The following is a 72089-nucleotide window of genomic DNA, read 5'->3' as shown; positions in this document are numbered from 1 at the left end:
AAATACCTCTCCATTGCTCTTGCAGATTTTACACAGGTTTTGAATAGAAAACATTCTGAGAACAAGGCTGTTAACAACAGTGTCAGGCAGACATGAAAACAAAAACATGTTTAATACAAGATTTAATTCAACCTATTCAAGGAGCAATGCCTCAAGGGCCCAAGTGTTGGTCTGACAATTGTGTTATCAACTTAAGTAGAATATTAAATTAAATAGTCACAGGAGAATAAGTCCGTGCAATACACAGCCAAAATAAATGAAGGGGGTGGGGGTGTGGGGAACAGTTCATAAGGGGGTCGATGGATCCGTCTCCCTTTGACCAGTCACCTCATGGCTAACATCTGCACGTCACATCCTTAAAGCTCCTCTGTGTTCTAAAATCCACATCATCACCAAACGTTCTTATCATGTCAGTGCTCAGATTAATACAAAGTACATCTCATCGCACTAGCAGATGCTCTCCTCATTCTGTTAATTGTTTTGTGAAAATTTCATGCCAACTAAACATTTGTAACTGGGAATTTCAAAGGCCTAAAAAATGCATATTACAGCCTGCTCAGGTACATATATAGGATATTTTGGTGTAAATCCTAATCTCATTTTGATAAACTCATCTGTACTGATGAAATCATTTTGGCCTATTTCAAAAGTATAATACCAAAGGAGTGCTTGTACTGCCGCCTGCAGGGATGAGTCTTTATAAGTTCCCCAAACAATTGTCCAGTTAACAGTGTCCACTCTCTTCTTCCTCGCTCCTGCCCTTTTGTCCTTCACCATTGCTCGTCATCATCCTCCAAACACGACCCCTTTTATCATGTCCGAGTGGAGGGGAACAGCCCAAACTGTTGACAGCAGTGTTTGAAATAAATGAGAAAGCTGAGCTCCTCTCGGAGCGGATGGAGGAAGGCGGGTGAGAGTGCAAAATGTCCAAAAGGGAGCAGTGGCAGGGCGCTGAGCTGACCTGTGATCAGGTGAGTGTGTGAGGGGCTCTGAGGACACAATCCCCTCTCTGCTGTCCACGCGTAAATTTAGTGCTTGAGAAGTATTTAACTTTCTCCAAATCCCAAATACTCTCAGCTGGAGCATTTCCTCACGTGGCTCTGGACTGTTTGTCTGGGCAGAGGTGAAATGTTTTGGAAAGGTTGTGGGGATCAATAGGATTGGACTGTTTGATGGGAAGAGAACCAGGCTAAAAGTGAGATTTGGGGGAAAAAGTAACATTTGTAAGAATTTGCCATAACAAATCACCAACTACTGTTTTGTTAAAAGCACAAAAAAGATTGATATGAAACAGATTCAAGTCATGGAGTACATTAATGAAAAATTGGATTGTTTATATTTTTAAAGGGGACATATTAAGTAAAGTCAACATTTATGGGCTTTTGTTGTTACTCAGAGGTGTATTTAGATTGAGTCATGTTTGGCATTTGATTACTCACAAAATTCTTGTGAGTAGTCTCTTTTTCCCCCTAACCCCTACCTTCGCACTCAACTCTGTACTTACTTATTCAAAATGTACTGTTGGATTACAAAATGTTACATAGCAATTTTTCATTGCTATGTAACATGAAAGGTCAGGTGAAATTCCACAATGAAGCAGCTATAAATTCTGTAGTTTTGAATTAGAATTCAATGGACCATGCTGAAAAAAACACCTAAAGACTAATAATCACCTTTTTATGTATTTATTTATTTTTACAAAGCACAAATAGTTTATTGTATTTAGTCACTGAGGCCTTTCCAACAGTTTTTTTTCTTCTTTTATTTGAATAAAACATTCCTGAAGTCATCCCTGTTGTTTTTTCACATGGGTGAATTGAGACACCACATCATTTCTAATAATCTTCCTTGCTGCAGGAATGGTGTCAATAAACCAGGAGTTAAGAACAAAGGCAACCACTTTTATCTTTCCTGAAACTCAGGTGAGACAAAACTCTAAGCCGATTTTGATTTTTAAGGGAAAAGCTTTCACAACAGAGGCAAGAATGGAACTGTAAACACAAACTTATATACTATTAAGGTGCAGGGAAAGGAAACAACAATTTGTTCTAGGTGCAATCTCTGTTTGGGATACAGGAAACATGATTCAAACGCCCGAAACACTGTAATGATTGAAACTTAAGTATACATTTTGAACATCTGACATCATTTCTGAAAGAAAGAGAAAATGCTTTATAACAAACAAATAGTCAGTGGATAGTCAGTGCCAATAAGATTTTTATAATAATTGCTTCACAGTTTATGGGTTCCTCTACATGCAATCCTTACTAAGACATCACTGTCATCGGTCTAGAATTGCCCCATTATGACAAGTTAGTTTTCATCGGAGCTACATTAATTAAACGTGGCTTTACAATTGACTTTGACACAGTCATTTCCTATCCAATTGTGCATGCATGGGTGATTTAGTCTTGGTCTGGTCTCCGGTGATAGAACCACACGTATGCTGCAGCTCTGAGTAATGTGAATCTTTGAGGAAAGAACAGAAACTCATGTCGTCCAGACAAGTTCAAGACATCTGCACACCACCCTAAACTCTCCCAGCATCCCTCACTCCTCCTGTTTGTGTCTGTGCTCATGATGCTTCAGATTAAGGAGAATTATCTCTGTGACAGGAGCAGAGCATCATGGTGATTCAAGCCAATAAAATGTATTCACTGACTGTTGCTTTCATCCTCTTATTAAAATGAAGCAGCAGCAATGACAGCTTAATTGGACTATAGAATATACTTTTAATTACATGCAATAAATGACATTGTGATATTAATACAGTAGTCACAACCTTTCATGTTGTACAAGAGAGGAGCTGTGCCTCACTGCAGCGCCGCTGGCACTGGCTTTAACATTAACACTAAAGTGGTATATAAGAATACTGGTGATTTCCATTCAGTCCTGGTTTAGATCTGGGTTTGAAGCTTGTTTAGAAAAAGATAGTAGACATTAGAAGATATTATAGAAACAAAACATGCAAAGATATAACAAATCAAGAAAGAAATGTGACTAACTATATCATTCAAAATGGATCCAAATAATAGGCCCACTTCTCAGACAGTATTCACAGATTGGGAGCACAGTCACAGCACTGTGACTAAAATGACGACTTACTATGGCATGTTCATGTAGTTTAAGTACTTCAAATAAAGCCCAGTTTAATTTCCACGTGTACTTTTTTTTTTTTTTTTTTTGTAGAAAATCAATTGTGAAACTATACAACAAATCACACCACCTTGACAAAATCTACAATTGTGTCTAGAATAGCAAACAAACACAGCTACACTGTGCATTGTCCAGACATCGCTCCATCCCGTACTTGTTGAATAAAACATCTGTCTCAAAACACAAGGCAACAGCAAAGTGGGGGCTCGTCACATTTGAGATGAATCTCCCCTATCCCTGTACGCTGCACACACCAGAGTTTAGCCTTGATACATTTTACAACCAGCTTCCTAAAAAACTCCGCTGACAAGTTATCTGTGACCCAGTGTGTGCGTGAAACGTCTTGCGGAGAAAATCAATCTTTGCCTCTCCTCTTTTGCCTTGAATAGCGCCAGAGCAAACAAACAGGCCTAAACAATACGATATATACCACATATCAATTACACTAAATGCCTCAGTATCTATACTTGACTGTCCCAGGCACACACCGGTTACAAGGCACACACGCTGCTCCAAGACGATAATGGCGCTGCATTGTTCCTCGCCATCTGGCCGCCTGATAAGGGCTGCCTGCGCATAGTTGATAATGAGAGCAGGCAGAGGAAAAAGCCAGTGTTAAACATTTCCTTGGCCCATGAAAAAGGTTCCATTAAGTCCACTGACCCCAATTGAATATTAATGAGCTAATTAACGGATTTATTGTTATGCGCAATTTCTGGAGGGGTAATTTTTTTCAAGTGCTATTATTTTTTCTAATTATTTTCTGTACTTTTTATAATTGAATCTTTGTAGCTGCCAGCATCCTGTTTGTGCCTTGGCAACTAGAAAAAAGCAATTGGCATCTGGGTGTTTTTGCCTTCCTTCGGCTTCAGCAAAACCCAAACAATGATGCCTTAGGTCCCAGTCATCAAGACTACCCACCATGTTCACAAACCTGCCTCAAATCTGCCTCAAAAACGAGTCTGCAGGTATGAATAAATAGGGCAGTTTTGTTGTGCAAAAGATACAATTTTGGAGCTATGTTGTTACTATTTATTACACACGTTATAAATGCATATAAATATCACTAAAGCGACCTTGAACTGACAGTAAAAATAGTTGTCATTTTGTTTTACACTTCAGAAAAATAACGACAATTATACTGTATTACTTTCATTTCATACTGCCAGACAATGGGGAGGAAGTAATTAATTTGGGGCACAGATATGCTTCAGAGACTACATCTCCCAGCAGCCCCGGGAGCTCAAGGGAACACCAGAAGGAGGAAGTAGGAGGCCGCTGGAGGGAAATGTGAACAGCAACGGTGTGATTTTCCTTTTAATTAGAGTGAACTGCACAATGTGGTGGAACTGAAAACATTATAACAAAAATACATGTATCGTCAACATGCCAGTTGCTTCCTTTACACATTTTTAAAACAATTCTTTAAATTAATACATTAAAGGTGCACTGTGCAATTTTTCTAGTGGAGGGTTTGCTACTTACTTGTGTCCATGGAGACATCATCAAAGGGAGGTCACAAAGGTCATAGTGTATAACTTTGATGTATGGAGATGAGAATTTGCTCCAAAATGTACAAGTTGTAAAGACAGAAAATAAACCATTAGTTAATAAAAATGGTTGATTTGATTTCTATACATTATTATTCTCCCTCTTGTGAGTATGTTCATGTACATCTGAGTAAATTGTAAATATTGTTAACTCATCATATATTGCTATATGACGGTAATATGCGATATGTGACTTTGCTATGTCAAAGAGAGCAATGCTACAGTGTCAGCTGTTAAAATGTATATCGATAAATGTTAGCATACAGCTGAAGTAATCAATAAGTGATCAAATATCAATGTTCTGAGCCAGTGGTTCCCAACCTAGGGGCCGCAACCTAAATTCCCCCAAGATTCACAAGGGCCCCTGGGGATTCATAAAAAGAGGTCCAAAACTAGAGCTTGAATTATAATAAAGGAATTGCATTTAATTGCTTCTGTAAAGTGTTTTATAATGATTACTGTTTTATAAGATCTTTATTAATCATAAAACAATTTTATTTTTCCTTATAAAATATTTGCTTTTCACTGTCAGGTGGGACAAGTATCTTCAGGTCACTAATGTATCTGCTGATAAAGAGAAAAATATGTGGAACCACTGATCTAAATCTTTATTTCCAGTTAAAGCATTCGTAAGCCCCAGTCCAACATTGCTATTAACATTGCCATTGTTTGATAGCAAAGCTACACACAGCACAGGCCCCTCTGATAACCTTTGTGATAACCCTAATGTAATTATTAATACAATCCGCTCGCTGCTTATTTGCCTAATATTGTTTATGTCTCAAATTGAATTCAAAAGTAATAAATGCATCAATTTCTTTTGGTTACTCCACCAATATAACTTAGAGTAATGAACTCATTTCGCTGTTGTATGGAAATTTTGGTCTCATTACAATAATTTGGCCTGATTCTCTCAGCGTTGCAATATTAAGAGTAAGGCCCTACAGTCATTCAGCACGTTATTATGCTATACATCACAAAGTGCATTATAGCCTCATAAAACCTGTCAACAAAGAGGTTGGGAAGTTTGTGGCTTGCCAGGTTAATATATATTCCACCAACAATGACTAGAGGTCCAAACTGCAGTCTATTGCTGAGAACAGAATGTAGTAATCTGGTGGTAGTTGGACACCCCTCCCCCAGCGGCATTAGTTACCGCTAATCAAAACAGATGCTCCAATCAGAGGATCATTTCTCTCCAGGATACAAGGTAAGGCTCTTTCTATGCATTCAAATTGTAATAGCTGGAAACCGGACACAGAACATAACACAAAAGTTTTCCTTAAGCATTGAAATTGCAGCATTATATATATATATATATATATATATATATATATATATATATATATATATATATATATATATATATATATATATATATATATATATATATATATATATAAAAGGTTGTTTGTTTTCATAATGTCTGTAGAATTTTTTTCTTCTTTTTTACTTCATAATGATTGTTTCCAGAACTCTAATTGGGTATTTTCAAATGCAGTAGGTTAATGCTTAATGCTATTTTTCCATAGCAACCATATCCAACAAAAGTAAAGTGCATTTTAATCAAACAATATAAACTAAGTCCAGGAGGATTACATTTTAGGCAAGAAGTGTTATTAACTGAAGAAACGATATTAAAGACGATATTATGTGACTTTTCTAGTGGAGGACCTTTCAGTTGCTTGTCTCCATAGATGGTATGGCTTCACTTAAAATGTCCCATGTATTATTTTTTTTAGGCAAGAAAAACAACTATAAGAAGATTCCAGACAAGCAGGTAACTGACCTTCCACCAGAAAAGTTCCATATTACACTAAGGCACAAAAGTCAATATATTCATTCTTTGTTCATTTCTAAGTCTAAGTCTCTAAGTCTGATCAAAATGAAAATCAAACTATCACTTTGCAGTTTGATGTTACAGACAACCAATGCTGTAGCACCAAAACTATTACTGTTCTTTAGTGCAATTTAAGTATAGAAGAACAATGAACATTTAAATTCTAAGTGAATCTTTAATGGCTACTGTGTGAGTACCTATAGGGAGTACTGACATATTGCTGTATGCATTATCAACCATGACAAGAGCATTTTAGTTTCCCTTAAAAGAAGCAAGAGGAAGACTAAGATTGACCAACATGGTAATCGTTTTGCAGAAGGAATGTCAGTGCGAGTGCGAAAAAGCCTTTCTAGAAGAGACCAATCTTTTGTAACAATCAATTACAATACAATTCCATTCGTCTATGTAGGCACTAATAGCTCTCGTCTGTGTGCACAGTCGGGCCTGTCTTGTAAATATACACTGTTTTCCTTTTAAATGTCCTATAATATGCATGGGGAACACAGAAACACACTATGATAGAGGGGCTTGAAGCTGGAGAAGCAATTCAGCCCTGTGTCCCAGTCGAAGAATGGAGAATGGAGCCGTTTGTGGCTTTCTTCCCATTAGCCAGATTGAATTACTGTGTTTTACTTTTAAGGGCCATCTGTTCTGGTTTAAGTCATATTTCTAAATCTGTCATGTTGTGTGCGAATGTGTGCGTAGTGGAAGATTTTTTTTTGTTTTGCCAAGAATAAAATGATGTGTAAATTCTATTGTGACATCTGTGAAACGCTTTCACAGTTTGCAAATCGTCAAGACGTAGAGCTCCGTTCCGCCACAATTACAGGTAGTCAACAAATGATCTTCCTGAAGGATGTTAATTACAGGACGGCCGTTGCGTTTAATTGATTCGGCGAAAGCTTTTGATCTAAATAGCTGACAGATAATTACACGTTGCCGGATTTATCACAGTTGAAGTGGTAAAATAAAAAGGCGAGGACTTTCTAACGCTTTTCTGGGGGGACGTAAAGTGCAGAGATGTTGATGAAGAAGGAAGCAGGAACAGCTGTGTGCAGAGACAGATAAAGAGATGGAGAGATGACTGATGTGGTTCACTCAAAGGCCGGAGTGGGAGAAGCCTCATATTGAATTGCAATATGAAAAAGATTATTCAAATGCCAGACGCTATCAGAGGAACTGAGATCTGACGCCGCACTATAGTCAATTACTATTTCCTTAATTGATAAGGAATCTGTCTCATCATTAATCAAGGCTTTCTTCTTTGTAACTAGACAACTGTTGTAGCATTAGTCAGTCCATTCATTAGCAAGGTTTTTGGTTAATAAACTTTAGAACAATTAATCAGGCACTTATAGACAGATTTTAAAAGATCCATATTACGCTATTTTGTGATCCATGTTATAATGCTGTTTCCTCATCACAAACATGGACCTGGAGTCATGTTTTGTTTCATTCACACAAACTAGCATTATTTAGGGTGAGTTCTTCTCTCAAACATAAAACAGTGGTAATACAGGAGGTGTTCTGCAGTGTTTTTAAACTCCATACACCTGCATTAGAAGCGTTTGGAAAATTTCAGACCTGGAATTGCTAATCTCTACTGAACAAAAGATATTACCACTACATGATATCAAAAGGTGGAAAAGAGCATTTGAGGCTTTAGGGATGTAGATGGACTAATAATAATAAAGGTTTACTCAAACATGTGTTGAATGAAACAAAACACAACTCCAGGTATGTTTTTGATGAGGTAACAACATTACAACATGGCTAGAAATGTCACTTTTGCATAATATAGGACCTTTAAGTAAAAACCTGGCAAAGCCATTTTATCACATTATAGAGCTGATGGCTCCAGCGTATATGCGTTAAACCACTCTTTTACCAATCACAAAACTAGTGCAGGGGTCCAGTCCAATTTCTCATAATCTGCCTCAAATCCTTCATTCCTCAGCCATAAGTCTCACCAATCGAGGAGAAAGGCCAATTAACCTCCTGACATTCATGGAGGGTCCCATTGATCGATAGCGCATACCTTATCCTCAAAGTTTTTAAACAGAAAAACACCCGGGAAATTCAATATCTCATTACCACTTTATAACCATGCCACCTTAATTAGCCTCAATAAAGTATGAACATAGGCTTATTTCATAAAGAATACATAATTAAATAAGAATTATTCAGATTTAGTAACTACTTAATTAAGGAGGTAGGTGTAGAAGTGGGGTTTAGGTCCTATATTACGCAAACTGGACTCTTGTGAGTTTTAAGCCATGTTATAATGTTGATTCCTCCTCAAAAATATACTTGGAGTTGTGTTTTGTTTCATTCACACATGTTTGAGTAACTCTTTATTATCAGTCTGTCCACATCTCCACAGCTCAAAATGCTCTATTCCACCTAGTGATGTCATATAGTGGTAGTTTTCAAGTTAACGGTTACCTTTTGCCTTTAGTTCATTAGAGATTGGCAATTTCAGGTCTGAAATAATCTAAAAGATTCTAGTGAAGGTGTATGGCATTTAAAACACAGTAAAGCACTTCCTGTATTACGGTAATACAGGAAGTGGTAATACTATTAGCACATGACATCACAAAGTGGAACAGAGTGTTTTGAGAGAAAAACTCAGCCTAAATATGCAGGGTTTGTGTATTAAACATTTGTGAATGAAACAAAACAAAACAAAGCACCAAGTCTTGGTCTATGCTTTATTAAGACTATTAAAAATGTATTCTCATGAAGTGCTACCCAAAGAAAAAACTTTAAAAAAAAGAAATTCAGAGACAGAAATTCTTTAGTTCTAAAATGATTTAATAAAAATAAAAATCTTGAAATCTTGAAAAAGAAAAAAATATATAGTATATAAAGTAAAATGTCACTGTCTGTCTCGTGATCCTGCTTGGCTGGTTTGATCCACATTCTGCTCTCTGGATATTAATTTGAGATATAGCTTTTAATTTATTCAACACTCTTAGGCATAAATTGATGTCATGTCACATTCCACATCTTCCTCATGTTGAAACGCTGACACTGCCCTGTGTGATTTGGGCCTGGAAGTGGCTCTCAAATGTCACAGATCCAACATGGCGTCTCGAGATGGAGGCGCTCTGCTTTAGGGGACTCACCGTTTCCCTGGCAGCAGTTTCCCTGTACATCCTTTCTGTAGCCCAGCAGGCCACAGCTCTGTCACCCACTCCCACTATTGAATTGAATGGTCCACAGATTACTCAATTATTTCTATATACCAGCCTTCCATGGCAGACTAAAGGCCTATTATTGGAGGGACTGAGACCATAGGAACTTATTACACGTGTGACCTTTTAAAGCCTTTCACCGTGATGGATCTCAGGTGAGAATTTACTGGAATCAATTTTTATCTGAAAGCTTGATGCTTGCTCACTGCCCCAACCCCGCTCTGTGTGAAACGTCCACTTTATGAAAAAACAGACCTGGACTCAAACTGAGCATCTGCTAGTTCAAGGGTAAACCTATTGAGCAAAAGAATTGTCTATTTCACCTCTGGAACTGTTGTCGCTCGGAGTTAGCTTCTTTATAGAATGACCATCGCCTATATCTCTGGAACGAGTTTCTCTAAAGGGCCCATATTGCACTATGTTATAATGTTGTTTCTTCATCACAAACAGACCTGGAGTTGTGTTTTGTTTCATTCACACATGTTTAACACACAAACCCTGCATATTTAAGCTGAGTTCTTCTCTCAGACTGAAAACATTTTGGATTACATGACACATAATCACTCATATGGTAATTCAGGAAGTGATCCACTGTGTTTTTAAACTCCATACGACTTCACTGGAATCATTTGGATGCTTTCAGTCTAGGAATTGCCAATCTCTCCTGAGCTAAAGGTAAAAGGTCGCTGTCAATTTGAAAACTGCATTATGACACCACACGGACTCATCATATTTCCTCATCAGCAAACATACAAACATACAACAATCCTGCATATCTAGGCTGAGTTCTTCTCTCAAACAGAAAACACTCTGTTCCACCTTGTGATGACATGTGGTAATACAGGAAGTACTCCACTGCGTCCATTCACCTTTAATAGAATCATTTGGACAATTTCAATGTTAGAATACTGAACTAAAGGTAAATGGCAGCTGTTAACTTAAGAACTACCACTTCATGACATCACAAGGTGGAACAGAGTATTTAGAACTTTAGAAATGCAGACAGAGTAATAATAATATGTGTGTGAATGAAACAAAACACAACTCCAGGTATGTTTTTGAGGAGGTAAAAACATTCTAACATGGCTTAAAGTTCATAAGAGTCAATTTTGTGTAATATAGGACCTTTAAATTAAGTCAACATTTCCTTTGGAGTGGAGCGGTCAGATCACAATTAGTTAAATTAGTATTACAAATTAAGATCCAAACTAAAAATGAGAGTAAACTGCAGGGCATCTTAGGATATCTTGGAAAGGGGTATGTAGTGGTATGTATTATGATTATGACTTATCTAAAAAACAGATGGAAAGTGAAAGCGAGGACAGACACACCCCTTGACTACAGGAATTGGGCAGCGTTATAAAGCAGGTCCACTGCCTTTGTTTCCTTTCCGCCCAAATTAAAGAGACTTTGAAACAGTGGGGCTTAGAGGAAGTGCGGCGGTATTGTGCTTAATCAAGGTAGAAAATACAAAGGCAGAGCTGCATCCCCAAAGGTTCACATCAAAAGGTGCATCCCACTTTAGGCGCTATTTAATCAGTTAAAACACAGATGGCAGCCTGCCGCAATTAATTAATCATATATGAGGCGTGAGCTACCTGCAGCAGAAACTATGTCAACGCTGAGAGATCTCATTTGGATTTCACTAGAGTTATGTGCGACCAAAATAATCAGGTCTGGAACGTATACAAGGCGTAATGCTCTGACTGAACTGCACAGTAATGGGGTTGCAAGAGGGAGTGTATGAGCCATTAAAATGCATTAGATGATATTTGTTAATGTTAAGTAAGTACCACTGCAATTTGAACATACTTGTCAGAGTGCAGCCTCAGCAATAGCACAAGAGAGCTGAATGTTCATGCTGCATTAGGGTGACTGATTAGCTTGTTAAATTTGAAAGGGAACATGAATTTCAATGGAGTCTCAAAAATATGTGGCTAGGGGTGTAAAGAAGTCTTATGTTCACTCATTCTATTGAGGTGTTACATACTGAACGTGTAGAAAGGAAACAGACACAAAAACAAAGTTCATCTCCTGAGCAGAGGAAAGTGAGGTGAGGTTTGCATACTACTCATTTCTCCATCTACTTCAACTCCAATTGACCTTATATTGAAAAACTGTCACCTCTCTCTGTAACTGCTGCAATTAACCCACCTTACTTGATCCTGGTGTTTTTATTTTGCTATTTTGGCCTTAAATATATTCATTTTCCAAATATGGAACTTGGTTTCAAACTCCTTTCTATAACTGCTAGCCTCATGAGCTTCATTTGGCTGGAGCCGAACACTATGGGTGACCTCACACTCCACTTCTTTAAACAAGTCTATGGTTCTACCTGTGCTCAGAGTTGGTTTCCTCATTCTGCCTGATAATTCTCTAAAGTTGGGTTCAAGATGTAAAAATCTGGAGCTGAACTGAAGGTTCTGGCCAGGATGTGAAGAAGGGTCCTTAGGTGCTCTGCAGTTTTGGTCTCTACTCCTGACAAGTGTGTCTTAACTTTAACACTATCAATAGTATAAGGAGCAGATAATTTAAAATGAAAAAAAAAAAAAAACACTGCGGCATTCACCAAATGTTTTCACACATTTTAAAATATTATTTAAATCTGAAGAGATGTGGAGATTTTAAATATCCAGTTCCCTTTATGTGCTTGTCTAAAATAAATGTGCTGTACTACCAAAATAGTGTCATAAACAGTAGATGCTTACACTGTCCCTGTCAGTTCACATCCACAGATGAATCCAGTGTGGCTCATAGGCCTTTTGATGTGGGAGCCTTTGTTTCCCTTGGTCCCATCGCCTCCTGCCCCCGAGCAGCAGAAAGAGACGGCATCCAAACTGCAGATAATGGAGAATAATATACAATATGCATCCTCTGTGGATCAGCTGTGCTCAACAAGGTGATGTGCACGCGCTCGCTCTATCTTTCATGAGAGGAGAAAATTGCACATGTAATAAAATCCAATTTTATATTTCATTCTGAGAACTACAATAAATACAAAACAAGCAGTAAATAAGCTTTTCAAAAAGCTGATTACCAAAGCAATTTGGTGGCAAGTCCAGGACTGTGTTAAAGCAGCAGAGCTGTGCATTCCAAATCTTTTCTCCTCTGCTCTCTGTGTTATTAGCTGGGGCTGCTCACAGGAGCCAATCTGATCCACTTCCTTTACTATAGTGTAATGCCCCAGCACCAGGCATATGAGTTAAAGAAGGATTCTGATTGAGGTCATTCTTGAATGGCAATGGCACATTTGGATAATGTACATCAGCAATGTGCTTTGTCCTTTCCTTTTGTCTATGGGGGAAAAAGTGTCTTGTTTAGGGATGCGCAGGATATGAACCAGCAACTACAGTTTCCCAGACAAATTTCCACTGAAATATTTCAAGTTTACAACTTACAAGAAGACCTATTATTTTGAGTCAATTTATGTCTTTTTCAAGGACCCACTTGAAGGGGCTATCTAAAATAAATAAATAAAGGCGTCTAGTATCTGCGTGAGCCTCTGCACTGTGGATCTATATACAGGCAGAATATGTGAAACTATAAGGTCCAAGCAATGACTGGACATCAGTCAAAAAACTTTGAATAGAGTATTTTTGCTTTGCATAAAATAAATAGTTATTGATCCCAAAATGACTTCTGGTCAAAAAAGGGTTAAATGAGTAGTAACTTTAGGGAGGGATTGAAGAATGAGGCAAAAGTGAAAGTCTGCATAATATTTAGAAATCTAAATTGAAGCGGCGATGGCACAGGAGAAGTGCTCTGTGCGGATTATTCACAGTTATATAATGTGAGGAAGAAAACCCAGCGCTTCTCATTTTGGTCACTTATCCCTCATTGTAAAGGTCTGTATATTTCATTGCTGGTGCAGCAGCTTAGGGGATACATTTCAAAGCAGCAAATAAAAATTGGCTAAACTTCCAAAATTAGCACTTCAAAGTCCAACATGATTTGCGGCGAGGGAAGGGCTGGAAATGGTGTGACTGTGAAAGTGTTTGTGCGTGTGCAGTGCCGCTGATGTACCCAGTTCAGCATTAGGCCCAAGAACCAATTTCTAGGCAAATTGGTTTCATTTAAGAATGAGATCACAGAGTAAGCAAACCTCTTTTAGGGCAAGTTCATGCATCTGTAGACATTTATTTCAGTTTCACATGCACTCACTCTGGGTAGGTATATGGACTTAGCCATGGGCATTGTGCTTTAGTTACCATGTTCACATTTACCTGTTAATATCATGAAGCTCCATACACTCTCCCATGGTAGGGCTTCTGTCAAAAAGAGTATGAAGAGAAACTGATAAAGTCGTTTTACGCTCCTCCCGCAGTGTGGTGGAATCAGGACTAATCAAAGCCACATGCACTAATTGGCCTCTCCACTCTCTTTAGGCCCAGACACTGGAGAGCATTGGTCCATTAGCCATCGATGAAGCACACTGGAGTTTTAGTGCTGTGAAAAAGTGTTTATTCCATAATAGTCCTTGACAAATAAGTATCTCTAGACGTGTTTTTAAATGAATGCTGTTCTAAAGGCTCTTGTCCACAGAAGAATACTCAACACAAAAGTGCCATTGAATTTACTTTTTACAAACAATGTTGTTTTGTCGCTAGTTTTAAAAGTCCACAAGGAGCCACAGCTTCTATTTGCAAAAATGGAACATAATGTTGGCATCTGGGTGCTCTCATGTCATTCCACAATAAACACATATTTAAAATTGACAAAGCCTTTTCACCTTAATATTTTCAGTGTCATAATGAAAATGTATATTCATACACTCCAAACATTGCTTTTCATTCCGATGTCATGGTCGCTGAACTACAAGAAATGTATAACTGCCTCAAATATAAAGTGTATGTTGAATTGGGATCCGATGATCTTGTTATAAAACTGTTTCACTCAATATGCTGTTATCTGAGGCAACCCATTTTGGACCCTATTTCAAACTATTGACAGAAACGAACAAAAAGTATAATCATATCTGTAATTACAACTGAAATGTTCAGTATATGAAAAATGCCAATTAGTTTAGTTTCAGAAGCTGCAGAAAGCTGACAAAAGGGGCACAAAATCATACAGAGGCTAATGGAGTTTGCACAATCTTTTGCGAGACCACAAGCTCGTCACAACCTTTATAAAACAAGTATATGTAATAACTATATAAGCCATAACAAGTGGATATGTGTGGATAGTCATTAAACACACAAGGTTCACGGTGCAATGAGGCTGTAGTTTACTTCATAAAAATCCTGCTGGAATGGCAGAGATGCTCGCTTTTGATTGCCAAGCCTTAAAACTATATTACCTCACCTTATTAACAAGCCACAATTTTGTCCAAACTCTCACTACCCCATCAAGAAAAAGTTGCAAATGGCGGGATAATCGCCCAGAAGCACGTTGCAGATAATGATTCGATATTCCCACATGGCAATAATGAGGTTGATTTCTAGCCAAGAGTTGGACAGCAAACCAATTTACAAAACACACTGGCAGGAGGTTCTACTTTGAGCATTACCTGTAGTAATCAAAATGCACCCGTCTCCCCCCAAAAAACTTTCATCCATAAAATTAAATCCAGTGTAATTAGAAGTGTTGCAGCATCGACAGATCCGAAATGAAGCACGAGGAGTTTGGAGTGAGGATTTTGGCTGCGTCTACACCTATGTGCCTTTCCTTCTGCGAGTTTTTTATTTATTTTATTTATTTATTTTATGGGCACGCATCACTGACAGCTGTCCTCTATGTCAATACCGATGTCTGTCAGGAGAGATTATCCATCACATGAATCCAGGCAGATAATGAGCAAGAGGGAAGGGCATTTTTTACCACCCCCAAGTGTGCAACATACCACTCCAGCCAAGCTAATTAAGCAGATGCCATAATGCGGTAATCAGGAACACAGAGGAGGTGGGAGATTTCTACAAAACTTGAGCCGTAACGCTGCAACATTTGGTGCTTAAGAACTTCCCAAAAACAGATGGGCTGCCATGCCGTAATGGATGTGTGTATATATTTGTATGTGTGCAGGTAATTATTGGGCGATGTGTCTTAATAGACTCCTACCTGTTATATTTCTAAATGATTAGTGTTAAAATGTGGCAAACAGACGAATACAGTGGAGTGTGTTCATTTGCAGCAGGGGAACGCAGCTACCTGGTGAGGTGTTTTCCTCATTATTTTTCCGGAAAATGAGCAATCAGCCATATTGCACGCGGCCTGATTGTTTCCCCCTGTAAATCAATCCAGGAATTGCAATTAGGATGTTCTCTTATGTGGTATAATTGATGTCTAGCTAATCCTTTATTTGCACACCTGCCGCTGAGTCTGAATTTTTAATGAATTTCTAATTAATGCTCTTTGCACACTTGATTTATGTGTTAGCAAATTATATTTCTGCTCCGTGTCCTGCTGCTGGAGAATGCCTACACAGTGTCACACCTGCTTTCAAAATGGAAGTAAAATGTGTCTCCAGAAAAGTATTAACACAATGATGCTATATGAGATCTATAACTGGTGCTGATGTTTTAGATAGGTGTATATGATAATTCTGCTTTTGTTATAGGCCATATTCAAGCCCTGATGACTCATTTATTTATTCATAGTCTGGTCTGATGCCAACAGTTTGGGTGACAAACCCCCCACTCTGGTCACCAGGTTGTCTTATTTATTTATTTATTTTCTTATGTATTTATTTATTAATTTTGACTTTTCCTTTGTTGCCACCACAGCTAGTCATCGTCTTCCAGGAATTTTGTTTTCCATATACAATTGAAATGGCAAACATACTAAAAATACTTATATTTGGTGTAATTTCAACCCAAAGGCCTGCTCACTTTGACCATCTAATCATGGATTATGTAGTTGAACCACCAGGCCAACCTCCTTGTATTTCTGTTTGGTGAGTGTTTTATTGCAAATCTGCATCAATTCTTTGTAGATGCCACATTTGTGTTGGCATGGAGACCCCTTGTCCCTCTTTTTGATTCCTTTGCCTAACAACACTGAATGAATACCCTTTAAAGACAAAATTGCTTTGATGCACAGGTAAGTAAGTAATAAGTATCTAGGTCTAGTAGATCTGTACAGTTGCCATAGGGAACCTTCCTTTCCACTCATTTGTTTTAACAATTCATGATAACGGACATTCTCAGATGTGGCTGGCATACTTCAATAAATAGAATTTCACAAAACACATTTTGACATTTTTTAATTAAACATAAAATTCCACCACGTGTTACAACATATGTTAGGCTGCAACAAAATTCAAAATGACTGAATATAGTGAATTTTGGCACTAAACGTATTGAAGTAGTAAGTGTGCAGTGTCTTTTGCTTTTTACTGTTGACTGCAACCAACGTAAACAGGCAGATGGTTGTTTCAATAGATTACCAATTTTCTTCTCCAGTAGCAGGCACTTTCACTTTCTGAGTTATTGGATCTCAAGGTACACCTTAACAAATTAGTGAAAACTGCAGATTTTGCAGGGAAAGCATTTGGAGTGATCAGGAGAGTCCCTTTTTGAAAACAAGTCTAATGAGATTGTATGTGAACTGATGTGCAATGGACACCTTCTCAAATGATTTGTTATTAAAAGCTGATGTTGTACTAAATTTAAATGCAAAGTTAGTGACATTATCAGAGTAATCATCTCCAGAGTGTGACAGCTGTTTTGTTGTTTGTTTTGCGCGTGTATCAGATCTAACCTCATCAGACAAACAGACAGTGTCAGACGGCTCCATTAACACAATCTTTTGGGAGAAGGACTTTTGAATCCTGCTTTGCACCTCTGACGCCTCCCTTTAAATGAGCTCAAACTCCACAAGCTTCCATTTTCTCTTTCATTTATTCGCTGTTGCATTTCATTTCCAGGCCAATTCACCCTCATAATCAGATGGCAATTAACGACGCATGAATCACAGAGCAGCTTGGCTTAGCTGTCTTTTCATGACACCTGCTCAAAACAACACAGTTTGGTGAATCATTCTTTTATTCCAAATAAAATCTTATTTACTTCAGTTTAAACAACATTTCAAATTCCATCAGAAGTCTGCAAAATGTAATAAAACTTCTTCTGTTGCATCATGTTTTAAAGAACGACTTCAAATACACTTTCCCTCCTGCTGATTTTCGTAGCATTGCAGTTTGAAGGCATGATTACATTTCAACACATGGGTCCGTCGCGCCGTCCAACTTTGGTTTTCCGTACAAGAGAAAAGAAGTCACTATGAACATTTAAGAATCTTTTAATTCACACTAGTAATAAAATTGCATTACATTTCATAAAATAAAGTTCCAGTTTATATATACAGAGAAAACTGACTGTACATACCCTCCAGTGACCCTAGTCAGAAAGAATAAAACAAATCTTAAACAAACTTCACAAAAACATACAAGCAATACGGTGCTCAGCAAAGCAGGCACAACTGTACATCGAAATTAGTAACTGCTCAGTGTTGGGGTGTGGGAGGGGCCAAAACATTTACAATAGAGTCCTCAGGGACCGATAAAGGGCTCTTCTCCAAAAGTATTGCAGGCAAGCAGACCAACGCTTGTCTATTCCAAGTGCAGCACGATGAGTGGAGAGTGGAGTGTGGTCCCACTATTGCACCTGTGTCTCGAAGCTCCCGTTCAGCTGACCCTCCTCATAGTCCATTTGACACAAAATCATGTTGTTCTTTAGGAAAAACTTGTCGCCCACACAAAACCTGTCCACACACAAAACAAGTCAAGAGATAATTAGAAAACTCAAAATGATTGGCAATATGACAAGCTCTTCTCCAGCAGCACAGTTTATTAGTTTTTCATAAAACAAGTTAGTTTATTTTATTTTAGCTGAATTTAGGAGTTTTTGTTCCTTACAAATGTCAGAGTTTTGTTAAGTTTAAGTTGTTGTTTTTTTTTTTCAAACAAAAAATGCAGTTTATGCACATACAGTACATACATGAGCTGGTGTGTCTGGTCCACAAATAATAAAATGCCACAAAAACAATATTGCATCACCCTAATCTTTGACCACTATAAAGTTTACTATTTAATGTTTGAGAATATGCACTTTTTAAACTGGAAAAACATACTTAATTAAGACCCTTTTGACTTTCCCTTACTGCAGTGGCCAAAGCTAATTATGTATTGGTTATTTCTTTATTGATTTAGCGCAGGATTTTTTATACACTAGGTAGAGTTTATTTCCTATATTAGCTTTATATTGCCTTTTTTACATAGATTGACTGAAATAATAATATGACTATTCTTGGACACAGCAGTAAGAAAACATTATGATGCTTTTATGAGATTTGGCTGGAGTCTGATGTACCTAATAAAACGGCCATCAGGTGTAGCTCTCCAGAATCTCTCCCAGCACCTATTGAGGATGTAATTATGTAAGTAGGTTAAAGTGTGGATATCAGACTATAGCAGTGTCACCTGTAATGTGTAATAATGCAGCAATAGTCAGTAGCACGTGTGCACAGATGAGCCCTGGCTTGTGGTCTGAGTGGAGAGGAGAGGTACACTCATGATTCCCTTACAGCAGGTGCTCACTATGGAAACTGGATGCGGCCCGCACAAGGTTAATGGGCTTGTGCTGTGTGAGAGAGCAGGGTCACAGCACCCCTGACAGCCATGCTCCCCGCTGCACCCATTACTGACACCACATTAATGGTAAAAAGCAATATTTGGATATGTCAGATTCACTGTATTTCACATCATACCATCATAGGTCTAAAACAATGTGCTACAGTGAGAAGACTAGGGCTGTAGTGTGTTGTCACAATACAACCCCAAAACTCAATTTCATACTGTAAGAAAATGATTTGATACTTGATACCACAATGAGCAGTTTTTAGGTGTTACCAGGTGGAGTAACAAGAGTTGTGATATAAGTACAGACCTTTCATTTGTCAGTTTTAAGTGATTTTTTTTCAGTATTGATCGTAGACTGTATAAAGAAGTGGACTAAGGGAGTGTGACATCACCCTAAGCGCTCAATTCCAGTCAAATGAAGCTCACAATGCTAGCGGATATAGGAGCGGAGTTCCTTATTAGGAATAGGAATTTGTTTACGGACAAAACAGTGACATTAAAACACTAGGATCATATAGAGTGGGTTAATATAAACATTTTAAAACCAAAATGATGAGGTTAACAGCAGCAGTTACAGAGAGAGGGGGGTGACAATTTTTCAATGTAAAGTCAATTGGAGCCAGAGTTGATGGAGCTGGAAGCATGTCCATGTTCATTTCCTATTTGTAACACGGCAGCCAGCAGATTAGCTATGTCCATTTATATATACAGCCTCTGGTATTGATACATGCTCCAGTGTAGGTTCAATAATAGTTTGTCTGGTTATCCATTTTTGTTGACAGCTAGATAAGTGCATATATCTGATTCATAAATTCAATTGTGATTTGACAGTTGTATCAATATTTCAATATAATTACAACATGTCTAATGATTTATTACATTATTTTTCTCAAGGAGTCATGTAAAATTAGGCTACTGACCACTTTATTAGGTGCACCAGTTCCAGTGCTTTTTTAAAATACATGAGTCTCACACAATGAATTCAGCCATATGTCGAAGTTCCCACAAGAATGAGGAGAAAGCAAATGTGTGTGTGTGTGTGTGTGTGTGTGAATGTGCCGTGGCCTGGTCTTTCAGAAATCGCTGATCTACTGAGATTCTTACACCATAAAAAGATGTAACCAGCAGTTTTGGGAAGATGATAGAAAGGAAACTCCAAAAGCAACTCGCTACAAATAAGATCTGCAGGAAAACATCATTTAAAAAGCTCCAATCTCATTGAGTTAGTGGCATGAAATTGAAGTATTAAAGTATTGAAGTAGTAACACAGGTGTACTTAATAAAGTGGCAAATCTTGTATTAAGTCACATAGGTTAGTATAAACTCATACTAATGCAGTATTTTCATTAGTTAATTAATACTTCATTATTTACTCAATAGTCGAGGGAGAGGAGATTGATCTTCAACAATATATCAATGATTTAGTTATTATCAATATAATAACTAAAAACAATACACAGATAGTCATTTTGAAGGGTTATGAAATAGAAAGTGGACTTTTGTGTTATCAGTACATACATTATTGAGTGTTACTTAAACCTTAACCATACCTGTAAATAAATCTGATTGTCATTATTGCTGTCGTTATCACATTCTATAGATCAGTAATATTTAATACAGAAAGGAAGGCAGATTTTCTGTAATATAGTAGGTTGTAGCCCCCAGAAACTCCCATGAATGGAAATTGTTAGGTTTAACATTTGTGTAATTTTTCCTTTTGAATGTTTCTTATGAAAATACAACATGAGTAATACGATAAACTGGCTCTTGCCCCCAATTGAATGTATGACATCTTCAGTTCCCAGAATCTGAAAACAACATACTGGGATAATCTTGCTTATAAGTTTTATATGACTTTTTATATGACTTTTTTTATTTGGATAATCAAAAGGTACTGATATATTGCCAAGCCCCAATGTAATTATTAAGTATACAGTTTTTGTCTGTTAGTTTAAGTGGAATGCCTTTTCACACATGTAGGTGGGTCTGTAGTTTTATAGTGTGTTTTGTAGTTCCTCCGACACTTAAAAACATGAGCTCATTTAACACCCGCTCAACTGATTTAAACATGGCCAAACTTCTGTCCATAGATGTAGATAGAAACCCATGTTGAATAATTACAACAAGAGCTTTCACAAAACAGGAAGATATGTTTTTACAGACAAACCCCATCCAAATATTTGAGCGACTGGATATTTTGTGTTTATGATTTTCTAACAAGGCAGTGTTTTTGGATTTCCTTTCTTACCTCTGGTTACAAAGCTGACAGGCAAAACAGTCCAAATGGTAAACATTATCTCGGGCTCTCATCACCATTTCAAAGGCGGGGATGAGTTTACTGCAGGCTGCACAGTTCCCTGTTGTACCGAAGAGCCTGAAAGACACACACATACACACACCGATTAACCCTGCACGCTCCCATTGCCTTCATACAATAAAAGAGTGCACAAAATATAGTGGAAAAGCTTAACAACGTCTGAACATAGAAAATGTAGCAATGTAGCACAAATATTTCCGTAGTAGGTATTACTGTTAATGAGTTGTTAAGACACAGAGCTTAATTTTCCACTAATGGCCTAATTAAAATGATCACATGGGTTTAATCTCCTTCAAAGGCTTGTCTGAGCACGCTGCAAATTCAGAAACATTTGTGCAAAACCGGTGAGTTCACGGGTCTATCTGCAGAATTCAAACAGTGAGCCTTAAATGAGCCATAGGGAATCAGTAATTGTGCCAGTCCCATGTTTGGATAAATAGAATGGACAAACTGTTCAGACACAGTAAGCTTAATATGACTCCACAGTTGTAATTATAAATATAAATTAATGCACCACTACAAGTCAAAAGTTTGGACACAAAAGTTTCAACATTTCATATACACTGAGAAGACCAAGACAAATATATAAATGAAGTAAGATATATGGAATTATGTAACAAAGTTATGTTACTTTTTTCAAAGTAGCCACACTATGCTTTGTTAGAAAGTTATATATTTATTTTTCTTATCTACATAATTCCTTATATGTTGCTTCATATATCTGATGTCTGCTGTATGTATATAAAATGTAAAATGTAATCAAAATAAAGCTGTGCTAAAGGTTCAGCCTGACAGTCAGCATATGCGAGAATAATGTTGTGATTTAATCTCATTACTCATATAAAGCCCTACACATTCTGATACTTTTCACCACAGAGATTGGAGTCTACTGCTCTTTATGCATCCCAATTTTCTTGCTTCTAACATAATAACAAAACTTTGACCGTAGGCCTAAAATACATCACCAGGTGTCAAAAAGAAAAAGCACACAAAAAAAGACAACCTAATTTTGTCTCAGTAATTATCAAGCAATTTTCAAATGGTAGAAAGCAAGATTTATATGACAAGAGATGTGCTTTATTCAGTTTGAGAATAACATATTTGGAATTTTAAGCAGTTCTGCCAATCGTACATTTACATTTATATATATTATTATAGACAGCATTTTGAGAACAGCCTTGTTTTGAAAAAGGGCCATAACCTATCAGCTCGTGCTATCCAAACAATTTGTTCCCCAAACTTGTAGGGCTCCGACTGAGTTGCACAGTGCTGATATGGTGCCTCGTTTGTGCCTGTCCCATTCAGTTGTATTTCACCTTGTTAAAGAAAAGCGTCTATCCAGCAGCTCTGCGTCTAATTAGGGTCTGTGCCCAGTGGAGTCAGGGCGACAGAGACACAGGAGCAGGGCTGTTATGTTCCATGAGAGAGATTCACAGGGTTTTAACACACACACTGTTCTCTAGTTACTCTTATAATAAAACACTGCTGTTCACATGCACCGGACACCTGCCACCCAATGAGCTCTCGCAATATAAGATGTTTCTTACACAGTAAAGAGACATTTTAAACACAAAACATAACGCTGTATATGTTGTAATAACCAAGTTTTGGCAACTATATTACCCTTGACATGATTCCCTGAATTTAACACTTTATTATCAAGTCAACATTTTATGAGTCTTATTTAAAGGTCTAATATTACGCAAAATTGACTGTTGTGCTTTTTAAGTCATGTTATAATGGTAATCAAAACATCAAAAACATACCTGGAGTTTTGTTTTGCTTCATTCACACATGTTTGAGTAATCCTTTATTGTTAGGCTGTCATCTCCAAAGTTCAAAATGCTCTGTTACACCTTGTGATGTCATGAAGTGGTGGTTTTCAAGTGAACAGCTCCGTTTACTTTTAGTTCAGTAGAGATTGGCAATTCCAGGGCTGAAATCTTCCAAATGATTCTAGTGAAGGTGTATGGAGCTTAAAAACACTGTTTTACTACATGATCACAAGGTGGAACCAAGTGTTTTCTGTTTTATATAAGAACAGAGTCTAAATATTTGTGTTTCGAACATGTGTGAATGAAACAAAACACAGGTATGTTTTTGCTGAGAAAACAGCATTACAACATAGATCAGGAAATGGTATAAAAAAGGGCTAATATGAGCCCTTTAAAATACAGAACAGTGGTGGAATTTTCCATGCTATATGCCCTTTATCGTCATCTATGTATGTATATTATTTTTGTTCTAGTAAATATATATTTTTATTTATGTTAATTCATGCTAATATTCAGCTGATCTCCAGATTCTCCAAAACACCTCAAAAACACTTTCTGGATGAATTCACACTTGTTGTGGTTTGGTTCTGTTTTAAACTCAGTTTAGTCCTGATGTAAACTTGTTTTTATCCTGTGCTAGTCCTGATTTAGTCCTCATTTAATTCTGGCTTTACTTTAGTCCTGGTTTAGTTCCCAATTCTGGCGTGGTATCCGTGCACCTTATCTTATTCAATATATCCCATTCACACAATTATACCTTCCTCATACAATATAGAGGATACTTTGCAGGTTGCTGGCCAGTGATTCTTTGGTGTCCATATCAGGTCAAGTTAAAGGGCACTCGTGGCTCCCTCTAGTTGCTGTAGCGATCGCAGCACAGGCTCTCGCTCAGTGTGACATGCACACACCTGTTACAGCCCCACTGCTCCCCGGATGATTGTTACATCTCCATTACACCTGCTGGGAGGTGGACATGAGTGTACTTGATCTATACAGCTGGTGAATACACTCGGTGGGGAGGCCCAGCGTGCTCTTTCACTAATGTCTGCCCTCGGCCCAAGCAGAGTGCGACACCTGTGGATAGGTTTCCCTTTTCAGCTCTGTGTCCCTCATGACCTAATACAGCCGAGAGAAATGTACCAGGGGATGACCTTTACTACTCACAGATATACACTGCATTGTGAAAGAGGCAGGATTGTTACAAAAATTGGAAGATTTGTGTTTATTGCTTCAAAAGTCTTGTTTGGGGGAAAAAAGAAAAAATTAGAAGAAAAAGTCACACTTCATTTTACACAACACATGGTACATTCTACCTATAAATATACTCTGTGATTACATGTAATTATATTGTATGGGCTAGAGCTGGATGCTTTTGGTTGCATGTTACTGATGTTAGTATGTTGTCTTGTTCTTAATGAGGTGGATATAGGCCTATGTGTCTATTGTAAAGTGTTACTAATGTTGGAACATTTCTGCAATGATTCCTGAATCACTAATTTCAATGGCAGCAGCTTTGTAAACAACTTCAATATGTAATTGACTTTGAATGTCCATCCAAAGACGCGCTCTATGCTCCCTGGTTACTGCCTATTCCCTTTTAAAAGAGTTAGTGGATCCTTACATCATAAACCCAGCCACTTCACCTGTTTTGACCTCATTTAATTTATCTGTTTTTCATATCACAGGCACACATTTGGCTCTGAGATGAGGCCTTTGTTCTGCCTTTATTAAAACATGAATGTGGAATGAACAAAGTGCCTGTGAATGGGACGTTCACACACTTCTTTAGCCAACGGTGGATTGGCCTGGGTTATAATGTGGCACCCGCGTTCAGCTTAATTGGGCTCCTTGTGCTAAGAGCAGATTACAGCTGCAGAGAACTGTTCAAAGACATTACGATCTTCTCTGTCACAGTCTATGAGGCTAAAGGCAACCTAAGACAAAGTGCGCCAATGTCTCAAGCCTCATAACTTACGTACAGGTCAGCTTTTATACCTTGTCCTTGTGCTAAGAAAGAAACACTAAACTTACTAAACAAAGCTTTTTGACCACCACCACCAGCCGAGTGTTATTAAAATAATATAGCTCTGATATATGAGAAGGCAGTTTATTTTAGCTTTTTGGTCTCTGTGGACGTTGGAGCTCCAAAAATGTATGATTGCACACATGTAAATGACTAAAACAAGGTATTAATGAAGGACTATATAAGTTAAAAATGTATTTCACTGCAAACAGGACCCACACGATAAGAGCTGCTATTTTGAGAGAAGCTAAACTATTACATTTTAGTGTTATATTTTAACTCATCACCTTGCCTATCATGCATTTAAAATTTAAATTGACCCATTTTATGTATAGGTTAACAATACTGAACAAATTAGAGCACCACCAATGATCAGTGCTAATTCCAACGTAGCCACCACGTAGTATTGCATGTTTTTCTCATTTTGTACAACTCTACCCCACATGAAGGCTTGTGTTGAGAGCCTTTTATCAGAATACATGTATTGTAGAAGCAGGCTTTTAGCATAACACAATAATATAAAACACAGTGTGACATGGTGGCTTTAAAGAGAGCAGGGAGAGAAACAGAACTCCATTAATTCATTTCATTTAGCTGACGTTTTTGATTGAATGGGCTATTTTGTGCTGAATTCCCAGGTATTGTTCTGACATATGTCATGTATTGTGAGAGTGCACTGGCTCATGCACTTCAATTTCCATGGCCATTAGGATTAAAGGAATCAATATTCTCTGACCCAAAGTGAAACAAAATCAACACCGCCACCATTTCTCACTAGTAAAAAAGTATGGATATAACCAAGCTTTTTGCTACTATTATTTTGGGCACAAAGGCTGAAAATTGTTTTCCTGACAGCAAAGTCAAGTGTAAAAAACATATGAATGGTTGAACTGGTTGACTGATTCTAAATAATTTGAAGGATACAACAATAAATGTGTAAGTCCATGTCAAGAATAATACATACAAATAGACATATCATATTTCAATCTGTCTTAAAGGTGACCTATGTAACTTTTCTGGTTGGGGTCCATCACCTGCTAATTTTAATTGAGAAGTTATTGCTTGGACTAGGATATTTCACAGTATAGCATTAAACTTTTCTTCATTGCCATTATTGTAACAGTTGTTTTTATAGCTTAAAAATACATTGAAAAACATGTATTCTTAGTTTGATCAGGATCGTCTCTTCACAGATATGACCTGTAACTTGGCCTGGTGGCATCACATGCTTGTCTCCACGAAGATAGATAGCAAATGGATGAATCTCCACTGGAAAAGATACATAGTGCACCTTTAAAGCTAATAGAAAAAAATAATATCATAGTTGTTAAAACTACTGTAATAATATAAAGCACAAACGTATATGTTGTATTGTCCTAATTTTTTCGCAGTAAAAACACCTAATAAATAAGTTTAATGGTGTACCACGGAGCATTTCAAGCAAAGTAATATCTTCTTCATGTAGCTAAGCGGCACTCAAGAAAAGTTACACAGAGCACAAACTTGAGCACAAAAGCTGACAACTGTAGTAGGAGACTTTACCACTTTGTTTCAGAAGGAATCTAAATAATTTCAGTCACTGTGCACCTTACATGTATGTATGGGTAAATCTTTTATTATTCAGGGGAAGGCATATCTACAATGGACTTTGAGAGGATTGCGCGACTTGTTTTGAAGCACCACTGAACGGCAACTCTATAAAGTATTCCTCCCTTTCTGTTATTGAGTTATTACAATGGGTTTTTAGAGAAACCATGGTCTTCTTTAGTTCTTTCAACTCGGAGCTTTGCAGACTTCAAACCCTCCCAGCTCTCTGGTGTATCACGTGGAGCGGTGCAGCTGAGATGGGCCGGGCTGCGCCTCTTGAAGTTTTCTACCTGTTCCCAGTGCTCTTTGAGGAGTCCCCGTATGCCGTGGGTTTGTCAGATTTCATAAAAGGCTAAGCTGTTAATGCATGCATCCAGTGGTTCGACCTTCACCAACTGTTGTGTCTTTTTGAAAGTGCTAACCGGAGTGTTTAGATCCCTCATGCCCGACCAAGAAGGGAGACGGAGCAACTTTTTCACTTAAATGTAGTACACACAGGATGCACTAGAAAGGCAGACACATTCAGAGGGTGCAAACATCTTTGTCTTTATATATACACCATCTTTCAACATTTCAAAGTCCCATGGCCTTTGACCTAATAAGTGGCACCCCTGGGATATACAGTTTGTAGTCTATATTGTTAAAAATTGAAATATATTTGACCAATATTGCACACTCTTTTGTTTATGCAATAAATGTTATGTAAGATCTTATTTAAAAATTGAATATCTTAAAACTAAACCACAAAACTAATTGAAAAGAACAACAACATTTTTGCAATATGCTATGTCAGCTAAGTATAACTAAACTGCATCTAATTCCCTGCATGTATTTAATGATGTGATGGCTAATTCAGTGAACACATTTAACTTAATTACAGCAGGTGAACTTATCTGTCCTACAGCAAAAAAAAAAAAAAAAAAAAAAACTACATCCAGCTGTGGTGGGAGACTGCATCACCTACTTTCAAACACTCCTCTCTGTTCGCGAGGCAAGGTTTTTAATTTGTTCCATAATAGAATTCATCTCAAGCATCTCTAGCCATTAAGTGCGCTGCATTTGTGGTGAGCTGAAGAGCAGGCGAGTGGGATGGATTTCATTAGGCAGTAGGGGCCACCACAGATGCACAAAGCTTTCTCTGCCTCTCCTATTTAGTCCTATTTTAGATATTGTAAATTCTGATTATAGACGTCATTCTGTCCCTGACCCCCTGGTCCCTCTGTCCTAATGTAGAAATTGTCTCTGCTCTAGTTTGACACTTAATGCTCAGGGGTGGGGGCAGCTCTTTCTGAACATATTCTACCATGTGAAAGTCTTGGCTTCATCATTTTTGCTTTGTGGTGGTCATTTGCCCATTTATTATTACCTCATCTGCTCTGCGTGGCCCTGCAGGGTGCAGGACCAGGTCGGAGTGGACCTCTCACTGCATCTTAAAAGCATTAACGGTGGGTGGGAGCTGATGGATGGTAATGGCCACCTCAACACAACGTCCCTAAGCGCCTCTCAAGTGGGATACCACTCCTTTTAGGTCACACACAGAGAGATGGGCGATGTGAAATGTCATAGACATCCATAAGTTAAATCATCTGCACTCAGGTCTGTAATACACACTTTGGATAAGATTTAATGGGGTAGGTCTGTTCTACAGTGACACAGTGATTTCAGTTTTTGAAGTGATAGGGTAATTATTATTTGTTGTTTTAACTACATCCTGAGTGTTACAATTGCACATGAGACATGAGTTATTTAAATGATGAAAAACTTAACAATGGTCACGCCACATTTTAATTGATCTATATTATGTAATTAATCCACCTTGTAGTCTGTTCCACAAAAAAATAGGCACAAACTAGTTCTGAACCAACTGAATACATCAAGTGGAAGAGACACAGAGCTGGAAGAGAGGGAAGAAGGTGGGGGTTCGAATTATAGGGGTGCGGGGGCTTAGGGCAGTGGCATCGCTAAGTCGTCCCCGAGGGACTTCTCTCTCAGATAAATGCTCAGATCTCATTGGGAATGTGACTTAACGCCCAGGAAATGGTCATGTTTAATTTAACAAGCAGATGGTAGGGGCATCTGAAAAGGGGACCACAAAAATCTACAGAAGCAACACTGAACTGTCCCTCACTGCCAGCCGAAACAGGTACATATAAACACACAAGAAGACAGAAATAAAGAGAAAAACATAATTGAATAAACATTATCCAAACATGTCCGGAGTGCTGTCTCTGCTCTAATGTAAGTCTTAATGGACTTGCATTTTCCATGTACTTAGTATGAGCAACAATACAGGATTGAACCACAGTGGTCTTTGTAGCTATAGAATTGGTTCACAGTTGGACTATACAGTACTTTTACAGCAAATGCACTTGCTCTGTAAAGAAATGAATCACATAATGATTTCTCAGAAACATCTGATGGAAGGGCTGCTGTGCACTAAACTGACAAACAGGAACACACTCCACTGAGACATTTGTACTGTACATTTTGAACAGTTGTAGCTCAATTCAGTAGCAGCATGATGCATGTTGTGATGGGTTTCTTGTCATAAAGTAGACAGTTCTAAAACACTTCTGTTTCTGCTTTGGGAATACATCAGTAAATAAAGTGTTTTAGTTATTGAGACAGCAGACGTTTTAGAGCTCTCCAATGAAAGGTACCTAAAACATACATGCGATCTTTGTGATGGCAGGAGGTCACATAAGCACCTGAGTGGTCTCTGGCTGTGCGAGCGTGCATGTGCTTACCTCAGGTAGTCCCTGCGACACAGGATGAGGTTGGCTTTGGTGTACAGGGTGGAGCCCACCTCCCCCAGGCGGCAGTCGCAGCAGGCACATTTCAGGCAGTCCTCGTGCCAGTATTTGTCCAGGGCCTTGAGCAGGTAGCGGTCTTTAATCTTGCGATTGCAGCCAGCACATCCCTTCTGTTTCCCTTTGGGCTGGACGGAGAGCATGGGCACACCTGTAGTGATAAGAGACAAACAGCCATGCGTGATTTACGGCCAGGGACACCAGTGACTTTTCATGTTCTCTTTTTGATAAGCTCCTGCTTCTTCAGGCATCTCAGGACGTGCACGCTCACGGCCACAGTGCAGCGCCTCGCCTGCTTCATATGCATTAAAGAAAACACTCTTCCATGTAGATAGGCACACGGGTCACATTGGACCATGCAGTCCTGACTTACCTGTTCCACTAGAACATGCTGTAATACAAAAGTTACATGATCAGTGGCAGGCAGCCTCTAAAGAGCCTGTCCTGAGTATACACAAGATAAGAGCACAATGCTTATTCTGCTTACTGTAATATTTACAGCATGCTGTGCACTACATTAGTTACCTACCATTTCATCAAAGCCATTTCACTCAACTGTCCACAGCTGTAAAAGCTCCTCATGGGCTTTGTTTGGTATAGATTAACATTAACCTTTTAAAAAGCCTCTGACCACAAAAACGCTGCTACCAGACCCCAGTGAGATATGTTATGGCCTAAGTGCCTTTTAGCATACACTCAGTGTGCTCCATGCACTCACAGTGGGACTCACTCAGGCTAACACACACACACACACACACACACACTCTCTGAGCATTACAGCCTTCCTCCTTTTACACTTATCTGTACTCATGTGTCTGCAACCAGCAAACCTAAGTTACCAAACTCGCAAATTGCTTTGCTGTCACACAGGTCCCCTTTAAGTGCGCCTTTTAGCCTCCTAAAGGACAAATAAAGTCCATTTAATAACTGCACTAAACACTAATAGTCTATGTGTGGTTGACATTTGTGTTTGGACTAAAAGCCCCCCTCAGGCCACTGCTGGTAGAGGCTGGGGCGCAGCGCTCCCCTCTGAAGCACTAACAGGTCTGCCACAGCTGAAAGCACAAGACAACAGCTCTTAAGACACTCTCTCACACACTGAGCTATTGATCCGGCTAAAAGAACACACAGTGGACGCCACTTGCCACTCTACTTTCAAAACACATTTCTCCCTCTCTTTCACTCAGAAGAAAATACAACTAACTGGACACTTTGCATGGCAGGGGGTGACGCCATGTTTAGTGAGTGTGGGCATCCATAAAAGAGCTTTGGTCGGAAAGTAATGCTGAATAATAAGTTGAAATGTCACTACTGTAACCTCACACTGCACATTACAGTCTGTCTCTATTTTGTCCAATGCCCATAAAAACATTTACTTTCAACAGCTAGTTTATTAATAACTTTGTGTTTACCTTTGTCACTGTATCATGTAGTGTGAGTCAAATACTTTGGAACAAGCCTGCTTGTATTTTCAGTAATAAAAACCTGCTCCACTCTGGACTGGTCTTCTCTGTTTGCCCTGTCAACTTCATTCACTTCCACAAAGCTCACACGATCCTTGCACTTCTTTCAAACACAAGCACATACTTTCCCTGACACACTTAAATGGACCAGCAAAGTGCCTTATTGGATCCAGATTTTCATATTTTTGTTCAGCATATCAATAATGTTACATAATTAGCATTTTGCCCTGTTAAGAAAGAAGTGGAAGAAATCGCAGAGCTTGTTAGTCAAATTTATGGCTTTGTTTTATATGTCAGTGCATGCTCGGCTGGTGTTAAGCAATCTTATTTCTTTATCAGGAGCGAGAAGGAGAGGCTAATTGGTGCGGTGTGTGTGATGGGAGCTATCAATTAGTGTTTGTGCCAGCCCTCCAGCTCGCTCACCCTAGCCCTCAAAAACAGGCCCCTGGAAGCTTGTGCATTAGGATCACAAAACCTGCTATAAATACCAATGTTGAGCGTAAATGAAGGTAAAAAGCCTGGAATTTAAGGCAGCGCGGCTAAGGACAGACTGCTCTACCTGCATTTCATGGCTTGTTAGGGGAGCTCTCTGCAGGTATGCCAACAGTGCTCTGCTGACAGCCTTCCACAGAACTAAAAACACTCTTAATGAGGAGAGAGAGGAGAGGGCTATATGTGTGTCTGTATACATGTGTACGGGCAAGTGCTGGCACAGAGAGAAGGAAAAGAGTGGCTGTGATTCCCCTGAGGATCACAAAAACCTTTAATTTGCCTTTTATGACACCTAATTAGTTATTGGACTCAAAATCTTTGCTTTAAATAAGAGAACTAATTATACAAAAAGGTCGCTCTCCCACCTCCGGAGAACCATTCCTAATTGGTCAAGACCACCAGTCACTGCATGCTCCTTAAACATATCACGTGTGTGTTTTACATCAAGTTTGAAAAGGCCAAAGCTTAACCTATCCCAGAATAACAGCAGCCTGGGTTTGGAGGCACACTTTCCTTAAAGCCCTGCTCAGCATCATTAAAATGACACACACGCTGCCTCCTACAGTCCAGCCGCGGCATTGTGTTTGCTGGTAGTTTGACATTTATTTCTTCTTGCATATGTCCTGCTCCTTCAGGCCTGACTGTTGGAAAGAAACATCTCAATAAACAAGGAAGTAAAACTGTAGTCATTGCAGGGAACAAACATGTTTTGATCTCTTCTACCAAAGCCGCCTGCAGCAAACAGATTCAAGAGTAGTGTTTCGAGACACAGCTGAACAAAAAGCAGAAGTAAGGTAAATGTAGTTTCAATTCCCCAACGCCTAAAGACATTTCAGTGCACCTGTCAGCGGCTCTTAGCACAGTGTGAAGGGGACAGGACTCCTTGTGTTCACCACCTCGCTCCAAAAAAGAAGCTGCGTATTATAAGAGGAAGCAGCATCCACTTAATCCGATCCATTTAACAGATACAAGTGGCGCTGACCTTCCAGTGTCATTCGGTGTCACCAAAGGCCTGTCCTGTCCACATCACAGACCAGCCTCCAACAGGGGTTAGACATTTTAGCCCTCAAAGTGAAGGAAACAGCACTTGTCCTGCCAAACATCCTTGGTGAGAGTGAATTTAATTTGCCATTAGCGCCAGTGTGTAAAGTGCTGTCATCGGCCTCTTCCTCGATCCATCAACATTCTCACAGATGCTATCGCCCAGAATATGTACAGTTCTGCTCAGACCAAGGAGTCTGTCAGAGCATGTAGTTCCCATTATAGAGATAGCATCCACTTTTTGTGCAGCCCCATTTAGACTTCCATCTTTACAGCTATCAAACTTCACACGACTTGGCTGTAACCCTTTTTGATCTTAAAGGATTAAAAGCAAATACATTCTGGAGCACTCAGGAAAGTGTTTAAGAGTAGAGAGATGCAAAGATCACATAGGCGTCTACAAATACTTCCAATAAGGTTTTCCAAGTATGTGAGAATTCAATACAAAATTATATCAAAATGCCAATGACTACATGAATTTAAAGGTGAGGTATATAACTTTTCAAGTGGATGGTCTGCCATCTGCTTGTCTCCATGGAGAGGTTGCCCAGAATGTTCCCACAGTATGGCATTAAATGTACTGATCTCCATAACAACATGCAGATGGTGCCACCAGGGCAAGTTCCAAGTCAGATCAGTGGACAGTGGACCCCACTCACAGTATAATGCCTAATTTTCTACATATTTTTGGGCTGAACTGCATAAATACAATTACAAAAAAAAAAGAAGTACATCATTTTAATGTGACGCTGTGGAACCTTCCAGACAAAGTTACATAGTGCACCTGTTTAAAAAATAAAAGTCTATCCTGATATATCTGGATGTACAAGCAACATCTCTACCTTTGGCCCATCTATGTTCAAAGTGTTGGCAAGTGTGTTAAAATCAAAGACACTACTTTTAACATTCCGCCATCTGTCACAACCTACGGCCTTGTCGCACACTAAAGCCCAATCCTCTGTTTTACTAAAGGTATCATGATAAACTAAAAGCCCTGATGGCCTGAAGAGACATTGACTGGTAGTAAGGTGATCCTGAAGCTCTTCCTGACACATGTAGAGACAGCAGGCTGCTCAGACTGGGACAGCTGCAGCAAACAAAGACCAAGCACTCTGCTAAGGAACAAATGACCCAAAATAGAATAAAATAAACGCCCTAAAGAAAAGATTGGTCAGTATAGTCTTTCCCATTTTGATGTGTATGTGAACGGATGCATGATTCATGATTTGGCATACATTTTAGGACGTTCTTTTGCAACCAGAGGCATATGTTGTGATTAAAATAAAGTTAGAACCGTGGGTTTGGTTACTTGCCCAGGGACACAAAAACAGTATGCACCAATTAGGCAAGGTTCAATCCAGCAACCATGTTTAACTACAAAAAGCTCTATTTCTGTAGTATAGGTCTTGTTTGTTTCAACACCAGAGGGTAGTAGTAGTAGTGGTAATTGTATAACGGCACTTGAGCCTACACAGAGCCCTAACTGTAAATACTGTGGCAATTTCATAAAAGGTGTCCCTGGGCCAAGGTGTCTGTACACAAAAGCTAATAAGACCTAATGCAGATGTCTCTCTGTGTATAAATCAAGCCATTTCATTCAGCTTCCGTCATCGCTGTATTTGAGCCCATTGACATGATTCTCTATTGCCAAGACAAAATACAAGACATCTGGTTATAATAATAAGAGCTGGAGTGCTCATGGCAGCTGAAAGCCTGCTGATGAGTTTATGCTGAATGATAAGCAAAATTTCACATGAAAATTGTGGCCAAATATATTAGTGTATTTGTGAGGACAACTAGAAAGCATATTTTTGTTCAAAATATTACTCCAACATAGGCACAGAGAAGTAAAAAAGCAGTGAGCAGAACAAAGTTTAGACAGGATAATTGCTTACTAACCAGTCAGGTTGATGGTTTCATTATACTGACTTTGGGCAAGACACCTCACCAACTGAGACTGTATAAATGTATAACAGACAGCAAGTTTCTGTCACCATAAGAGGCTGAGAAGGGAATGAATAAGGCACAGCATTGTAATAACACTTAATTATCTCAGTAGAATGCCAAAATATTTTATGCTATTACTATTGAAAAAACAATCAAACCATCAAACCCAGTTTTGGTAAAGTTTGTGGATTTCAAATAACTGAAAGGATAATTTATATTACAATGCCATGAAGTAGATTTTAGAATATTTTCTTTGTGTAAGAGCCCCATGTCACTGTAGTGCTACATTTCCAGATGGCTGTGCATGAATGGCACGGTCTGTTCGGTGATTCTGGGCCTATACTCCAGCTCTGATTATGACATAATTAACACCCACAGTCAGAGTGAGGGAGCAGACAGCGCTGGTGCAGGACGAGGAGGGGACCACTCGCACTCATTAACAAGATGCACTCTCTCTCTAAGTTTTTGCAGCTTGCAGTGGCTAATAAGGCCCGGTGAAACGCTGGCCAGCCCATTCCCTTACATTGACCCTGGCACTGTGCGGGGATAAGGGAGGGTTTTGTCTCCTGGAATAATTGCTCTTTTCACATGTTACAAGTGTCCTGACCCCCACAGTCGGTAGGCAGCCACTTTCCCTGCCATAATTACTGCTGATCCGCTCCAAATGAGTGGTCCGTATTAGGGCCTGCAATAACACTGGCTCAGCTTCAAGCGCAGCATAGGCATATAGGGAGTCTCAGTAGAACAGCAATGCCTTTTCTAGCAGCCCTCGGTCATTTCCATCACGTCAGAGGGGCATTGCTAACACTTGAAGTCAGCACCAAGCCCTGGGCACTTTTTTTTCTAATACAGGAGTGAATAGTGAGCTCCCGGTGTTCTCCCTCTCTCCCTACCCTCTCGCTGTGGTTTGGCTTCCAGACACTATCCCAATTAACGGCAAACTTCATTAGGGTGTTTTTCCACACTTTTCAACCCCCTATTATTTTTAATTTATTCACATGGGGTTAATTAAAAGAAATGTATCACAGAGATATGCAACAGCTTTCTAATTAAATTCATTGCCGCTTTTTTGTGAGACATGAAAACTGGCAGAGTTTTCCAAATTATTACAGAAGGAGACTTGTTCCAATGCTTGAGTTCTCAGTAGTGGGCTAGGATTAGAGCTCGCAAGGTAAGCTGTCAATGGAGGGAAAAGTAGGAATTCAAATGGAGAGATGAGGAACTGCAGGAGTAATGAAAAGGAAGAGGAAAACAAACATGACAATTCATGGTTTTATAGTGCAAGGTCATGCTGTAAAATTAAGCTAAAAGCAAAAACAGTATGGTCATAAAGTTAGCTATAGCATAAGTCGCTGCATACTGCTAACAGAGAGTGAAGAGCTTTATCAGTGTGCCATGTGTTAGAATATACATAACCATAAATCATTATTATGGTTATGCGCAATAGGTTATTAGATTAAATGTCAATTTATGTGCAATCAATACAATCAGTCTCACACCCCTTAACCCACAGTCCAAATATGTACATTAAAAATAGCACATGATTAAACTCATGTTGGCATCTTTAACCAGTGATAAGATGAATACCGATGTGTGAATATTTACTAAGGATGTAATGATATCCAAATCTCAAGGTATGATATTTTCTCAATATGCATCTCACGGTACAATATTTATTATGATATTATGTGGAGGCTAACAAAATTGTGAATATGGTACTTTTTCCTCTTAAAATGTTTTGACAAATCTTAATTCAAAGAACTAAGACTTAAAAGTGCTTAGAATTGCTATTTCTTCATGTATTTTGCACCAAAATGGAGCAAAGGATCATGGTCAATGTAGTTCCTTCTGTTTTTTTTTTAGCTACTGTTGCACCATAACAATGAATTTAAGCAGAGAAACTTGTGATTTGACTTTTGGCGACACAATATCACGATATTTTGATTACTGTTACACCCCTAACATTTACACATATTAACAGATCTTTTCAGTTATGGTATAAATAAAGTTTGCAGATGTTGTTTTCTGTTGCCTATAAGCAGTGATTTAATGCATTTTCTTATTGTGTTGTATAATTATTATTTTTTTACCATGCAGTCTGCTTTTCTTCACCTGAAAGACCAGATCCATCAACTTTTCAGACGAGCAAATGGATGTGGTACCATCAACCAATCAAAAACAAGCATAGCTCTGGACCCGTCCTGTAACCTGCCATTCTACTATTTTGTCTTAAGTGCCGACTGTCAATAGCCTTTAAAGGTAAGTGGATCTTTCATCTGAGACGTAGAGAAAATCCATCTTTCCTAAACTTTTACAGTCAAAGCAATCTTATCTGGCACTTCTTCTTGATTCCTGACAATAAAAAAATTGAACCATTAGACCTGTCACAGCCACTTTCCGCACCATCCGGAACAGAGTAATGCGCAAACACTTTTATGTTCACATTAAAAATGCATTTGAAGAGAAATAAATGGTAGCCCTCGAAACTTTCTGTCACTCATGAGGTCAGGAAGTGATGTACTAAAATCCCCCCACTCTCGGGCAATTACTGCGCACTTATTATTTCAAAAGGATATGCCAGGAGACAGGTGTGCCATTCAAGGTCCTTAGTGTGTGAAAATGGAGGGGCAGAAGAAGGAACAGCAGAGCACTGTGCACTGTGTGAAGCTCTTTAATCTTGAATAATGCAAATTCTCCACAGGGGGAGAGTTATTTGACAGCATGGGCCTCTAATGTCATTCAGCACCCACTCCCACTCCTGATGGGACCAATCATCAGAAAGGTGAGTTTGGTGCACACAGATTTGGGACTTCCAGGATTTGGGGTTGTTTTGTAAAGTTAATGATGATGTTGTTCAATTGACAACTGTTTCTATGTTTAGACTGCATATTAAATATTGTGTTAACTACTGCCTATTTGGGAGACCAAAAGCTAATACACATCACATTATCAATATAGCCATTGCCCCATACCAAAATCGCCGTCAGCCAGGCCCTGGTCAAAAGTCAATGGGTGCATAAGGCATATTGTACTCATTGAGTACAATATGCCTTATGCCTCATTGAGTTGCAAACTGTACTCTTCTGTGCTGGTGGTACTAGTATACATAGGACAAGTATGTAACATGCTGATGCCACACTTTTGTAGTGCATTCAAAAATAGTAGATAGAGAATTTACCACTGACAACTGGACAACCACATGATAAAATGATAGCCTCAGATGACGTGATAACATCATCACTGTCAAGTAGAGGAGTACAGTAGAAGTAGACGATGGGGGTAAGTTTGGTTGTTAAAGTAAGGAGTGTATAAAATGTGTTCTCATGGGTCCATTAGAACAACTCTTATATCCTCATGTGAAGTTTAACACCACAAGAGTCATTCATGTCAACAGTTTAAAAGGTTTAAGGTCTTTGGAAAATTTAAAATAAATAAATGAATAGTAATTACAGAGGCCAGCCAGTAGTTACATTTACGTAAACTTCAGAGTCATGTTAGTCATTTAGCTCATTTTGTTTCTAGTTTCATGAAAACACATTATCACTATTCACTGATTTAATTTAAATTTAATAATCCGAAAGCTAGATGCTTTGAAAATAAATTAACTTCTAATTACAGCTTCAGTTACCTGCTTAAATGTGATTTAGTGAAGGCCAACATGTTTTGTTATAAGGTGCTTTTTACTCAAGTGAAAGAATGCATAAGCCCTTTCTATTTACTAACAACAAAAGAAAATGTCAGGAAAGAATAGAGCACCTGCCCTTTGATTATTATAAACCATGTGGTAGGCTTTCTCCTATAATAACATCACAGACTTAAACTAGTGTGAACTCAGCAGCAGCCCCTAGAGGTCATATTCCTCCACATATCCATAGAGCTACAGCACTTAATTTGAAACAGAAAACATTAGAGTCCTTTTGAAACATTTGTAATAGTCTATAATACTCACACTTGACTTATCAGGAAATAATGTTATATTGTATTTATGATGTATATTAAAGAAAAGCACACTTTTTAGAATTGATGTGTATGTCTCACCCCTCATCTATTCTAAAGACATCAGTATAATCAATAAGATCAGCTATGCCTTCTGTGGATGCATACAAGGATCTAGAAAATGAATAGAAATAGATACATTTACGTGACTTGACTAAGACTAAGTCAAAGATGCACAAAACACAGTATCACGAGATTTGTTGAACTATTGTCTGTTAATGACAAGGTTGATCATATCTTGTTGGAACTCACTAATCTGGAGATACAAGAGTTACTCTGCATACTCCTGACGGGAAAAAAATAAATTGAGAAAACTGAATGTTGCTACACGTGGATCTTTAACAAGGGTAAAATACACAAATATATTCAGTAATAATATAACCAGCAATTATGCTTAATTCTCTTCAGCCTGGCATCAACAGCTGGCTTCGCCTTGCACAAGTTTTTAGCAGGACAAGTTGAACAATATTTTCATACAAGCAAACAGCAGTGGACACCAAGAGTATACTTACAGAAAATGTTGCATAAGCGGCTGCGTAAGGGTTGTGTGGATTTTGTTATTAACTCAAATAATTCTCAACTTGACACCTCCAATTTCACATAGACTGACTTTGTTTTACTAGGCTGAAAATGAGTTATGTAAAAGAATCACAATATCAACAATAGTTTTAAAGTGCGGAGGTGACTATTCCCACTGTATAAATGTGTATTGACACGAGGGGCATGAGACTTGAGGCTAACACAGAGATGGTCTTATGTAGTGGAGTGTATAAGCAGGTTTGTGCACCACTGCATTTACATATAGAACACAGGAGCGCGGTGGCTAACACGTGTCTGTTAAGTCTCTATTCAGAGCCTTTGAATCTGACAGAGAATATGCTAAATGATAGGCTCCACACGTCTTGGCACTAACAGATGTAAAACGATGAGCGCTGATAGGGATCTGAGGGTTTAGCGGTGACAGACAAAATTGTCTCTGGTGAAAATTGTGCATTTGTATGATCAGATTAGATGGAATTAAACACACACTACTCGACATGTGAAAATGGGATTTTGAGCTCATTTTGTCCTTGTTTAGCTAAAGGGAAGCGTGAGAACAGCCCTGCTAACAATTATGTGGATAACTGCATCAATGTGCAACAGACTTTTAGTACGGCTACAAAATCGTAATTGTAATATCAACAAGATCACAAGCTCACTGTGGGGGTAAACAATAATATTTACACGTAACTTTTTTGGAGAGAGGGAAAAGCGTGAGTTTAGCCGCCAGTAGTGCATAATGTGCAAGACTAACTAAAACATGCCCTAGTTCTGGGATAAATGCTCTTGCTATCCAATATACGAAACCTCATTACATATTCTGAGTGACGTTAGTATCTTTATAAACAATTCTCTGAACAAAAAAGTTATCTGGATTCTCCTTGACCTACTGACCTTTTCATGAATTTGCTCAAATAATGAAAATGCCACATTGTAATTGGAACATCTCTGTAAAACTGTTTATAGCAGCCTTGATTTATTTGTTGTTTATTTAAATGATCTCTATCTCATTTCCTCTTAATTTTGATGTCTTTGTTGTGTGCAGATACAGAGTAAATCAAACTTTTGAGCAGTGCTGCCACAATAACTATAAAAAGGAAAGTAAGAAAACTGCAGCAGAGGTCTAAAATAAAACTCCAGTGACATTCGGAACATCAAATGAAGCAATGTGGTTTGTAATATTGCTGGAGCCTAGAGCACAAAAACCAGACGTAATTTCAATATTTGAAATAGGCAAGTTTAATTTTGCGGTAAGAGCAAAGCAATAAGCTAAGAAAAATAGCAAATAGAGGAGAGCAAATTGCATTCCTTCAGAAATGCGAACGGACTTAAGGAACATATAAAAGTAATCTCCAACTGGAAATTACAAATCAACCGTCAGAAACCAAATAACTGAAAAGAAATATTACTGTCCACTTTCTAAATCAATATAACGTCGCTACGAGATAGTATTTCCATGGTAACGCCGGTAAAGAATGAAGCAATTCCTATTATTTCAAAATAAAAATCGCAGCCCGGAGCACAAGTTTTATTACACAGGCGACAGATCAGCGTCTGCATTCATTTGAGGCGGTGCTTTTCAATCACATGTTTTATGAATGTACAAATTTTACTGGACAGGAAGATAACAGGGTCATAAATTAGCAAGCAAAGGTAACTCCAAATTTATCAGTAGCTTGGGGATTTTTTCATTCACTCACACTCAGATTTCCTCCTCCTGCCTCTGTGGTTAGGGCAAGAAATAAAATAAGGAATGTGAACGTTGACTTTTAAAACGAGTCATTAAAGTAATATAGAATAGACAAAAGACACTGATTGTTTTGGTGAATGAAAATAAAGGCAAAAGGACAGAACTGAGGCATATAAAATTATAAAAGAGGTTACACGTATTTTGTAGTTCATTAGAGTGTTTTAGATGTTATTTTGGAAAACGCTAAGACATTAATTGAGCCTTACTGTTTGCAAACAAGCCTTATTGCGTTCATTACATATGTCTCAGTAGACTTAAAGTAATTGTAACCCCTTTAATATGGAAACTTGGTTCAATAGCATGATGTATAAACAGGAATTGTGCACTGACCAACTAAAACAGTGAGTGAACACCTCTCTGCCGTATTTGTGCACGCACTAAGTGGATACATTAGACCAGAAGCCTTGAATTGACAAGACTATAACTTTACTACCAATAAACACTAAGAGGGGCAGAGTGGAGGAAAAGACAGGATCCAAGCAGCTCTGTTGTTGAGCTAGAGACCAGCCACTAAAGGGTTAGGCTTTTAGGCAATGAGCAGCAGGTGATCTAAGCTTTTCTGCAAGTCCTAATGCTCCTAAAAGCCACTCTCCCTGGTTCTGTAATTGGGCATCAGTAGTTAATGTAGTATTGACTGCATTACATGCTCCTGTGCATCCCCTCCCGCTAATGCCATTTGCATCACCTTGTACATTTACCATATTGCTTGGCCAATAACTGTTAAAAGCAATCTGAATCATGAATCATATGGGTAACTTAGAGCCAGACAGACATCTGAAAGAGAAGAGCATTTACAGTTGAGTTAATTTGGATACATTAGCAGCACAGACATACCAATTTATGTCTATACCACAAATCTTTTATGGCTATTAGATGTGTAAGTTGGAGAGGACGCTCTATTGAGACATGTTAGTTATTAAATGTCAAACACTGGCCATAAGTGCAGCTTTTAGTTTGGAAAAATACACCCCCTAAAATGTCTTTCCTTAAAAGGAGGCAAAAAGATATGGCTTTTATGCTTATGGAGGTTGTCACAGTGCGTGGCAGCAGGTGGTCTAGATTTCAGTGTAACAGCAGGCTCTTAGGGAAGTGTTAGAAACGGAGAATGACTGTAATTCAGAGCCTTTTAGCGTTGTAGAGCCTCTCCATTTGAATATTAAATCTTCCATAATGCACACACACGACCCGCTAAACGCACTGCACAACTCCACATCAGCCTAATCCAAAATGGGACGTCATTAGTGGCGAGTTTGATTTAAATTAAAATTAATTAGATTGCCTCGCCCATTAACCTAAATACATTGCGAGAGATAATAAGTAATGCAAGGAGGCCTATTTGGATAGAGGGGGAGTGATGGGACTCAGGCAAATGGTCCTTGCGCTGCCCATAATTTGCAATCAAGTTAAAAGCAGTGCTGTCCTCTCCCATCCCGTAGTGATGTCAAAAGCTGCCCGTGAACTTTACAAAAGACGTAGAAGAAGAAGCGAGGGAAAAGAAAACACATGCACCACACAGTCAAACTGAACTCACGTGAGACCACTGTGCCTAAAACACGTAAAAATGTGCTAAAATGTGCTAAAATGTCAGTGCGCCTCCACGTGTCCACTGTCACGGTGCGTTACTCACCCTCTTCCTTGTCCAGCACCATCGTCCTGAGGAACGAGGAGTCCTTCCCCGGGCGATCCGTGGTCCTCTCGCTCCGCTCTACGCTGCTCCTGGAAATGGCTTTGAAACGCGCGGCTGGCTGACTACTAGACTACGCCTCGATCAGCCAACCAACACCGAGGAAAAATGTAAAGATCTGGCGTGTGCACGTTTTCCCTTCCTCTTACTATCAACAATAATTCATGCGATAGATCTAGAGCGACGCACGCCACGGAACGAACCCTGGCGAAGTCAAACACACAGCCGTATAACCGCGCTGCTGGCTCTTGATCAATTCCATGCGAGTGAAAAAGAAAAGGCAAAACAATGTAAAGCGATATAAATGTAGCTACAACAGTGTCGGCGGCGCGCGGACGCAACAGACTCAAACGACTCTCTCGCAGTTAATTCGCTGCTCTCTGGTTCTCATTTGCTCCCGAACAGCCAACTGTACTCACAACAAATCCAATTGCAAATGTGACAAGTGCTAAAAGCGTGTGTCTCCTTCCCTCTTTCGTCCTGCTCTATGTGTTCGCCCGTGCTACTGCTGCCACTGCTGCTGCTGCTACTGAATAAATGTGCGCAGTTTCCACCGAGCCTCGGATTCCCCTGTTAATTAAATCAATTCATTATGCTCAGATCTGATTAGCAGCCCTTCCCCCCTCTTTGAATCAATTATTCAATACACAAACATAATTGCTTGTGCCAGAGGTGTCTAAGTATTAGCTTATTTAACTCCAAGGACACTAATTACCCCTAGGGCAAGGGAACTTTTCTCATTAATTCTGACAAAACACAAAAGCACAGCTAAGGGAAAGCGTGTGCGTAACGTGTGTGTCTTCCTGACAGTCTATGCGCGCGTGCAGGAGAGGTGGTGGCGCGCGCATATGCACTAATAGCTTGTATTGACGCACGAGCAGTGAGCGTGCATGTGAGGGAGAGCGATTGGAGAGAGAGCGGCATAGAGAAAGAGTGATGCTGGTCCACCAGTTGGAGTAAACATAAAATACAAGCGCAGTTTTTTTTTCCTAGCGACTTTTTGGTTGAATTTAATAGAAATAGAATCTAATTGCGGTCTGTTGAGCAGTTAATTAGTGTCCAGACCCAGTTATCATACGCGGCGCAGATAAACAGTCGTTTCAAAAGAGACAGCACAACAGATGGGCTGCGTTTTTGATTAGTGGCGAGATAGAAAGGTTCTCTTTCGAATCTGGTAATATAATTGTTGCCTGTTATTGCCAAGATGAAAGTGTTTCTGTTCCATGGTGCAGCCCTAAATAGCACCACTTTCACTTGCCCTGCGGAGACTGTTAACCAATTAAGGGTGAGATCCAACAAAGATTAGCCATTTAGGAGAGTGGAGAGGAGTGGAGAGAAGCTACAGTGATGCGGGTTCATCAGCCGCCAGCAGGCTGTCTGGCTGGTGTGAGCTTACTCAGTCTGTCCCTGCCTTCTGTCACTGTGTGCACCACATATTTGAGTCCTACATTATCATTAGTGCTACTTATCCAAAGCATTGCCCCTACATGGTAACTCATAACATCTGACTGTTAGACATGCCGTTTTCCTTTACACAAATCAACTCACAATAAGTTCAGCGGACAATAGTGGAAACTAGGAATTGTGAAATAATAAAAAAAATATTTTGAAAATCAAATGTTGGAGCTAAAAAACAGAGTTACATATTTGGCAAGTGTGACTATACAGCTTTCAAATAACAAGCAAAATACAAATACAAATGGTCTGAACAAATAGACAAAGTGAAACATGCCCTTAAAATACTGTTATAGGCTTCAAATGAAACACATATCATATTAGTATTAGGTGGACTGTATATGGCCCATGGGGATAATTTCAGTTAGGGGAACAGGCTGCTGCTGAGATTGGGTTGGCCCTGAAATCAATGGTCTGATCCCTCTCTGTCCAGCTCTGTGGCTGACATGCTTGACTTTTCATCTCCATGGTCACAGAGATTGATGACTTATGACCAAGAATGTATGTCCACTGACCTCTAGCAAAGTGACTGACACATAATTAATCCAATCACACAGAAAACTGAGGAAACGGTATCAACTTGAAATGGGCATTTGACACTTGGATGTGTGGAGACATGAAATGCAGCTGGAAAAGGCAAGGAAAAATATGCTGTTACACACTTTCTGTAGTGTTCAGGTATCATAATGTGAGAACACAGAGGACTTGCTCACTGTGTATTTGTATTTGTGTGTGTACAGGTAACACTGCTCTCATCAGGCCTCAGTGCCTTTGCTGTCATCTTGCCCCCCTCTGGCCCATAGCAGGTCAGTACATCCAGGACACACACTCCTAAGTGCGCCTGTCTTACACACAGTTAATTAAAATTCATTTCTGGGCATGCATTAGCCATGCCCATCTATTTATGGGCGGCTCTCAAATGCAGCCACTACAAAACAGTGCTCTGTAATTAACCCTACCTAATCAGATAGCACACTAGTGTTGTGTTCCCATTGGTCCTCGGGCCCAGCCATTGGACAGAGGTTTGAGCAAAGGGATGAGCCTATTCTATAGTTGAGAATGGCTAAGCAGATTAAAAGCCCATATCAAACATGATATTTACAGGCGAGGCTCAGTCAGAGTGCTCCTTTTATGTGCAATAGGCTTTTAGAGCCTTGTCCCTTAATTGTATTCTGCCTAAGTCACATGAACAGGGCTTTTTAATCAGAAAAGTGACAATGCCCCACGTTGTTATAGGGGACCTTTGACTATATTAAAATGCACACAGAACCTGTACACAAGTATGAGACAATGATGTGTGGACATATTGACATTAATGCATTTACTTCACATGTTTCTGATATACACGTACATTGTACCCAACTGATGCAAATGACTAAAAGCCTTGGAGTCAATAAGGTTCTATTCACTGTCTGCACTTAGGTTTCAGTGCTGCTCCTCCTAGTGGCCGTTTTCAGATATGATTCCCCACAAGAGGGGAGAGTGTAACAGCAGGGCATTAGTAAACTGAAACCCTGTTTTATTGTTTTAATTCATGTGTGTAGATGTATTTATGTATCTGGACAAGCTCATCGTATAGGAAGAATTAAGAAAAAAAACAAAAAACAAAACTAGTCAATTTGAATTTCATGACCAATCACATAAAGACAAGGTGTCATTTGGGGGGTAGAGAGGAGAGTGAATCCCTTCCCAAACAGTTAATCCAACTTTAATCCTAGTCATTAGGAATTAGACATGCAGAGCTGTCCGGCCGTGCCTCTAAATTACAATCAAACGGTTACCAATTACACAAATTATTGATGGTAGATTCTCCTTTCAACTGCAAATTAAGGCTATTAAGGAAGGCTCCTTTTTAATGCAAAAGTGACTAATTAACTAGCGGATGGGAAATCTGCTGCCCAGATATCAAAAAAGTTCTCAGCACACATTGCAGAAACACAAGGGAACCAATTAGTTTAATTATCAAAACAGCTAATTAAAATTGCACAGTTCCTAATTAGTTCTTTGCTTTTGCCTCTAATTGACAGCATGGAGATAAATGGGCTGCCGATGAAAATGGGGAGAGGAGAAAAACAGGGGAAACTTCAGCGGAATATTTATGCTGACTTTATCTCAGTCTGTGTGGCAGCCCTTGAAAGTGGAAAATTAATGACCTTAATTCCCAAACTGTTTTGCTTCTAACGGTGCTCCCCTCGGTGCTCCCGGTGCACGCTCCTTTGTATGGGCCTGCCACCCTGCCAACTGCTGCACAGGGAAAACAGGCCAACCTGGGGGTGGGAAGAAGCACCACGCTCCTTCTAATGTGACAGCTTCCACCCAACAATGGAGCACATGAAAGAATGGAGCAGATGTAACCACTGGGAGCATTGCATCATGGGACTATAACGCTGTTGCACTTATTTAAGCACTTCTATCATCAATGTGGGCTTTAATTTGTTCAGTCAGAAAAAACAAAAACAAACAAAAATCTGATGACAGACACATGACAATTCAGAATTTAAGTTCAAACATAACATTTAACTACCTGTATTGAACAAAGATCAAAACACCCATTTTTATCCTCCAGATAAACTTTACTTTAAGTGCTGTGTTTAGTGGATCATTCACTCTGCAGAATTTGTAGGAAGTATACTCTGTGTGGGGGGAGTTATTTGACCTTCCTTATGGCCATGATACTGTACCAGGCCAGTCTGTGACTCTTGTCCCTGTGAGCACATGTGACATGTGGCTCCTCTTGGCACATTATAGGAGATAACTATCCACTAATCACTTTACTTTTGGGACTGTGTTAAAATGTAAATTACATTAATGCAGGAATTATGCATCAAAGTGCGCAGATAGGCCGGGCCAGAGGCCACATAATGCTGAGATCATTCAGTTAGTGTGCTCCACATGCAGTGTTAATGCACCGCTCTGGTTCAGATCACACACGTGTCTGACAGACGAGGAGCTGGGGCGGAGGAGAGATTGGCTATGTTAAAATACATGGAAACAAAAGTGGTTGTTTGCATTCAGTGCCTAATTAAATTGCAAAGTGCTCACAATTTCTGCACATTTCTCAACTCCATCAAAGTGGTTTTGTGATTTTTTTGTGAAGCCATGCCTGAAAGTGTAAATGTGATTTCTCTGCACACGTCCATGTTTAAATGACCCCCATGGAGATATGAGGCCTATAGTAGAGCCTTGGCCTGGAGGACCCTGTGCCCATGACTAACAAACAAACGTCTACACTAATTGATTGTCTTGTGTTTTATTTATGGTGCAGTAGTAATTAGCGGACAGCATAATGTAAGCCATTCATTAGCACCTGGCTACTGCTATGGATTTCAGTGCTTTGTCTCCGATGCACACATCATTAGGGAGAAACAAAGAGTTGAATTTATTAGTGCCATCTTATAAATATTCTTAAAGTCGGTGTGCCTTTAAGGAAGAACAGAGGCCTGTAAAACTTTTGTCAGCATTTGTTTCACCAATTCCATTTGCCGCGGAATATGTTAGGGAAAAGCAGTATAAATTTAATTTTAATTGTTTTGTACACACGCCAGTGAAAAGGAACTGATTGGATACAGTTCAGAGACAGTATATTAATACGTTATTTTCATATGTTAATTGGTTTGCATAATCTCTCCCTTTGCTTGGTTTGGAAATACCTGGCATTGAGAAGAGAATAGGAGAGACTCTCATTTACATAAAACTAGCTCCTCTGAACATTAAATAATAATGCATGTGCAAGCTGAAGGTGTGTTCAGTTAGCAGAAAGCGCATTTTTATAATTTATAGTCCAGCTGTTTCAGTGCTTTCCACTCCATTTTCCTCCCTGTCTACTCTTAATGAAATCTTGTTACTGGAGAATTGACTGGACTGAATTGAGATTTTAATCCTATTGACGCTGTGCCGCTGAAACGCACACTGGTGGGAACTTTAAATGGCGGCCGCAGTAATCAGTAGACACTTGTATTCAGTTGGCCACAATAATGAATCTCATCAAATGTTAAAGCTCAGGCTGTGGCGACGGGGCTCAAATTTCAAGCTTTTTGACCATCCCCATTTGAGAGATTCCCGGGGGAGTGTGTGATTACTCAAGTTTAGCAGTTTATTGCCTCATCTTTCAATAGCCACTGAAGCAAAAAATTCTCATCTAGGTTGCGCTTTTTTCTGCACTTGAAGAACAGGCCAATATAGAGTGCAGAACAGCTAGTCAGATCCCCGGGAACTGCTGTTGGCACCGCACTGTTATTAACTGCCACCATCATTGTCCACTCACTGTGTCATTTAAAGAATGAAAACTACATCCACCACATAAAGTGTCCGTGCCATTTTAAACATTATGAAAAGAGGTTTGACTCACACTGTACTTGTGCCTCGACAAATCTATAGAAACCAATTTTCTTAAAGGCCTATGCACCATCAAAACAAAATGAAATTATGCAGTCATTTAGCTAATGTTATTTTGTAGTTTACAAAGTAATTGAGACAATTTTTTTTTTCTTGCCTGACAGTAGAAGATCCTGGGTTTGAATCATGGGTTAGGGTGGAGCATTTCAGTGCCAAATTTGCAACAAGCAAACTCCTGATATCTGGAGATCTGCAGATGGGGGTCCTGGGTCCCTCTTTCTGTATTGTTTCTGACAGGTTACCCAGATGCATCAATTAAAGAATGGGTTAAATGCAAAGGTCAATTGTGTTTACAATAAAGCAGCAAACAATTGAAAAATACAGAAACACACTATGTGCAACTTTGTAAAGTCATGAGCGCTTTAACAGCTGGCAGCAGAGTGATATATTTGAATGAGTAAAGTGACCTTTGAGATTAGAGGAGGAGTAGCTGAAAAGAGCTTCTGCTGTTCTCAAGCTCAAGCCCCTTTGATGTGACTATAATGAGACTTATACAGGACACAGTGGACACTGGACACACGAGCGCATGTGCACACGCACACATGTTGGGTTTCCATGCTCTTTGGGGACATTACATTAACTTACATTTTGTTCCTGAAAACTGATCCTAATCTTAACCATAGTCACTACTTGCCTAACCGTAACCTAAACCCTAACCTTAACCTATTTTAACCCATATTTGAACTTTAAACCATGTTGTTGATCTATAGGATTTACATCATGGGCACCTGTTTATTGTCTCCATAAGTTAAACAGGTCCCTATGATGTGATTGTGTCCCCACAATGATGCATACCGTTCACATATACACATGTGCACACACACAAACACAGAGCAAAGCACTGTAACACTGGGGCAGCAGCAGCTATCAGGTACACAGCATCTTTTGCCTTTTTTTCACCAGTACCAATACTCAGTACTAGAGCCCGACCGATATATCGGTTGGCCGATATTATCGGCCAATATGGGCACCTGGAAGCATATCGGCTATCGGCCGATATACTGCTGATAGGGGCCGATATTTCACGTGGGCATGTGATACGTCGTTAAAAATCTTAGACTCTCTCCATTATGTTCATTTAATCCAATTTACAGACAGATAAATGTCCTAATATGTGGCTCCACATCAGTATTTATCTGCGGTGTCATTTGTCTGTGTGTGTGTGTCCGCACCACACACCACAGAGTCGCGTCACTCACGTGTGTTTGTTTACATCCGCAGACACAGATCCAAACGTTGAGATTATTTTCTTTTTACGGACAATCGGTTTGAGTCTGAATTAAAAGGACATTTATTAGTGCAGATTTGTGATGTGAGGAGGAGCCTGTGAGCGGTGAGTGTTGATAATATGTCGACTTTGAGGCTAGTTTTGGTCATTTGTTATGGGTTAGCTGCTGTAGCTCCCGCACATAAACAGGCTGTTTTCTATTGGTCTGTTGTAAAGTGACTATATTGGCCGTATATTTGTTACTGGACCAGCACTGATATGTAAATGAGCTGTGAATAGACGTGTGAATTATGACATTTGCGCATATAATTAATTACCGCGGCGCGCACGTATTTACGGCTAAAGGCTAATAGCGCTAGTTTCTTTACTAGTTATGGGTCCGTCGCGAACGAAATGACTCTTAGATCCGGCTCTTTGAAGCGAACGACGGGAGCCTGATCCATATTGGGAGCCGTGTTTTCTCTTTCTCTCACTTTTTTTCTCTTCACGCTGCGTGCAGACTCGTGGTTTGACGGCTGAAAACGAAACTTTGACAAATTTGCGTGTACATAGGATAGAAAAAAAAAAAAAAAAAACGAGCATATTTGGCTGTAGTTTAGCATAAAATAAATAAGTCCCGGTTTAGTCCTTTTTCAGTCCTGGTTCAGTCCTGCTTTAGACGTGCTTTAGACCTGCTTGCAACAAAACAATCTGAAGAGCCGCTTGGGAGCCAAAAGAACCAGCAGCTTTTAGTGAGCCGAGCCAAAAGAGCCGGTTCTCTAAAAAGAACTGGAATACCATCACTAGTGTCTAGAATGTGATGCAAAAATGCCATTAAGCCAACCTACTGTCTGTAAATATGATGTAAAGAGGCAGAAAAACAATAATTGTTGCCTAAATAAACCCAATTTAAAATCCACCAGAGCCAAACCTAAGTTTTTTAAACAATTCAACATTTACAGTGAATTTTTACATCACTAAATATATCGGCGATTATATCGGCTATCGGCAGCTCCAACTCCCATTAGATCGGGTTCATATCGGCCACAGCAAAATCCATATCGGTTGGGCTCTACTCAGTACTTGGTTTTATACGCAACGCCACAGGTATAAGAAGAAGCCTCTGAAAAATGTATGCATAGGCCTATGTATGGTAGCTGTTGTATTGTAGCAGTTATTTGCTCAAACCACTTATAGTTAGTGTTAATATCTGTTAGTATATCCTTAAACTTGGTCTTTTATTGTCCTGTATCCTGTGCTGCTATAGATTAGATTACTGCTGTTATTGCTATAGAGGTGTGCACCCTCCTCCCTCTATTTGACTAACATTTTACTTAGTTTGATTTATTGAACTGTAATATGTCTTAATTTCAGTGCAAACTATCAGTATTACAATGATGTTTTAATGTTGCATCAAGCTTTATTTTGAAAAGCCTTTGATATAAGGACACCATTGTACAACATGACAGAAATAACCTCTCATATAGATTAGTCAACCAAGCACAAAAGCCAAAGTGCAGTAACACAATTTAAAACGCTCTGTGCTTGGTGACTCATGAGTGTAACTAGATACACAGAAACGCTGCCATAAAAGCCTGCAGCTAAAGTTTGTCTATTGATTAAGGATTCCATTGACTTAATGAACCTTCAACCCTCCGTCAGATGACTAGCCAATATATGTTCTAATCTCTAAAACGGATGTCTGGCCGTGGCTCCTTTTAAATGAATTGATCTACTCAGCTTGGCCCAAATGGGGAAATGGGCAAGTATTGATATGATTCTTGACTGTGTGATGGATGTGTGCGATGGTAAAACACAGGCAGTACGGGGCCAGAGTGCACTGGGTAAGCAGAAATTCACTCAACAACAACTTTAGGCCCGCTCTCCGGCAAACCAATATCATTTGTGCCCTTATGTAGTCCACCTGTTTGAAGACCTAATCAAATCACACAGGGGCCTTTCGGATTGAAACGCCTCCCGATGACTCTGTTTTTTAATCAAATTTCAAGTCAATTTTCAAGTCTAATGCCAAATAAAATTATGCTCCAAATAAAAACAGACACCATGGAAGATTGCATGAAACACTATATATCCCACATTTGTTGAGTTTATTTAGAAATGTAAAATATACAAGAACCAACAGGATGGCTGACTTCTTCCTGGGGCTTTGACTTGGAACCTGGAAAAGACAGATGACTGTGGATACATGGAGTGTATTGTAATCTGAAAAGAAAAGAGACTCAATAGAGATAATCAGTCAAATCTTTGGAAATGTTGATGCTGATATGTCATAAAGGTGCACCTTTCTGCATTTTTCCAACTATTTTGGTGAGTATTGCAGTATTAAATCAAACCTGTCCATCTTCATGAAAACAAGCAGGTGACACCAAGTTAATTTATCAGTCAAATCTGTAAGTAAGTAATCACTGGTTTTATACAGCGCCTTTCTAGACACCCAAAGTAAATTATGGTGCTTTATACATTCACTCCACATTCAGTACTGCTACTGTTGTAGTCACAGCTGTCCTGGGGCAGAATGACAAAAGTGAGGCTATCAATCTGTGCCATCGGACCCTCAGATCACCACCACATATATGCCACATTGTTATTAAGCAAGGTGAGTGAAGTGCCTAAGGACACATCGGTAGTTTTTGCAACTGACGCCCAACTGTGGCACCTGGACATCCTAGTGGTCTCCCATCCAAGTACTAACCAGACCCATTCTGGTTTAGCTTCTGAGATCTGATGAGACCAGGCTTTGACCTGGAGCTTTGGCCACACTGTTGAGGAGAGGTGACACTATTCACAGCAAATACAAACTTTTCAATCTACTTTAAAGGAGCAATAAGAACGCATGTGCAATTAGATAAAAGAAAGATAGATGTGTTTAATGCCATACTGGAACAAAAAAGTTACATAGTGCACCTTTGAACTGGCTATGGTTAAGATGGGATTATATGATAAAGAGACATTTTTATTTAGGTCAAAGGTTCAAAGCTATGAGCAGGACTAAACAGAAAGTCACAAGCCTCACACTCCGTACAGTGATTCTGTGTGATAGTGTAACTGCAGTGCAAATATTTATCCATGTCTGCTTACACCAGAGCAGCAGGAGATGCATCCTCCTCCACTGCCTCCTCAGAGGAACCATTTCTGCGAGCATGTTTGAAACTCAACTTAGAAGATCTCATTGTTCACTTACCACAACAAAGATGCACTGTTGGTCCCTGTGAAAGATAATGAGAGAGCCATGAATAATGAGCGGCATGTCAGGCTGTTGTACTCTGGATGGCATCAGATCATTGTGGGAGAAAGCTTCCAGAGCGTTTGATGTCTGTACACAACATTTCAACAGCACAACGGGCTTTTGGGAGAAAAGTGAAACAAACTAGTGCTTCCTGTGATCCTCCTGCACTGTACATGCTTGTCACAAATGCTCAGCTTTACTTTGACATTAAGTAATGAGGCTGCAGCACAGGTCAAAAGGCCCCCATTACTTAAGCTCCCATTTCATAAACTCATTTCTGTGGGATACCTGCTGTGATGGGGTGAAATAATCAGTCAGAAATTCAAAGATGAGGAGATTTCATTGTAAATATCGTATTAGAAGGAAATTGTAATTATAGAGAGGAAATGGTTTTCTGATGCTAGACTTGAATTTTGAAATGATGGAAAATGGACTTATGTAAATATTTAATCATCTGCTCCCTAATGCTGGCCACAGGGAGATGAGCCTCACATGAACTTGTCGAGCCTGTCTCATTCGGAGGTGAGGCTTAAGTTGTGGGTTCATTTGAACTAGAGAAGAGTTCAGTGGTATGTTTGAGGAAAGGTTACTTCACTGAATGTTGCCATTTCATATAGTAATTGTGGGTTTACTGAAAAATCATACATTGATACAAAATGGAATTATTAAGACTAATTATAATTCTTAAAGCAATGTACCATGGAATGACTGTCCTTTAGTTTGTATTGTATTTTATTATGGCTTCTTTATGTTGTTTGATCTCCGCTGTCTACAATGCAAAGTGCACTTTTAAACATTATTTTAAATGTGCTCTATAAATAAAGATTATTATATTATAAAGGACCCACTTAAGTTACATTAGTTAAGTTCAGATTTAAGAATACATATTTACTACATTGTACAAATGATTAATTTAATGTCATCATGAAGCCATAATATAAATAGATTCTGCTGAAATATATGTAAAAATAATTGGTCCAAGTATGTCTAAATAAGTCCATAATCAGGTCATATTTCCGCCCCCTGCAGAGACACCATCAGTAAAATCAATTCATAGTTAATTTTCCTTTCACCTCCAGTGAACGTTTTGCCTGACCACTCCATCCAGGCTCTCCTCTGTCTCCCTCAATAGTATTGTATCAGTGGGAGCACTTACAAAGGTTAGACATGTGTTCAGAAGGACTACGTGGGGAGGAGGGGGAGGAGGAGGGGGGCTTTGAGGCAAGTGACATTTCAGGTCTAGGCCCAGACACACAGCAGGGGCCTCCTATGCACTGGGCCCCTGGGAGCCAGTGGGGGGCTGCAGATGCCAATAAACTTAAAAGATGCATGAGATTCAATGCAGTCTATAAGAGTCAAGAATTTAGGTGAACTCACAATTAGAGTTTAATTGGCTAGACTGCTGAGGTAACATCTTTACACATGGGTGACTGGGAATCCATAATGCTTTTCAGGGTCATGTAAGTGCTGACTTGTAAATATGTAATTGAAAATCTTAAATAGTTAGATTTTTGTATTATAAATAGCTGAGACATTAAGGGTAGCCTTTTATTGTTAGATAGGGAAAGTTGGTTTCTGCATTTGACCCACTCTTCAATGCTGCTGAGGATCTGCAGTCTGCCAGGAGCAGGCAACTACTGCAGTTCAGTGCTCAGAATCTCCTATGCTAGTCTTGGTCAGGATTGCTTTAGCTGGAGGATTTTACCGTAGTATCTTAAATTTGTATATATGGCTAATTATTATTGCATCAATTTATTTAATGCAGCTCATGATTTTAATGAAAAATTTGTGATGATTTTGTTTTTTGCGATTACATCAGTTGCAATAAGTAGTTTCATTATCATTAAGTACTCTCATTTATCCCACTGTTTTTGTAGGAATAACTAGTGATTCAATTGTTATTGAGACAGGCCTACATAGCTGTAACCTCAAAGTAGGGGTTAACTTATATGAAAAAATATGCTACAGAATTCCTCAGACATTGAGGACGAACAATGTTGTAGTGACCTTGTGTTGTCAAGAGGGCTGGAGATAAGGAAGTACCCATAACCTTTTGTTTAAACAGCTTTTTTTTTTTTTTTTTTTTTTGCCACTTGGCACCTGGCGAGATGTCCTATCATCTCTCAACTACAGATACAGCAAAGGGAAACATTATGCAGTGATATTGGGATATAAGCCTGAATCATTTATAACAGCTTAAAAATGCTTACTTTTTTCTTATTTTTTATGTTGGACAAAATTCAGCCAATACCATAATCTTCTCCAATTGACTTTCTTTTTCGTGTTAAGAAAAATAACAGTGACCACTTCATGACTTTGATTTGGGTGATTTTTATATTCCTCCATACATCAACATCCTTGTATAATATAATACTATTTATAACTGTGTGCCTTATACTTCATAACTTAAGGTATTTGATATTTAAGGTATTGTATTATGAAGTGCTCAGATTATAGCATCACTTGGATGTCATATTTGCCAACAGGAGGAGCACCTTCTCAACAGACTCCTTTAGCGCTTCTCTCCCAGTGAATATGACGGGACTATATTTACACCATACAACTACAACATCTCACCCTAATAAATAACCCTATGTCATATCACCAGTTCATTTTTGCACTGTATCTCCTGCCTAGCATGCATGTTTATACTGTATCAATAACAATGTAGTGTGTGAGCTACTTCTCAAGTAATGTCCCTTGTGGATCAATAGAGTTTGTCCAAGTCTAACACTGAAATGTAACTGCTATAGATCCCCTGTAGGGCTAGGTATTCTAACATGTTGCGTGCATTACTTCATCCGTGTTTTTGTGATGTGCGTTTTCTCTTTGTCCATATAGGCCACAGGGTCCAAGCCTGTTCACAGTTATGTCACGCGCCTCTACGCAGACTGGCTCAGTAAAAGGAACAACAGGATTTCAACTGGAGAGATCAATTATAGATATAAGAAAATGAATGGGAAAAGTAATTTAATAAATTATTGACTTGATGTCTTATATCATGCACACAAGCAACAGAAAAATGAGATTGTACATTTGGGTGAAGTTGTATTTAAAAGAGTCTCAGAATAATATTTAATTAGACAATGGGAAAGTGCCATGGGCATATGGTTCCTTGGGAAGGTTACATTAATGATTGTGTGTGTGGTGTACCAGGCAGGACTGAGTGTGTGTGGAGCGATGAGGAGGCCCTTTGAAAGCATCACTGCGGTCATCTGTCTTCACACTCTCTATTAGAAGAACAGATTGGTGGGAGTGATTCTGTAGTCTCTGTGCTTAGATCACTTGCCCCCAACACACTGCTCTCTAGAAAAAAAGATAAAAGACTAATTCAACCAGGATACGACTGTACAAATGTTCAAACTAAATAAAGTGCTACGCGTCACACATTCAGTAAACTACTGTCTTGGTCAAGGCTAGAGTCACTTTGTAGAGTGACACCTTTTGACCTGAGAGCAATAAGCCATTGGCAGTGGAGATACAGGCTTTCTCTCCAACACTTTTTTAGCCATTAAACAGAAATCTGCCCTATACAGAACTATATTAAAGTATAATTCTATAATGTCTAAAGTAGTGTAAGGCATGCTAGTTGACAATGGTCAGAATGATTAATGCATTAGCTCGACAAGCCTTTCTAAGTGCTACATTAAAACATATTTGAAGTAGAGTGCCACCGACTGGTTAATACAGTGAGTTATTCAGATGGATGCATTTTACATAGCTTTGACAGAGCCACGTACCTTTAATAAGGCTTGGAACATGAAATTTATGTCTATATATTACACAATTATTGTTACTGAGGTATGTTATGGCGGTAGAACTTGCATTTGATGATGTACTGCCTATAATTATTTGAGTCAATTCAGCGTCCCTCAGACCAGTTTTTTTTCTGGTGGCCTGCTGTGGTCAGAATGTTTCCACTTGGTGGTGGTAAGTATCCTGGCTCCTGTTCTACACATTTATCACTCTGGAATGACACTCACTGAAAACAATCATATTTGAATTTGACCACAACACAACAGCACCTATGGTGCTTGTTGGCAGCTTCACTTTTGTAAGTCTACCCCAAAGCATCTGTGGCTACAAGCATCCCCTACCAGGACCAAGTCTGAAATGAATGAATAATGCACTGTAAAGCGTCTTTGAGCGTCTAAACAAATGTTTTATAAATCAAATACATTATTATTGACACAGTGTATCTTACCCCCAGATCATAGTGTAATATTACTGCATAATGAAACTGTTGTGTTGTCTGGAACTGAGCGAATGAACTGCAGTGCAAAATAAGGAGCGCGACTTGGAGCATCAGTATGCGATTTGGGATGGGGGAATAGGCTAATTTATGTACAAGCGTTGCCATGCCGTCTTTGGGCTCTGTCCCTTCAGACTGGGTTGGCTGGCATCAGGAGACCTACAATGCAAATGGAGCAGGTCTCTGGGTGAGGGTGGGCACAGTCACAGCCCAAGTCAGAACCCAGTTTTGTATTTGCCAAACAAGTGCTTTTTGTCACACTGCGTCTCTTGGGCTTGGGCAAATCAAACAATGCAATAACTTTAGCAAAAATAAGTTTTCAGCCACTATTTACAAGATGAAATATTTTCACTGGAAATTAGTTTATTAACTCTCTTTTACCACATGATTATCACTTCAAAATAATTCAAGAAAAATTATATTAACATTAACATTTAATTTGGTTTGACCAGTTTATTTGCTGGAAGGATCTATATTATTATACTTGTTTCAAGATGTTGCCATATTACTTCTTATTTTAAGACAAAGCATTTGTCTATTGGGTAATCAAATCCAAATGGTTTATTCCTCACTCAAATCATTTTGACCAAGGCAAGACATATGTGTGCTTTGGTATTTTAGATAATGAACATTATTTCAACCACATCCAACAGAACAAAGATTGTTTACTAATTATCCACTAGATATCCACCCATGTAGTCTGGTGCATTCTTTCTTCTCCTTTTTGTACATTTTCACCTAATAAACCTGCTCCCATTAATGCCAGGAACAGATGGATGAAACACAGTATAGTTTAATTGACAAAATCAGTAGAATGAAAAGATAAAATTCTCACAGTAATTGAATGTGAAGCATCATTTGTCTATAGATTTGCACCGGGCCACTTTATTGGATTGCCTTCTTGTGCCTGAAATATGCAACATGCTGTAGGAACTGACCTAAATTTGGGACGGACCACTAAAATCTTGTAAAACTTTACTTTAATTGTTTAGTTTACAATGTGTTGAGCTTTGAGGTCAAAGGCTAACAATTATTTTATTTTAGTATTGATTGATCCAAACTCATTGCACTTATTTGCATTTTTCATCTTTCTTTTCACAGACCCTGCTTCACTGCTGCAGGGCATATTGGCAATGTCTTTATCAGTAGTAGATTGTGCTATTTGGTTAAACTACATAATCGTTAGACAGTGGGTATAGGTCTCTCCTTGGGAAATAAAAGGTTTCACATCTTGAGGCATTGCTGTAGCTCAAGAATAACGTGCAAATAAAAAATGTGTGACGCTTCTAATGAAACAGATTCTACAGATTAAGCACATCATTATCACAATAGATTCACTTGTACGTGCATTCAAATGAGCAGCACTTTATACTTTACAAACTGCATGGTTCCAATTGAAAAAGCACATGTCAATAGGATAAATCAGAAAATATTCACAGATGTATAGTGTAACCATAATATCACTTAATGAGTCAACCATGCGACTAAAGAGACCTAAATGCTGACCGTTGAAGAAGTGCAGTCATGTTGATTTGTTCTCACATCTGTGCATGAATGGAGATTTACTAAATAGCAAATAGCATGGCCTTTTCAAATGTCTTTAGGCTTTAGATCAGGAATAGTTCTACTCCAGCAGCCAATATCAAAGTCAGTCATTATGTCTCATTATGTGTGTATATAATCCATGCATTAGCAGCACACTGGCTTGTATGGCCTTAATTGCTCTTTGTGTGAGTTTTGCGTGTGTGCGAGCCCACACAGCCTCTCAGCCTGTTCACAGGAGGAGAGGTGTAAAATTAAAGCCCTCAGTGCAGGTGCATGCAGATGATGTGCTTCAATGGCCTAGCTGCTCTTTGCACCAGAGTAATTGAATAACCTACAGAAAAGTCATCACATTCCCACTTTTCTATTCGCTCTCTATGTAACGTGTAAAAGTCCTCTTGTAACTACCTGGGAGAGCAGCCCATCAACAGCTGTTAGAGCTGACTTGAAGGTTAAATATTAGGAAGGAATCCAATTTCTCTTGTCTATTCAGCTCAGCGGTGTGTTAGATTGCAGCTGGACTGTGCTTACGGAGTGTGGGATATGAAGTGGGCTAATCAATCCCCTCTGCTTCATTCTCAAATTCCTCTCATATCAGGTCCCTGCCCCCCGGGCAGGCCTTCTGCTTTCCGAAAGCCAATTCCACACGAAATAAGCACTGTGACCTGCAGCTAGAGGGTGAAGTTGAGTTTTCCCTTCATGATTAATCTCTTCTTGGGTGGTTTTCAGAAAAAAGGAGAGGGGGAGGATAGAGCGGGGAGGTGAAAAAATAAGAAAACATGCAAGTCGCTGCCTTGTGACCTGCAAGTTTTTTTCTCTGAATGAGCCCAGTGCACTGGAGCCTGCTTATCTCTGGAGAGAAAGACAGAATTCATTTTTTGACAAGGTTTCATGTTGACATTGAGAAAATGAACTGCCCGATTCTATGATTAAACCTAGGCTGTCATAATTGTCATCTGAACTGTGGCGATGCTGTAGGTATGAAAGTATTTCCCTTTCCCTCCCATTTTGGTGAACTGTAGAGTTTTTAAAAAGGCATTTTATTTCAAAAGAGGAGCCCAACTGTCTTCAAATGGGATCATTTCTCTAAATAGACCTCTGACAACAATGTTACACAATAACATAAATATATACTGTATAAATATATTTTGTTCTCAGTTGACATGTGTTTGATATGCTAGCTTGGTCAATGACAATAGAGCAGGCCTTTCCTATGGAGCAGCTAAGTGGCAGAGTTAGAGGTAAAATGATCTAACCTGCAGTGGCAGGATCACATTTGGAGGATATAATGGCATGTGTCCATGAGAGTGCTCCTGTCAGACACGACTTTCATGCACTTAAATTGCTCCTAATGGTCGCCTGTGCTGGTGCACCTGCCTTTAGAGCCTGCTCCTGTCTGTGCACAGAGTACTGATGCTAAAGGTAGAGTGTGAGGAAAAGCTCCTTTGTTTCAAACATCTTTATTGTGTTCTTAAGTAAACCTCCCGGGCATTACTTAAATGGTCAATACAAAACGGAGTGTATGAAAGCGGCACACTGGGACACTCAAAGACCTCTCTAAATCTTTACATTTTTAATGCCGTAATCCACATACAATGTACATGCTTTATTCACCCATCTGGTAAATTTTTAAATGTGTAAAACATTCCATTTGTAAAGACAGCTACCACCTACCAGTCAAAATGGACTTGAACACCAAAGTGCAATTTGAAGTCAGAATATTTAGTTGTTTGTGCATTCTATCCCTGTTCATTGGTGCTTGTTTTGCATTGTAGATAAAGTCCTGGAGCCCACTGGGAGGCAGGTGAAAGTGCGTTTTACAGTATATGGGACTGGGCCCTGCTCTGAAGTGCTACGGTGGAACAGTGGGACAGGCCTGAACACTGGGCCTAATGGAGGAAAGAGAGGTTTGCGCTGTGGTAAACAGGGCTTAACTCATCACTACAACTGCAACTAGTATTAAGGTCACAAAACACTCACTTCTATGTCATTTGTTTCCTTTGTGAGACTTCGTCAAACAAAAACGTAATTTCTAATTGAAAATTCAAAACAATATAGTAACAAAGTCAAACAGTCTAATATAGATTGCCACGATAACACTGAAATTATAATCACATTCTGGCTAATCTCCTAATTACCCACAGTTTACAGTACGTAGTCCTGTGTGCAGAGTAAAACCAGTTGCCAGTTTGACCCTTCTTCACAGAGTGCAAAAGCTGCTGCTGGTTGTTAATGGTCCTGGTGATGATGTGGAAGACTGACACTGTGTCACATGCACTTACAGCAGGGCCCGAGCGCCAACTGGAGAAGTGGCACCTCTCTCTCTCTCTCTCTCTTGCTCTCTCTGGGTGTGTGTGTCTCCCTCTCCTTTTCTCTTTCTCTGTCACTCTCTTTCTGTTTTCTTGTCTCTCTCTCTCTCTTTCTCTTCTTACTCCCTCTTTGCCTCTATACCTCCATCACTCTCTCTCTACTCCTCTCTCTCTCTACCCCTCTTTGTCTATTTCTTTCTCTTCCCCCTTCTCTCTGTTTCTCTCACCCCTCTCTTTTTCTCTCTCTACCCCTTGTCTATATCCCCCTCCCAATCTCTCTCTTTGCCACCTCTCCTTCTCCCTCTTTGCCTCTACCTCTCTTTCTCCCCTTCTCACTCCCTCTCTACCCCTCTCCCCAGACTGTCCGTGTGCAGGTGGGGCGATGGATAGGCACTGTCCTCCCTCTCTCTCTCTCTCTCCCTCTCTCTGTACTCCAGCTCTAACTGTCATGGTGGACTCATTGAGAGGCGCGCAGCACTTAGGCCCCATTTGCTTTTAAGGATGTGTGACAGGACAGCAGCCACGTATGATCAAACTTTACTTTGGCCCCGCGTTGGTGACAGTTCATTGCAGAGGCTCTAATGTGCTGTCAGCAGGGCTCTCCACTCAGCTGCTGTGATTCACCTGCTCCATCTGTCTCAGTCAAGGCACAGGATGAGACACAGGACACAAGGTGGCCTGTTAATTCCATCTTTAAAAAGGAGTTCACCTCTTCTATTGGGGAACAATGACATGACATGCTGCCGAAATACACAGAAAGTGAAGTCCAAATAGAGTGTCAATATGGGTCCCGATTCAGTAATATTAAAATGCCTAGAACGATTTCAAATACTATCAGCAATCAATGATCAAGTGTCAAACTGAAAAGCTATATCAGCCTAACTACAGTTACAGATACAGTAACCTTTTTACAATAAGATCACAAAATTAGCAGTTTGCAACTTAATCAACATATTTTGAACACATATTTATATTCTGACAAGGAATTTCATATTCATGTTGCATCAATTGTAAGGTAAGCTATAAAAGGAAGAACATTATAAAACAACTTTCCAACTCGCAGTAAGGCTGGTCGGTGGTGGGATACTAAAAAGAGTAAACGGATGCATTCAAAAAAACAAAAAACAAAAAAAACATTTACACTTGCCCACCACATCTTTTGCTAAAATGGTTTTGTGTATTAAAGACGTATTTAGATGTGCTACTCATACTTACACAACAGCAGAGTAAATACTTTTATAGCTGCAATATGGAGGAGAAAATGTATAAATAATCCTGATACATAAAATCACTTTAATATCCTTGTCTGTCATTGCACAAGCATGAAAAGACCTTAATGTGTCCACTCATTTGATATGAGTGTCTTTGTTATGCTGCATGATTAAGACTCCTTTTGGACGAGGCTTCATTTACATGCTGAAGTACTCGTCTCCTGGAGGCTAATAAATATGAAACTGAATGATATACTCTCTTCTCCGCTTTGATCATACCGTCCCATGACATATCCATCGCCGGCTTTTCAACTATTGCAGCAGAAGGCCGAGCCTAATTGGTGCTTCGAGGAACAAATCTAAGCAGGAAACTCAAGTTGCTCTAAACAGAAGTCATAATGTTGTTTCTGCTGTCCACTGGATTTACATAGCGCCCTGTGTAATTGCTCCAGAAATGTTTCTCTGCTGCTGGTGATGAATGCCAGGAGCGCAGCCATGTTACAAGGCCATCCTGTGAGCTACCTGCGCTGCTTTCTGGCTCTTTATTCTAATCTTATTTAACAGTCTCTGCCTGACACGCAATTCTATGCTGCCTCCCAGATTGGAGAGTTTCCAAACAATCCTGAGCTCACCCAAGCTTGGAATTGGTTTTCTGTGGAACATCTCCCTCCTCCCTTTGGGCACTTTACCAATTTGACCAAATTTGTTCCATCGCTGGTTCTAAGTACCACAAGTGTTTTCTGCCCACACTCAGGCTTGTTTCAGCAATTTGCACATTCTTTGCACAACATTAACAGCTTTGTCAAGAGCGGAGCTGTGTCTGCAGACGCAGGTCCAGTCAGGGGATACACTGGGACATTTTGGATCAGTGTATTTGTGAGAAGACACATCATTGAATAATAGGGCTTTGGTGACTATGTTACCTAATACATAACAATCTGCTTATTCACAACATTAGAGCTAAAAAAGAAGTCAATATTGCTTCTAGTACAAAGTAGGTGTTTAGGCGTGCATTTACGTGAACAACATTTTTACCATTTTGCGATATATATTACCCTTGAGTTTAAAGTATCTTTTATGTGGTTACTTGTAGAGATTGCTGAGGACCACTGAATGTTCCTAATATAATGGATTGAGATAATTAGAAACATAAAATCCTTCATAAATGCCTCATTGAGATCGGGTTCTAGGCTGATGTTTTAAAGGAAAAGTGTAAAGCAGAATCCTCATTTAGAGCCATGTGATCAAACGGAGGTGCACAGATAAAAAGGGATGCCTCATAAAGCTGGTCTGCATGATAAGTGCCTGAATTCTACGTCAGCTAATATGACTGAGTGAGAGTAAACTTCTGAAGTGTGAGCTGCTGTCGAACGGCTTCAGGCTGCAAAAGTAATTAACAAAACTTAAAATAATTTGGGCTGATTCTTGTGGTGCTATCTGGCAGAAATGATGTTGTATTACTGTATATGTTGATTAGTGTAGTGAGGCCTTTATCTGCTCAGTGAGTACCTAGTGCTGAGGCGGCGAAAGTGAGCGCTGCAGGGCATGTGCAGCATTCTCCTCTTCATCTGGAAACAGCCTCTTTAGGTCGCCTCTCCTAATCAAAACATTTACTTATTATATTCCAGTCACTTCACACATGCACATGCATTATCTTTAAATACTGTGTTTTGGACAGTGTTTGCAAGTAACTAAACACATGCATCAACAATAAGTATTCTGAATACTAATTTTGAGTAACTGTAACAATAATTCTGGTACAGTTGCATTTTCATTTGGTGGTATTCAGAATACAATTACTTTTCTAAAATCAAAAGAATGCATGGTGGTACTTGATCACACAATTTAGGCTTCAAATTACACATAACTAGTGACAAAAATAGATACATTTTCTCTTGTGGTGAGTGCCTGTGTGATTTTTCCTTCTCTGGTTAGTGATAGAAAATGCATAACAAACAGTAAGACAAATATAAAGTTGTTTTTAATCTTTGATGTTTCTTTACACTAAGTTACACATCTAAAAGTAGTCTAAGTATTCAAAATACAGTACTCTGGTTGGTCCATGTATCAGAATATGTTACAAAATACATTTTAAAGCAGGTATTCAGTATTTTGTACCCTAACCCTAACCCTAAATACATTCTCAAAGTATTTTTCCCATCACTGGTTTTGGATTGAATTAAATGAATTAATAAAATAATTCATGCTTAAAATATAATCAATTGCAATTAATACTCCCATAAGTTAAGAGAGACATATTTTTTATGATAATATCACAAATGTTTATATGCAATATATATATAAAATATAGCATAAAGTAGTGTTTCTCAAACTGTGGTTCAGGTACCACCAGTGGTACACGAGCTTCTTCAGGAAATGGACAGCTCCTCATTACATGGGTTTGCCTAGTTTAGGGTTCATTTTATTCACTCTCAATTTGTCCTCCCTTGGATAATTTCTTCTATAAAACTATAGCAGAAGTTATGCAGTCCATTTTTAGAACTGATTTAGCCCTAGATTACACCAGGAATAGTCCAGTTATACACTACACTTGATTATAATCTAGTGGCACTCAGGAAGCAAAATCTTTTCTTTGTTGGTGGTTGGTGTGAAATGTTCGAGAGCCACTGATATATGTGAGTATATGGTCTGTAAACAAAACTATTAATATTACTGTAAAAAGCAACAAAAAAACAAAAACAAACATATAATATCTCAAACAAATGTATAATGGAATATTTTACATTTTGCGCTAGAGTTGAAGACAACTACAGTCACATTTTAACATATTAATACTGCGTTATTAAAATATCACCTAAATAACGTATCAAAATGTACTTATTCATCGCCCACCTCTAAATCCAACCATGTGACAATATTGCCATCTGTATAAAGGGGCCCTTACTTCCACTGCTGGCTCTTAGCTGCAGTGTCACTCAGCTTAGTGCAGCCCACAGACTTCCATCAAAAACACAGCCGAGACTCACTAAAAACGTGCGCATATTCAGGTCAGTGCGAGATAAAAGCACATGCACATGAGACCTGCTAATGTCTTGTGAAGGGCGTCGTGATAAACAGGCACTTGTTCACTTGTGCTGTCAAAGGAGAGTGGGGGGTAATTTGGAGGAAAAGTGGAGACTGGGGAGGAGAGATAGCCAGACCGCCTCCCTGTAGTCACAATCCACACAACTCCATTCCCTCTCATATTGTTTTGTACGAAGGCCAACGTCCTTATTTATGATTTTTTACTCGTTCAGAGCGTGCGCTTAGAGACTCTGCTGGTGGTGAAGTTGCCATGGCTTTCATTAAAGTCGAGGCCGGATGAAATATGGATGTGCAGGGAGTGAATTAGAGTGATGGAATGGGCCAAATATTGCCTCTACTGGTGTCTCGGCAATACTGTCTTAAGGGGATAGAAACTCAGGCCAGAGGAAAAGCTGCAAAAAGGATTCATCAGCAGGCCACAGAAGTTTACCTCCATGCAATGTTGATGATTGTTGTCCTCTGTTGTTTTTACCAATGCATCAGTTCCTGAAAACACCTAAACTGACTGCATAAGAGTTAGCATTGTTATTAAATGACATATTTATTTACATATGCAGTGGCTGCATGGCTAAGTTGTGGCAATATACTGTATACTGTTCATTATTATGATATTTTTATAGCCCTATTACAGTATGTCTGTACAAAGCATCTTTCGAGATCCATTATCATTAAAGTATCTATCTATGTACTTACAAGATGTAAAAAAGGTATAACTTTTCTGGTGGAAGGTCTGCCACTTGCTCATCCTCATGGAGATGTTGTCTTGCCGGGGATGTTCCACAATATCACAACGTATCTATCTTGCATTTATTCAATTACAGTTGATTTCATTGCTGAAAAAATAAATACATAAAGAAACCTTGATTAATATGCATTCTTTCTGTGAATATAAGCTTTACCCTACCATCATAAAATTGTGTACGGCGTGCTAAATACACGTGTACCCTTGCAGATCTATAGAAATATACTTCAAAATACATAATGATAGATCAAGAGCAAAATGAGATTAACTCTCACAAAGATTGGTATGATTGAGACATAAAGGACACTGAATGTATCCACTGGAGTTAGTCAAAGTAAGGAAAAACAAGTTTAAAGGCAGTATTCTCGTGGCCATGCTGCGTGGGGAGCCTACAGTGCTGAGGGAAAAGAAAGCTTAATTGAACAAACTAATGAGTAGCTCTTATTTCCATTGGGGACGTGCCAGAGAGATTGTTTGACAGTTTATCTGTGATAAATAAATGCTTTTGGTGCTAATTAGCTCCTCGTCCCCAGAGGGAGGGGAGTGTGTGTGGTGTCCGAGTCTCTGTATAGGCTTGTCTCTGTATTTGTAATCGCTGATAGACAAAGTTTGAAGTTTGATTTATTTTGTGTGTGTTGATATAAGCCTCTACATTTTGGTTGAGTTTTCAATGCAAGAAAAAGACACAACTTTTTAGACTGAATGTGCATCAACTATTGGAAACATATGCACAGCCCATTGATAAGAGCCTATCTGCCTGTGGGAGCATGGAGGCAGAGGTGGGCCCTATCTCAGTCTGTGTCCTGGTGACTTTGGGTCAGAAGACACTTGTCCCTCTTGCTACAAGTTCTCTACGCAACTCATTCTCACAACAGATTTTGCCTTTAAAGCAACACCCTGTAACTTCTTGGTGGCAGCACTCCACCTGCATTACATGAAAACAGAAACACTCTGGAACACATGGAGACAAGTGAAGGTTGTGACTTTTGGCAAATATTCTTAAGAACTATTGTCTGGTACATAAAATAGGGGATATATGGATATAAAATAAAAGAAATACGGACACCAAAAAAAAAACACATAAAAAAGAGATGATTTAAGTGATATAGTTTAGCCCCGATCAGAGTTACCCAGGGGTAACCTGTCCTAGGCCAGAGTATACCAGGGAGGAACCACCCCTAAATTTCTTTGAACAAATGGTTGGAAATAAACAGGACGTGGCTCTGTTGTGAATGGGTGTAATCCTCTTGCCTCCCTGCTCTCCTTTCTTTTCTCCGCACAATCATAATTACACGTTTTTGTTGGATGGCTTTCAAGGATTTATCTCATTTTTTGTATTAATGACTTTCTGCAGCTTTTAAATCCCCAAAGTTTAATTCCTTGGTTCTGGGCTGCAATTGTCATTTTTCCTGTAGTTTTGTTTAAAATACCTTTATGGCAGTGATTTGCATTTGAATGTTTGGTTCTTGCAGTCAAAACCTATTATAACAAAGTCCATTACCCCAGCCATTTCTAATGTAGGTTGACCTGTGTTAGCCTTGATGCATCCACTTCAAAAAGTAATGAAAGCTTCTGCATTCCAGCCGCAAAGACAGAGTACTCTTTGTGTTAATAATAATAATAACACTTAGAACTGTGCTTTACAGGATTGTCAAAGCCTCTCAAAGTGCCACTCTGTATTCATTATTCGCTCACGCCATACTCAGTGGTGGAAGCTAATGTGGTGGTAGCCACACCTGTCCTGAGGCAGACTGACAGGAGCAAGGCTCCTCTGACCACAGCAAGTTTCTGACACCACATTTAAACTAAGTTACAAAAGGGGTGAAGTGTTGTGCCTACATAACAAACAACAGATTCTGGCCCCTTCAGCTTGGTGCACATGTGCTCTAACCATAGAGCCTGTCCTAAGCATGGAACATGGACAGTCTCAAGCACGGACATGATACAAAGTACACCAATAATTAGGGATCTTTTTTTAATATGGACCATTATCTCATAACATATATATAATATATAAACAAAAATAGAACACCCAAAAATATCCACATTGAATGAGAGTCTATGTTCTTGAATGGGGCCGTGGTGTGTACAGTAGAGCCCATGAGGCCAGTGTGTTCTTCACTTGTAGCTGGTTCTGGCCCAGTTCTGTATCTGTCTCTTATATTGTTCCGTACCTTGCAGGCACACTCCACAGAAATGAACCGACCGCCCGCTCCTCCACATCACTCCACGCTTACAATTTGTCATTTTTCACACAAGATGAAGGCTTTTATGAAACGAAATGAGTTTCCCTAAAATGAAGCGCCACAAAAGCTCCATGATTAATTTGCTTGTTAGGCCATTGCAGCTGTCACCTGTAGAAGACATCTGGACAGCAGATTGACTAATGCCAGCACTAGAGCTAAAACATGGCCCCGCTCATAACCCAGCCTACAGCAGCCTTTCACAGGGCTTTTAGAGCCTACACTTGGGCTTGGAAATAGCCCCTTTCCGAGGGCAATTAATAAGCATTAGCGGTGATTGACATGGTAATTAGCTGCATTAATGTGGCCATGAGAGGCTTTGTGTGGACGGCACAGTGCACTGATGAGGGCTGAGCCGGAGATGGGAGGGACACAACCTTTCTTAAAAACTAATTGTCCATTTGATTACTGTCACTTTGTGCCAGTGATTTTGTCAGAAATGACACTGAGTGTGTAATGCTAATGTAACATTATGTCTCCTGTATATCCCGGTGTAACAGCCCAGATGAACCCTGCCCACACTAACCCGGATATCGTTTGGCTTAGGCCAGAGTATATCTGAGGTAACCTGTCCTAGGTCACAGTATACCGGTGGTAACCCGTCCTAGGCCAGAGTATACCTGGGGTGGTCAAGTACTACTACTAAGACTATACCTCTCTGAGCCAGAATATACCCCTCTATATGTCAATCTCATGTCTTAATTTACCTTAATGACACCTACATGTATTTATTTACTTATTTATTTAATCATTTGTGTTCCAGGTTGACATCTGAGCACATCTTATTTACAATGATGACCTGGCCAAGAAGCAGCACAAAAACAACACAACAATACACTCATGTGCACTGATCCTGTGGAAATACTGAAATGTTTCTGAATAAAATAAGTTGTCCTGTCTATAAAGGTCTGCACACACACAAAAAATAAATAAATAAAAAATCTATTAAAAAGGGTGGGGAGGAGTACATTACACTATTAATTGGTAACACATAACATAATTAGATCATAATGTTACCTTTTATTGTTTTGAAAATTATCTATTCGCCAAAAACAACATATTAAAATGTTTAATTAGTTTAGACCCCACTCCCCCATCAGAGTGTCATCACAACACAATCAGTGTGCATCACACCAATGAAACTACACTACCTCACATCAGTTTTGTGAAGGTGTCGTACAGCCACTCCTAAAGTGTTCTGTGCCAAGGCCCCCTATCAATGCAAAGATCACACAGGGCCCCCAAATAATAATTTACGGTACATTTAATATAATATGTCATGTTTTTTTCCTTAGGTTTATATGTTAAACAATATGCCTGTAGGCTTAATACTACTATAAAGCAATAGATTTAAACTAATATCTCAGGTTGATTAGGGGGCCCTGGACCTCACTTTCAGAACCACTGCTCTAATCTAAAACACAAACAAAAGATTCTATTGTTGCATAAAAGATAAAACTCTAAATACTAAACCAAATACTGGTTCAGTAGTTTGATATAATGCAATATTTCTCTAATCCAATAATTACCAAAGTGTTCCGTGCCATGGCCCCTCTATCAATGCAAAGATCACACTGGGCCCCCAAATAGTAATTAACATTTAATAGAATATGAAATGTTTTTCCTTAGATTTACCTGCTAAATAATATATAATTATTTCTGTAGGCTTAACACTAATATAAAGTAATACATTTAAACTAATATCTTATATAAGGTTGATTACATTTTCTTTTTATGCTTGTTTTGTGAGCAACTTTTTGATATTGTGTATTGTTTCGTTTCCTGCTTTTGGCTAAGCCATGTACAAAACCCCATATGGTGTCCAGAAGAGATCCCAAGATTAGTCAAACATGCATGTATCACATATAAAACCACTTCAGGCATGTTTTGATGAGAGAACATCATAAAAAAAAAAACTCTCCAAAAAGTCAATTTTGTGTAATACCTGCTATTTAGATATAGTCTATTTTTTTTATCAAATGTGCCCTTTGAACATCTCATGACACTTTTTGCCATTTATTGCTTTTAACTTGGCTATAAAATCTAATTTGTAGAAATACTATAATGTTTGATTATGATTATTGATTATTTGATTATTATTATTGATTATCTGTCCTCAGGCAGCTATATGTATACCCCAGATTCAGTTTTGACAGCACTGCAATTTTAAACCACCATGAGGCCTGAATACAACTATTATTTAACTTACCAGAGAAAACATACCTTAGGAAAAAAAAAAGTTGAAAATGTTATCATGAGGATATAATCTGGCCTGAGGTGATATGAATTGCCCTAGAGATACCCCGGTAGAATAGAGCTGGGCCCTTTTAACCCCAGCTATAGTCCAGGCAGGGGATATACTAAGGATTGTCACATCAGTATATCCACCAGTTTGTGTTTAATAATAACAATAATGTGCCATGTATAAACTGTTAAATGTTAATGAGAAGGAGTTGACGGCCCGCCAACGGGCCCTTCCCCTTACTTTACTGCAGTCTTTTCGAATATGCACCACAGAGCTGACAGGACAAGCCGTTTTACAGAAAAGCAAATGGAAGAAATAAACTTTTGTTACCTTTGAAGGCTCAGGTTCTGTCAAACATCAACATATCCTCAGAAAGTTGCTCTCATTTGGTCCATACAGGTCCAAAGAATATAAACCAGTAACAAAAAAATTTCCAAAAAATAGATAAGTTTGATCCTCCATGTTGGTATGTTGCAGGAAGGTATTCCAAATGTGAGAAGTGATCCCTCACATTTTTTTGCATTTCTTTTGGCGATTTCAGTGATAATAAACTTCGGATAATACCAACTTTGCTGCTCTATGCTAAACACAAGTGTTAGCATCTGACTGACACTTAGGTTGGCCAATAAAGTGGGGTTTGTGGGTTACTGAAGCCTCCGAGAGCAAATAACTGCTACAGAACGTTGAAAGTTTACGCCCCACTTTCCCAGATGTAGAATCAACCAATTACATTGCACATGCTTAGTGATGCTTTTCCCTTACAGCCATTGAGGAGTTGGACACGAGGGTGTATGGTTATGCTTTTCCATAAACAGATTTTTATAGATATTTTCATCAAATTTGAAATGTGAGCGGTCAACATTGTTTTCAACTGAAATTTTGGGTGTTTCAGTCCCCAGCTATCTACTGCAGCTTTCTACGCCTTAATTTTAAGGAAAAAAAATTTAGGCTAGGATGAGCAAAATAATTTTTTATATCCAAAGTGCACTGTAAATACTTCCCAGACATACAGTGATTCTGACACCTGTCGGTAGAACTATAGGGTGTTACCATACAAAACCCCCAAAGTTGTGTAGATGCAAATGAGGGTTCAATAATGGCTATCATTTTAGTTTGGAGAGGTCAGAGCAAAAGCAATTTCACAAAAATGGCCTGGAATTTAAAGTTAAAGTCACATTGGATCTGGTTGTTCCAATGGGGTTCTATTCAGCTATGTTCATTCAAGGCAGTAGATGCTTTATAACGGTAGATATCACATTTATTCACATGACTAAAAGACTCTGCAAGAAGATCTGCACTAAAAGTGATGAGTAACTTGAGTGTGTCTGACGTCCTGCTGCTAAGGCAGAACCAGCCCAGTCATGTGAGCTCAGGCTTATTTTTTAATTATCCCAGAATTAAAGGGCAGCACTGGTTTATTTGTGTTTCCTGGGGAATAAGGAAACGACTCT

The 72089-nt window shown here is 39.1% G+C and overlaps 1 protein-coding gene across 1 annotated transcript; it reads right to left on the bottom strand.

Moving 5' to 3' along the window:
* Nucleotides 1–17965: 17965 nt before the first annotated feature.
* Nucleotides 17966–43545, bottom strand: lmo1 (LIM domain only 1). The gene is made up of 4 exons (XM_055154955.1): nt 42689–43545; nt 29770–29983; nt 21569–21694; nt 17966–18443 (listed from the first exon to the last, which is right to left on the bottom strand). The coding sequence occupies exons 1-4, from the start codon at nt 42708–42710 to the stop codon at nt 18338–18340; spliced, it is 468 nt and encodes a 155-aa protein (XP_055010930.1). The 5' UTR covers nt 42711–43545; the 3' UTR covers nt 17966–18337.
* Nucleotides 43546–72089: the final 28544 nt, after the last annotated feature.

Source organism: Boleophthalmus pectinirostris, unplaced genomic scaffold (genome assembly GCF_026225935.1).
Source record: "Boleophthalmus pectinirostris isolate CB_2022bp ecotype Guang Dong unplaced genomic scaffold, ASM2622593v1 HiC_scaffold_19, whole genome shotgun sequence".
NCBI classification, from domain to species: domain Eukaryota; kingdom Metazoa; phylum Chordata; class Actinopteri; order Gobiiformes; family Gobiidae; genus Boleophthalmus; species Boleophthalmus pectinirostris.
The sequence above is the reverse complement of the archived record's forward strand: the minus strand, read 5'-3'. Positions and strand labels throughout refer to the sequence as shown.

Coding starts and splice junctions, on each gene's coding strand:
- lmo1 (XM_055154955.1), bottom strand. CDS start 42,710: ATGGTGCTGGACAAGGAAGAGG. Junction 21,695..29,769: donor TGTCGCAGGGACTACCTGAG/GTAAGCACATGC, acceptor TGTGTCTTTCAG/GCTCTTCGGTACAACAGGGA. Junction 18,444..21,568: donor TGTCAGCTTTGTAACCAGAG/GTAAGAAAGGAA, acceptor GTGTGTGGACAG/GTTTTGTGTGGGCGACAAGT.